The sequence below is a fragment of the Hevea brasiliensis genome, chromosome 3 (genome assembly GCF_030052815.1).
Source record: "Hevea brasiliensis isolate MT/VB/25A 57/8 chromosome 3, ASM3005281v1, whole genome shotgun sequence".
Taxonomy (NCBI): domain Eukaryota; kingdom Viridiplantae; phylum Streptophyta; class Magnoliopsida; order Malpighiales; family Euphorbiaceae; genus Hevea; species Hevea brasiliensis.
Genome location: NC_079495.1, coordinates 355,250 through 414,494, shown reverse-complemented (window position 1 = coordinate 414,494; position 59,245 = coordinate 355,250). Strand labels below are relative to the sequence as shown.

At 35.5% G+C, this 59,245-nt stretch overlaps 8 protein-coding genes across 8 annotated transcripts; 2 read left to right on the top strand and 6 right to left on the bottom strand.

The window, feature by feature from the left end:
• Positions 1–15,201: 15,201 nt before the first annotated feature.
• LOC110654999 (E3 ubiquitin-protein ligase SGR9, amyloplastic) lies at positions 15,202–16,940 on the bottom strand. The gene has a single exon (XM_021811154.2). It carries the CDS (start codon positions 16,156–16,158, stop codon positions 15,298–15,300), a length of 861 nt encoding a protein of 286 aa, XP_021666846.2. The 5' UTR covers positions 16,159–16,940; the 3' UTR covers positions 15,202–15,297.
• A 1,291-nt stretch (positions 16,941–18,231) lies between these two features.
• On the bottom strand, positions 18,232–20,646 carry LOC110654997 (pentatricopeptide repeat-containing protein At2g37310). Its single transcript, XM_021811152.2, has one exon. The coding sequence runs from the start codon at positions 20,644–20,646 to the stop codon at positions 18,670–18,672; it is 1,977 nt and encodes a 658-aa protein (XP_021666844.2). The 3' UTR covers positions 18,232–18,669.
• Positions 20,647–20,793: 147 nt separating this feature from the next.
• On the top strand, positions 20,794–23,053 carry LOC110654998 (dirigent protein 17). Its single transcript, XM_058143539.1, has 2 exons — positions 20,794–20,987; positions 22,251–23,053. The coding sequence occupies exon 2, from the start codon at positions 22,292–22,294 to the stop codon at positions 22,811–22,813; it is 522 nt and encodes a 173-aa protein (XP_057999522.1). The 5' UTR covers positions 20,794–20,987; positions 22,251–22,291; the 3' UTR covers positions 22,814–23,053.
• Positions 23,054–23,811: 758 nt separating this feature from the next.
• LOC110654996 (uncharacterized) lies at positions 23,812–27,699 on the bottom strand. The gene is made up of 6 exons (XM_021811150.2): positions 27,385–27,699; positions 27,067–27,202; positions 26,662–26,746; positions 26,515–26,562; positions 24,289–24,389; positions 23,812–24,202 (listed from the first exon to the last, which is right to left on the bottom strand). Exons 1-6 carry the CDS (start codon positions 27,557–27,559, stop codon positions 24,070–24,072), a joined length of 678 nt encoding a protein of 225 aa, XP_021666842.2. The 5' UTR covers positions 27,560–27,699; the 3' UTR covers positions 23,812–24,069.
• Positions 27,700–30,315: 2,616 nt separating this feature from the next.
• LOC110654995 (protein ALUMINUM SENSITIVE 3) lies at positions 30,316–32,830 on the top strand. The gene is made up of 3 exons (XM_021811149.2): positions 30,316–30,808; positions 32,008–32,253; positions 32,359–32,830. Exons 1-3 carry the CDS (start codon positions 30,575–30,577, stop codon positions 32,671–32,673), a joined length of 795 nt encoding a protein of 264 aa, XP_021666841.2. The 5' UTR covers positions 30,316–30,574; the 3' UTR covers positions 32,674–32,830.
• Positions 32,831–43,559: 10,729 nt separating this feature from the next.
• LOC131178480 (pathogenesis-related protein PR-1-like) lies at positions 43,560–44,467 on the bottom strand. Its single transcript, XM_058143439.1, has one exon. The coding sequence runs from the start codon at positions 44,421–44,423 to the stop codon at positions 43,791–43,793; it is 633 nt and encodes a 210-aa protein (XP_057999422.1). The 5' UTR covers positions 44,424–44,467; the 3' UTR covers positions 43,560–43,790.
• Positions 44,468–47,323: 2,856 nt separating this feature from the next.
• LOC110654994 (serine/arginine-rich splicing factor RS2Z33) lies at positions 47,324–50,604 on the bottom strand. Its single transcript, XM_021811147.2, has 7 exons — positions 50,486–50,604; positions 49,689–49,806; positions 48,988–49,027; positions 48,746–48,841; positions 48,311–48,498; positions 48,067–48,162; positions 47,324–47,954 (listed from the first exon to the last, which is right to left on the bottom strand). The coding sequence occupies exons 2-7, from the start codon at positions 49,793–49,795 to the stop codon at positions 47,591–47,593; spliced, it is 891 nt and encodes a 296-aa protein (XP_021666839.2). The 5' UTR covers positions 49,796–49,806; positions 50,486–50,604; the 3' UTR covers positions 47,324–47,590.
• Positions 50,605–51,211: 607 nt separating this feature from the next.
• LOC110654992 (ABC transporter G family member 20-like) lies at positions 51,212–53,702 on the bottom strand. The gene has a single exon (XM_021811145.2). The coding sequence runs from the start codon at positions 53,617–53,619 to the stop codon at positions 51,382–51,384; it is 2,238 nt and encodes a 745-aa protein (XP_021666837.2). The 5' UTR covers positions 53,620–53,702; the 3' UTR covers positions 51,212–51,381.
• Between the last annotated feature and the right edge of the window lie 5,543 nt (positions 53,703–59,245).

Genomic DNA, 59,245 nt, shown 5'->3' with positions numbered 1-59,245 from the left:
ATAAGTTTGGTTTGATATGGCTCGATTTCTATAGTACTAGTTCTTTTTTTTATTTTGATTCTATTCGATATAATTTTTTAGTTTGATTCGGAGCTTAAAAACTATGCGATAGCCCTAATTTTAGGTATGGAAAGATTTGATTTTAAATTAAAATTGAAATCAAATTAATAATTCTATTCCAAGGGTAGAGAATTTGTAATTGGACCGGTAACACCCCAAATTTTTAAATTTATTATTTTGTGAGTAATATTAATGTTTTAATTTTATTTAAATTTTATGAAATTATTTGAAATTTTTTGGATTTTACAAATCGGGTTTGATTTTCTGAAAATATAAAACTTTGATAATTTTTAAAAATTAATTTAAAGACTACGTGACAAAACTAAAAATATATTTAGATTCTATGGATTTTTCTGAGTTTTCTGAATTTTTTTTTCAGAATCTTTGGATCTCGTTTTTAGTCCCAAGGCAAAGTAAAAATTCAATTTCGGGTACCCTGAATCGAACCAGCCGAATCGAATCGGATCGAATCGGACCAGTCGAATCGGGCCAGCTCCTTCTTCTTCTTCTTTTTCTTCCCGCACGCATTTCCTCTTCTCCTCTCTCTGTCGTTTTCTCTCTCCTCCCTCACCCCCAAGCTGCGCCGCCGCCTCCCCAGCCTCCCCCCCTCGCCGGCGCGCCGCCCAGTGCCTCCCCACTACCGGCCGTCGCCCCAGGTGGGCGGAAAATGCGCGTAAACTCCTCCCCTGAGCGCACGATGCTTCAGCTTCCTGGCCGAAATTCGGTCGATCCGGCCACCAATTGGGCCGGGTCTTGTGTCAAACACCATCTACACCTCGAGAGCTTTCCATAGACACCAAGAACACCAAAATCCATTGAGCAGTTTGTCCAATTTTTGTCCGGAAAGTTTTAGCCCATTTTGATTTTTGTGCTAGATTTCTCGCAAACCGCGAACCCCACGAGGAACCCGAGAGTACCAGAGCGCTCCACTCGTCAAGAGCTTCGCGGCAATATAAATTTTGAAATTTTCTGACACCATTTTTCGGTGGATCCCATGAAACTTCGCAGTATTTTTCCGAGTATTAAATGAGCTTAGAAAATTTCAGAAAAATTTTATACTAACCCCCATGTTGTGGGCTTCGTATAAGTACCTTCAATTAGCTGAAATTCGACAGTTGTCCAGATCTGTGAATTTCTGGTCAGACAGATCGGCTATTGAAAAAGTCTTGAAATTGGATCGAGATTTTGGCTACCCCACCGTTGTTAGACGCATCGAGTGCGTTCCCAAGATCGGAATCGGCATAGGTAAAGCCGAACCTTGCTTTTCGTAATTTTCTTGTACTTAAATGGGATTAAAAATCCATAAAATATTCATGGTAGCTCAGAAAATTATGATTCTTTTTGCATTAGCCTAGTAATATTGCTAAAGACCGCGGGGCAAAGTTTTAGAATTTTTAGAGTTTATTTGGGTAGTTTTTGCAAAAAGGGTCAATTATAAGGACTAAACTGTAATTTTACATATTGTGATTAATGACTGTTTGGATGGGCCCAGGAGGGCCTGTGTGATATGATTGCGTTGTGGGTGTATGGTTGGTGGATATAGAAGTGTGTTTTAAACCCATTTGCAGGTTGGGTAGGTCCTAGGTATAGAGGAGACTCTGCCGGATTTTTGATACGACTTAGGACGTCTTTGGTCTTTTTCTTAGTTTATATTGAGTCAAATTTATTAAATGATTGCAATAAAATTATCAGATGAGTTGGGACAGCCTTCTTACTCCGCTCAGCCGCCACAGTGACTGCTGTCAAGTTTGTGAGTAAAATATTAATTTTAATTGTAATTTCGATATTATTATATGTTCAAGCATGCCCATGCATCACTTATATATATATATATATATATATATATATATATATATATATATATATATATATATATATATATATATCTATGTAGTTAAACTCTAGGCACATTTTATGTTGCATTCACAACTGTTAAAGTGCCATGGATATTGTTGTGGTAATTTGGAGCAGTGTGCGTGCGTGTGATGTGGTGTTGGCTATGGATAGGACGGGTAGACACGGCTTGAGATCTTCGTTGGGACCCGGTTCTTCGGGGTAGACACGGCTTGAGTTCTTCGCTGGGACCCCGATTTGGTTTATTAAGCGAAAGTCCAGCTTGAGTTCTTCACTGGCACAGGTTGGATTAAAGAGAGCTGTATAGGGGATCAACTCCCATATAATTGTGATTTCACATTACTGGGTGTGTGAGTGCTCCAAATTACCTTTTTGCTGTTATGATGTGAAAATATTGCTGATGTTGCATTTCACTCTACAGGGTGCATTAGCTTTAGATAGTTATAGAGATTATGGTTAAAATTGATATTTTACTCTCTGAGTCGAACGCCCACTCCTGTTCATTATTTTTCAGGTTACAGGAGGATTTTTGTTGTGGTTAACCTGCTTTTCTCCTTCGCAGGTGTTTATTAATGTTTGTGTAATTCTGTTAACTCCTAGAATTTCCACATGTGTTAGAAATATTTATTAATTTGGGGACTGTAATATAATTGTCATGTCGGACCTGTAAACTTATTATAATATGCATGTTTATTGGACTGGATGAGGGAGCTGAGCTCCCATTTATTATTATGATATTTGAGTATGTGGAGGGTGAGCTGAGCTCTCCAATTGATTATATATTGTGTTTACAGGTCGGGTAAGTCAAAAACTCCCCGTTGAAATGTCCACTTTATGGCCAGACTTTGTCCGGTTGAATTTTTGAAATTGGGCTCAAATGGGCCTTAGAGTTGGGTTAAGAAATAGTTAGGCTTACTACGGGCCTCGGAGATTTTAGGCTAGCCCAGGTCCTAGTGCCGGTCCAACCTTAGGCTCCAGATTCATAGGGAAAAATTGTCTAAAGTGTTGGCAAGAGTCTAATAGGAGTCACATGCAAAAAATAGGGTCCACATTCGTCTTGCATTATCATCTTTGCTTCTAGTTTCTGCTTCATATAATTATGTATAAATATGAGTCTATAGAGCTGTGTAACATGCTGTTTTGAACATTGTGGGCCAATGCTACTGAATTTTAGGAAAATGCGTAGAAGCTGAAGAGCTGCCACTGCACCAGAATCAGATGTGCCTGACGAGGTGACGGCACAAGATGAGGCGCCTGCCCCAAGGAGGCAGGGTAGGAGGCCTAGAGCTGCTCAAGTAGAGGAGCAGCCACCACCAGTTTAGGAATAGTCTTTTGTGGCACAGGGTCCCATGGACCCAATGGCAGCTACTCTAGCTGGGTTGCAGAGAACCATCGATATGATGGCACAGTATATGGTCCACCCTCCACAGTAGCAGCAGTCCACCGCACCAAGAGGGGAACCTTACAAACAGATAATCAATTTCAAGAAGTTGGTGCCTGGTACTTACGATGTGTCAGATGATGCATATCGGTTCTTGGATTCCTGCAGACAGGCAAGAACAGAGTTGCAGTTGACTGATAGAAGACTTATAGAGTGTATGCAGCATGTCATAGTGCCTATGCCTAGACAATAGATGAACGACTACATATTACCTCGAGTGGAAAGTTTGTCTTGGACCCAGTTTGTGGAACTGTTTATCAATCGGTTTGTACCAGAGAGTTTCAGAGATCAAAAGCAGTGGGCTTTTGAGGCCTTAAAGCAGAATGGCAGGTCTGTAGATGAATATGCTCTGCAATTTACAGGATCGAGCAGAATGCCCCTACTGAGAGCTACAGAAACTATGAAGGTGAAGAGATTCCTAAAGGGGCTTGACAGGAGGTATGCAAACCTGGCCATGATGTCTGATCAGTCTTTTGATGTGGTGGTTAATTGAGCCAGACAGATTGAGATTAGCTATGCTGTGGATGACAGCGGAAGGGCAAAGAAAAATAGAGCAGAGGGTTCTTCAGGTGTTCCCCACATGGGTGCTCCGGATAGCGGAGGCCAGAGTAATTACAAAGGAAGAAGTAGGAACAAAAAGAGTGGTTTTAGACACAAATCTCGAGGATTCAGACCAGGGTACGGATCTAGCAGTGGTCATAGTTCCGGATACAGCAGTTCTGGGTCTGGTTCAGGATCCTCCTTTGAACCTTGTGCACAGTGTGAAAGAAGACATTCAGGACCTTGTATGATGGGTTCAGGAGTATTCTTCAGATGTGGCCAACAAGGTCACTTTGCTAGGGAATGCCCCATGTTCAGCGAGCCACATATGGGGGTCACAGGGTTCTATTGCAAATGTTCCTTGTCAGTTGTATCCTGGTGCTTCCAGCATGGCAGGCAGCCAGTTCAGTGGCCAACAAGGCCGAGGACAAGGGGGACGTGGATTTGGAGGCAGATTAAGGGGTAGAAGTCAGTATCAGGGTTCTGCAACGCAGGGTAGGGGTCAAGCTCGGGTTTTCACCCTAAACGATCAGAATGCTTAGGCTTCCAATGCAGTTGTGGCAGGTATTCTTCTAGTCTGTTCCTATGAGGCTAGTGTTTTGATAGATCCGGGTGCTACGCACTCATTTGTCTCCCTTGTGTTTGCCATGAGATTGGGTAGAAACCCTATAACTTTAGAATGCCCTTTGTCTGTAGCTACCCCACTTAGTGACAATATAGATGTAGACATGGTTTTTTCCGGTAGCCCAGTAGTAGTGGACAGAAAGATCCTCCCAGCAGACTTGGTTCCTCTACTAGTAATAGATTTCGATGTAATTTTGGAGATGGATTGGTTGGCAACTCATTATGCCACTTTAGAATGCAGGAACAAAAAGGTGTATTTCCATATACCTGGTGTGGAAGAGTTTAGCTTTGATGGTGACAGGAGCGTGGCTCCATATAATTTGGTGTCAACAATTAATGCTAGAAAAATATTGAGGCATGGATGTCAAGGGTATTTAGCATTGGTAAGAGATACATCTGTAGAAGGTGTTAACATGGAAAATATTCCTGTTGTCAGAGAATTCATGGATGTCTTCCCTATGGAGCTTCTAGGGTTGCCACCAGGAAGGAAAATAGAGTTTTGCATTGATGTTGTGCCGGGTACAAACCCCATATCAATGCCGCCTTACAGGATGGCACCAGCAGAATTGAAAGAGCTAAAGGAGCAACTACAGGAGCTTTTGGACAAGGGTTTTATACGTTCGAGCACTTCACCTTGGGCCGCTCCTGTTCTATTTGTGAGAAAGAAAGATGGGTCATTTAGGTTGTGTATTGACTATAGACAGCTGAACAAGATGATTGTGAAGAACAAGTATCTACTTCCTCGGATCGATGATCTGTTTGATTAGCTCCAAGGGGCTAGATTCTTTTCCAAGATAGACCTGCGATCAGGCTACCATCAGTTGAGAATCAGGAATGAGGATGTGTCTAAAACAGTATTTAAGACAAGATATGGTCATTATGAGTTCTTGGTGATGTCTTTTGGACTCACTAATGCACCAGCAGCCTTCATGGACTTAATGAACAGGGTGTTTAGGCCATTCCTGGACCGTTTTGTTATCGTATTCATAGATGACATTTTGGTATACTCTCGGACTGAGGAAGAACACGTGTGGCACTTGAGGATGGTGTTGCAGACTTTGAGGGAGCACCAGCTATATGCCAAATTTTCAAAATGTGAATTTTGGCTGGCAAGTATCTCATTCTTGGGACATGTGGTTTCTAGTGAAGGCATTCAAGTAGATCCCAAGAAAATTGAAGCTATAACTGATTGGCTTAGGCCTATAACAGTCACCGAAGTGCAATGTTTTTTGGGTCTAGCTGGCTACTATAGGCGTTTTGTGCAAGATTTTTCCAGGATAGCAGCTCCCCTAACTAAGTTAACTCGGAAGAATATTCCATTCATTTGGACAGATGGCTGTGAGGAGAGTTTCCAGAAGCTTAAGGAGTGTCTAACCACTGCCCCGATGCTGACACAACTGATGAGTGGTGAAGGATATACCGTGTACTATGACACCTCCAGAGTTGGCTTAGGGCGTGTTTTGATGCAGAATGGAAAAGTAGTGGCTTATGCTTCAAGGCAACTGAAGAGGCATGAAGAGAATTACCCCACCCATGATTTGGAAATGGCTACTGTGGTCTTTGCACTAAAAATCTGGAGACACTACCTGTATAGTGAAGTGTGTGAGATATACACCGACTATAAGAGTTTGAAGTACATCTTCCAACAGAGGGATTTAAACTTGAGACAGAGGAGATGGATGGAGCTTCTGAAGGACTATGATTGCACCATCCAGTACCACCCTGGGAAGGCCAATGTAGTAGCAGATGCTTTGAGCAAAAAATCTCCTGGTAGCTTGGCGCAACTATCAGCAAAGAAGAGACCGTTGATTCAAGAAGTATATGAGTTGATGGATCAAGGTCTAATCCTAGATCTTTCAGATGAGGGGGTATTGTTGGCTTATTTTTCAGTGAAACCAGACCTGCGAGATAGAGTCAAAGTTTCCCAGCACAGAGACCAACAATTAATGAAGATCATAAAAAGAGTACAGCAGGGTGAAGGTGGTGAGTTTGGATTTGCCAATGATGACGCCCTAGTGCAAGGTTCTAGGATATGTGTGCCCAATGTGGACAATCTCAGAAATGAAATCATGCAAGAGGCACACTATACACTGTACAATGTCCACCCAGGCTCCACCAAGATGTACCATGATGTGAAAGATAGATATTGGTGGAATGGCATGAAGAGAGACATAGCAGACTTTGTGTCCAAGTGCTTGACTTGTCAGAAGGTGAAGTTTGAACAGCAGAGACCGTCAGGAAAACTGCAAGAGCACCCTATCCCAAAATGGAAGTGGAAGATGATTACTATGGATTTTGTGACTGGGTTGCCACGTACCACGCAAAGATATGATTCGATATGGGTAATTGTAGGTCGCCTGACTAAATCAGCTCACTTCTTACTTGTGAAGACCATATGTTCTATTACACAGTACGCACGGCTCTATATTTGAGAAATAGTCAGATTGCATGGAGTTCCTGCTTCTATAATATCTGACAGAGGGCCCCAATTCACTTCTCGGTTTTGGAGGAAGTTGCAGGAGGCACTTGGCACACAGTTGAACTTTAGTACTGCTTTTCACCCTCAGACAGACGGACAGTCCGAAAGGACAATCCAGACACTGGAAGACATGCTTCGCATGAGTGTTTTGGATTTTGGAGGTCAATGGGATGATCAGCTATCTTTGGTGGAGTTTGCCTACAATAACAGTTACCATTCCAGCATAGAGATGGCACCCTATGAGGCACTATATGAAAAAAAGTGTAGGTTTCCTCTGTGTTGGACAGAAATAGGAGAAGCGAAGGTGCATGATGTAGACCTAGTGCAGTACACTTCAGAGATAGTTCTTTTAATCAGGGAACGATTAAAAACAGCTTTCAGTAAGCAAAAGAGTTATGCAGACCCCAGACGGAGGGATGTGGAGTTTGTAGTAGGCGACTACGTATTCCTGAAGGTTTCTCCTATGAAGGGAGTCATGAGATTTGAAAAGAAGGGCGAGTTGGCACCTCGGTATATTGGACCCTTTGAGGTTATTGATAGAGTTGGAGCAGTTGCCTACCAGTTGGAGCTACCACCCAACCTTTCTCATGTTCATCCTGTATTTCATATCTCCATATTCAGGAAATACATACCTGATCCTTCTCATATGCTATAGCCAGATGTAGTAGAGTTGAAAGAAAACTTGATATTTCAGGAGCAACCTGTAGCCATAGTGGACTTGTGATACCCCTTACCCGTCTACAGTGTAGCCAAGTAGGATATGCCACTCAGTGTGCCGGAGCACCAATTCATGTTTTAATTACAATTTATCCCTTTTAATTCATTTATTTACAATTTTTGATAAATCTGAATTTTTTCGAAATTTTTATAGAAAATTCGAGTCAGTATTGTAAATTGGAAAAACAGTTCTTCTGAACCTGTTTAAAAACACTTCCAATATAATTTCCAAATCCAAACTCCATTATACACATTTCAAATCAATCTCAAAATCTCAATCTCAAATCACAACATTATTTTCAGAATTTTTTTCTTTTCACTTCATTACTGGAAGTACATTCATAAATATTTCTCAACATAATATACAGAAATTTCAATAATATAAAATTTCATATATTTACATCATCAAATAATTTCAAGAGTTTATAGTTACAATCCCAAAACTAATACAAAATACAAAATGCTACCCAAAATCCTAATGTCCTACCATATGTACTGTAGAGGTGAGGTGACTCTAGACTCCGGATGCAGCTCTGAAGGCTCATCCTGTCTGATGTCTGCTGGGCTCCCCAGCTAGGTCTCCAGTACCTACGCATAGCAAAAGCGACGCGCTAAGCAATTCTGCTTAGTAGTGATAATATAAAATAAAATAAAATAAAGATAAGCAGACAGAATGTATTTTTACATTTTTTGGCAGACTTAATTTCTGATATTATTTACAGTATTATTCGATTTAAACTTAGTAAGATTTATTAACATTGCCCGAGTAACCCATACTAGTTGACTGGACTGGATAAACGGGTAAACTGGCACTGGGTACTAAGTACCTCGGACCATCACACCATCGGTCACATTGTGTCAGCTAATAAGCTGTAATAATTATCGGGGATAAAACACAAGTGTAACAACTCAAATAACATAGCCAAAGGCTATTATGTCACAGAATGGCATGGAAAGCCATGAAACACAGAATGGCATGAAGCATATGCAGTATTGCTAACAGAACCCTATTGGCATACCAACCTATCCAAACCAATCTTGCTAGGTATACTATGGCATTTTACACTTTTAAGTTTCACAATTTTTGAAATTTAAGTTTTAGTGTTACTATTCCATTCATTAGTCAACAAAAATGTTGACTTTTGCATAGGCAATTGGTACATTGGTTCTAATATCATCAACATACCACATTTTGCATTTTAAAATTTTTGGTATTGGTTGCCAATACCATTTCTAAGCCTAATGTTAATTGGACAGAATTTTTAGTTTTTATGTTTTTTCTTTACTGTTCTATTAGTTATTTTTACAGTGGGAATTTGGCAAAATAATCAATAAAAGTTGTTCCTTATTTTGTCTAGTTGCATTTCCTTTTTTGAATCACTCCATTTGGAGTTTTGTAGCTCTAGTTATGGCCTAAAAACCACAACTGGCCGGATTAAAATTTTGTCCAGAATTTCTGGATTGACCAAATCTACAGTACTTGGAACAGTGACTACAACTCACTTTTTGAATATGTTCTGGTTATAATTTGAGTTAGGTTTCTTCATGAAAGTTGTAGATCTATATCTCAGCTTATTGCTGGTAAAATTTCAGGTCAATTGGACCTTTCTATACTGAGTTATGGCCAAATGACTAAATACTATTCATTTGGTCATTTTGCCTAAGCAGAATACAGGTCACCCGGATTAGGGCAAACTTTTGGTCAACTTGGTTTGGTTTTCTGGGCATGTTTTCTTCACCAAAGTTGTGCCATTATTTATCTATTTTCATGTCCGATTGGCTTTACATCAATTGAACCTCTACAATTCCATTCATTGCTGCCCAAACCTGCTGGACTCATGTCCAGTCCTGCAGATCACCAAGGGCAGCCACACTAAACTCCAATCCCACTATACAATTCACTTCATTTTTTATTTAAATAGAACCAAATGGTCACTAATTAACCATTAAAACCTACTTTCATCATCACATGATCAAAGTCTCAATTTCCATCCCAAAACCCTAACTCAAATATCACATACCATGCAATATAATTGCATTTCATTAATTCACTTAAGAGATACATATTGTGGGCAGTCATACAAGCATGTTGACTCCATAAAACTCATCACAATCATACCCTAACCAAGGCTGCCGAAATTTAGGGATGGCATACAAATGGTAGTTCATCAATTTCTTTGTCGTTTACACTCATTTTTAGTCCTTACACATGAATTTAAAGTGAAAGAACAATTCATTTTTGAGCCCATTTTATCTCTTTTAAATAAAGTTATGCCATGTGTCAAGATTGGATTGGTTGGGAAGATTTTAATAACATCCTTATGATGTCATAATGCCATTTTCTTTCATTTTCTTTCCTTTTCTTACCTATTTAATTTCAATTAAATTTTTAACAACATTTATTCATATTTTATGTTATATAAATTATTTATTTAACTGAACAAGTTGGTCAAAAATCATCTCTGAAGATAAAATGACCAAAATGCCCTCCGTTTGGCTTAACGAGCCAAAATTGTCTGTACCGATTGAAAATTTTTTTTAAACATTTTCTTCGCATTCTAATGCCATAGGAACCTCAATGACCCTTCTCTGGAGTCCCAAAAATTATTTTATAATTTTTCTCCTGGGTCTAGGGTTGCTAACGGCCTTCACCGTCACTTCCCCTTCGGTTACTCATCTCTCGAGTTTTGGCTCATTTAACCTTAGTGTATTTGGTTTCTAAAATTTTTCCTTGATGTTTATGAGCATTATTTAGTTTCATTATAACTCCTCACCATAGTCTATTTATAATTTCAAATATTCTAGCTGCCCGGACCGATATTGATCACCGGAACAGTAGACTGTATAGATTAGCTAAAGTGAGGATGTTACAGGACTATCAAGTGAGGCAGCTAAGATCAAAATAGATCCCTATGGTTAAGGTTTTGTGGAGGAGCCAATAAGTGGAAGAGTACACCTGAAAGTCAGAGCGGGACATGGGTAGCAAGTACTCTTATCTATTCAATGTATAATTCTGTACCTTATTCTGCCTTGTGTAAAAATTCGAGGACGAATTTTCTGTAAGGGGGAAAGAATGTAACACCCCAAATTTTTAAATTTATTATTTTGTGAGTAATATTAATGTTTTAATTTTATTTAAATATTAGGAAAATATTTGATATTTTTTAGATTTTAGAAATTGGGTTTGATTTTCCGAAAATATAAAATTTTGATGATTTTTAAAAATTAATTTAAAGACTACGTGGCAAAACTAAAAATATATTTGGATTCTATGGATTTTTCTGAGTTTTTTAGAATTTTTTTTTCGGAATTTTTGGACCTCATTTTTTGTCCCAAGGCAGAGTAAAAATTCAATTTCGAGTACCCTGAATCGAATCAGTCGAATTGAACCGGCCGGATCGGACCAGCTCCTTCTCCTTCTTCTTCTTCTTTTTCTTCCCGCGCGCGTTTCCTCTTCTCCTCTCTCTCATATTTTCTCTCTCCTCCCTCACCCCCAGGCCGCGTCGCCGCTTCCCCAGCCTCCCCACCTTGCCGGTGCGCCACTCCAGTGCCTCCCCACGGCCGGCCGTCGTCCCAGGTGGCCGGAAAACAGGCGCGAAGTCCTTACCTGCGCGGGCGCGACGCTTTAGCTTCCCGGCTGAAATCCAGCCGATCCGGCCAGCAATTGGGCCGGGTCTTGTGTCAAACACCATCTACACCTCGAGAGCTTTCCATAGACACCAAGAACATCAAAATCCATTGAGTGGTTTGTCCAATTTTTATCCGGGAAGTTTTAGCCCATTTCGACTTTTAAGCTAGATTTCTCGCAAACCGTGAACCCCACGAGAAAACCGAGAGTACCAGAGCGCTCCACTCGTCGAGAGCTTCGCGGCAATATAAATTTCAAAATTTTTTGACATCGTTTTTCGGTGGGTCCCACGAAATTTGGCAGTATTTTTTCGAGCATTAAATGAGCTTAGAAAATTCTGTAAAAATTTTATACTAACCCCCGTGTTGTGGGCTTCGTGTAGGTACCTTCAATTCACGGAAATTCGACAGTTGTCCGGGTTTGTGAATTTTCGGCCAGACAGACCGGCTACCGAAAAAGTCTTAGAATTGGATCGAGATTTTGGCTACCCCATTGTTGTCAGACGCTTCGAGCGCGTTCCCGAGATTGGAATCGACATAGGTAAACCCGAACCTTGCTTTTTCGTAATTTTCTAGTGCTTAAATGGGATTAAAAATCCGTAAAATATTCGTGGTAGCTCAAAAAATTATGATTCTTTTTGCATTAGCCTAGTAATATTGCTAAGGACCGTGGGTCAAAGTTTTAGAATTTTTAGAGTTTATTTGGGTAGTTTTTGCAAAAATGGTCAATTATAAGGACTAAACTGTAATTTTACATATTGTGATTAATGACTGTTTGGATGGGCTCAGAAGGGGCTGTGTGATATGATTGCATTGTGGGTGTATGGTTGGTGGCTATAAAAGTGTGTTTTAAACCCATTTACAGGTTGGGTAGGTCTTAGGTATAGAGGAGACTCTGCCGGATTTTCGGCATGACTTAGGACGTCTTTGGTCTTTTTCTTAGTTTGTATTGAGTCAAATTTATTAAATGATTATAATAAAAATGTCAGGTGAGCCGGGACAGCCTTCTTCCTCCGCCCAGCCGCCACAGTGACTGTTGTCAAGTCTGTGAGTAAAATATTAATTTTAATTGTAATTTCAATATTATTATATGTTCAAGCATGCCCATGCATCACTTATATGTATATATCTATGTAGTTAAACTCTAGGCACGTTTTATGTCACATTCACAACTGTTAAAGTGCCATGGATGTTGTTGTTGTAATTTGGAGCAATGTGTGTACGTGTAATGTGGTGTTGGCTATGGATAGGACGGGTAGACACGGCTTGAGATCTTCGCTGGGACCCGGTCCTTCGGGGTAGACACGGCTTGAGTTCTTTACTGGGACCCCGATTTGGTTTATTAAGCGAAAGTCCGGCTTGAGTTCTTCGCTGGCACAGGTTGGATTAAAAAGAGCTGTATAGGGGATCAACTCCCATATATTTATGATTTGACATTACTGGGTGTGTGAGTGCTCCAAATTACCTTTTTGCTGTTATGATGTGAAAATATTGCTGATGTTGCATTTCACTCTATAGGGTGCATTAGCTTTAGATAGTTATAGAGATTATGGTTAAAATTGATATTTTATTCTCTGAGTTGAACGCTCACTTCTGTTCATTATTTTTCAGGCTACAGGAGGATTTTTGTTGTGGTTAACCTATTTTTCTCCTTCGCAGGTGTTTATTAATGTTTGTGTAATTCTGTTAACTCCTAGAATTTCCGCATGTGTTAGAAATATTTATTAATTTGGGGACTGTAATAAAATTGTCATGTTGGGCCTGTAAACTTATTATTATATGTATGTTTATTGGACTGGATGAGGGAGCTAAGCTCTCATTTATTATTATGACATTTGAGTATATGGAGGGTGAGCTGAACTCCCCAATTGATTATATATTGTGTTTACAGGTCGGGTGAGTAAAAAACTCTCCATTGAAAGGTCCACTTTATGGTCGGACTCTGTCCGGTTGAATTCTTAAAATTGGGCCCAAATGGGCCTTAGAGTTGGGTTAAGAAATAGTTAGGCTTACTACGGGTCTCGGGGGCTTTAGGCTGATCCAGGTCCTAGTGCCAGTCCGACCCATAGGTTGGGTCGTGACAGGACCCAAGAGTTTCTATCACTTTTGATTTAATTTCAGTTTGATTTTTGTCTGATTAAATTTAATTTGATCAAATCTAGCAATTAAATTTTTTACATATTTTATTTTCTAAAAAATTGAAAATTTCAGCTTTTGATTTCAAATTGAACGAAATAGATCAGAACAAGCTATAAAACTGCGCCATGCTGCAGCAATAAGTAAAATTTACATGCACATATATATTAAAAAAAATTATTATTTATAATTTATTATAAAAAATTATTTAACTACTTTCGTTTTTCACATGAGTAAAATATATCAACATATAGTTTAGCCTAAAAAATTATAATTTTATGAATTAATAAGTTAAAGTATTGTCTTAATTCATATATTCATAATAATTATAGTATGATTGTTAATTTTTTTTTAGAAATAATCTATAATGATTAGGATAAATGTAATTATTTAAAAGTTAAAAATAATTAAAATTAAATTAAATTTTAAAATTAAATATTGAAAAAATATAAAGGTAGAAATTGGTAGGATTTAACCAATTAAAATAAGAAGAAAAAAAAAAGAAAAAACATTTAATGAAAATTTTACAATACTGCTGTTTCTTCAAATAATAATATAAAATTGGGTTTTGATATATATAAATAGCTAGGATTGGTTGCCTAATATATATATATATATAATTTAATTATATTTTTTCAATTATTTAAAAAAATTTAAATAATATTTTTTTTTATGTAAATGTTGAATAAGTTTAATTATATAAAAAAAAAGCAAAAGGAAAGAAAAAAAATATATTAAAGTTAACACAAAAAGGATAAAGGCTAAAATAATAATACTTTCACTATTTAATTTATAATTTAATTAAATTTTATTTATATTATATAAATAAAAAGTGAGGGGTAAAAATATCCTTTTACTGTTTTTTAAGAACAGTAAAAGTGTTGACTGATTTGGTAATATATAATATTAGTAAGACCAATGGTTCAGGCCTTGGGGGTGCAATGCCCAAGTGAGTCGTTGTAGCTGGGGGCCTAGTCACAATACAATAGAAAGAAAGAGCAACTAAAATAGAAATTAAAAAGAAAAAGAAAATTAAGAATAAAAATATAATTTTTTTATTCTTAAAAACAGTAAAAAAAAAAAAAATTGTCGTATTCTTCCAGCTTTGTGTTCACTGGGAATATTTTATAATATTCCCTTGCCGAATATATTGATGAAGTATCGTTATAAATTTCTAATTACTAAAAAAATAAACGATTAAAATAATTTATATATTAATTTATTTTAAATCTGTTTAAAATAAACTCTGGACTGATGATGCAAAAAAATTTGTGAAGGGCTCATGTTTTTCCTTTCTTAATAATATTTTAGTTTAAAATTATTTTTATCATTTTTCTCTTCTTATCCATTGATGCTAACAATTTCATATATATTAGAGTATATGAACAAAGTATACTGCAACAGATAATTGAAAAGTTGATAAAATACAGTTAACAACCGGCTCACCATATTTATCTATTTATTTTAAAATTATTTATTTTTATAATAAAAAATAAATAATTACTTCTCATTAAATGGTCCACCTTCAATTATTATTTATGTTTTTATTGAAAAAAAACGAGTATTCTAATATATATTTAAATAATAATTAATGTATTTTACATTAAGAAATAATTATTTTTTTAATTTTATCATAAAAATAATTAATTTTAAAATAAATGAAGCGAGGAATCAATATCTGATATCTCCCCCCATTTTTTATACTTTTCAAAATATAAAATAATTCTAAAAATAAAAATCTCAATCATCCTCCTCATTTATTTTTATTTCTAATCCATACATGCACTTGCCTCTGTACTAACCACACGTGTCACTATCATCAACGTGTGACTCTACTTTCAGCGCTTACACGTTCTCCATTAAGGGACCCACCTCCTTTCTTGATCAGAACACTCCACAGCCGTTGGATCTCTCCCAACGCGTCTTCGGAGGGAAGCTGAAACCTGCAACACGGGCAAGTATTCCTCTTCTTCAACCATGGCAAAATGCACATCCAATGAAACAAGTGTTCGCATGGCAACTCACACACGTCTCTCCCTTCTCTCATCTCTTCTCTACATACAACACACTCCCCACCACCACCTCTTCTCACCTCCACCGTCGGTAGTGCCACCACAGCTGATGGTGCTGCTGCCACCTCTCTCCCCTCCTTCCTTCCACAACCACCCATTAAAGCCACTAACCTCCAACACCTTATTATCATCTCAACGAAAGGTAAAACGACGCCTCCATAATGCACCCCAATGCCAGACTGCATTAACATGGCATCAGAGTAGCGTTTGCTTAAAATTCCCATCCATTCAGTACGTGGGCTTTTGAGTATTTCAGGGTTATATTGATGGACGTCACAAAGGAGTAGGAGGAGTAGTGCTGCGTCAAGGTCTCTGTGTTTGATGGTGGCGGAGGGATGCGGAGGAAGTGGAGGTGGGTGGAAGTGACGGGTGAGTTGGTGGAGGGAGGAGAGGAGATGCTTGGCAATGAGGAGGGTTTTGTGAGGGAGGGAAAGGGAGCGGAGAAGGTGGAGGGTGAGGGAGAAGGAGGAGGGAGAGGAGAGGAGAGAGGAGAGACGGTGGTGATGGTAGAGAGATTGAGAGAGGATGGAGTGGGTGAGATCTGAAAGCTGGGGAGGAGTGAGAGTAGAGAGAGCAGCTATGATGGTGGTTTCTTCTTGCAGTTCCATGATGGGATCGTGTGCCTGTGACTTCCACCGCAGTGGGTAAAGATCGAGAGAATGTGTGCCTTTTTATGTGAATTTGACTCACTCATTTGTACGTTCTAATGACAAAACTATCCCTTTCACTGTTACTTCAGTTTTATATATTTAAAAAGAAAAAAGATCAGTAAGACTCAACCAACCAAAAATTAGTACAAATTTAGAGGTAAGGACTATCATAGTTCTTATAAGTGAGGGTATATATTGAAGTGCTTCTTCACTTCTTGTACATAGTTCTTAGCTCTGATTCCACAATTGCTTGATTCCTAGCTAACCCATTTACAGGGGTGAAAGTTGTTTGTTTCAAGGAAACTCTGCGTGATTGTAAGGTGTCTGTTTCTAGCCTTGCATAGTCCTCTGAGCTTCCCTGTGTTGTGCTTCATGAATGCTGCTCGTAGTCCCCCTATGGTGGCTCCCATGCTGCTGGCGGTGGTGATTTGCTTTGCAATGTTGAGCTGAGTCTTAGGATTCGAGTCAAACACTCATTAGTACAAGGGTTCTGTTGTAAGGGTCTTGGGCCTTCTTTATATGGGCTTGGGCGTTAATCTTGAGCTAGCTTTGTTATAGTTGGGCTTTGGTCATGTACATTTACTTTCATCAATGAGGTCTTACAAATATGGTACGGACAATAGACCTAACTAGTGCAGCACAAATTAAGCTTGGACGAAACAGTCTTTCTATAGTCTAATTTAGCTAAAAAATAAGCTATGGACATACACTGTGTTTTTGCATTAGGTGATGAATTGATGAATGGGTTGGTAAATTGAAAAACATAGTGGACAAGAGATAGAGGGAGGGACAGGGGAATGTGGGTTTTTTTGTTCACATGTACGTGTCTAGTTCAAGAACTTTTGTCGATCCTTTTTCTTATTATTGTATTTGCCTTAACCAAACAATCAGAAGAAGAAGGAAAAAAAATAACCATTTGGCCCATCCATGGCTACTTTCTTTTGTCTGCTACAACTCCATTATTGATCATCATGAAACAACTTAGTGGAATTTGGCAACCACGTTAGCTAGCAAAATTCTCATGCGCCACCTCCTCTTGGATTATTTATTTGTTTTTGAAGTTTGGGCAAACGCGTAGAGTCCTCATGGTAAGTGACTCCAATTACCATTCTCCAATGCCTGATAGGGACTTTTGGAACAAGTTTTTTGGGGTAAACCCAATCTTGTTATCGCCTATCCAAACAATGGATTGTGAGGATCTTTTGGTAAACTCAACCCATCATCATTTCTTCAACTAATAGTTCAGGACTAAAATGCAAATGACCATTGAATTGGGTCATTTTAGTTCATGCATAGTTGGTAAGAATATCTATTCCCTTCAAATTTATTATTATATTTAATTTTCACACACGAAAACTAAATTCTCTATTCTAATGATACTAACAATACATCCCTTATATTGATATGATATATTCCAAATTTATAAATAGTCTTAAAATATTTTTTAACAGAGTTAAAAAAAAAAAAAAGGATTTTCATTCTTATTAATTCTTATAGACTAAATTTGTTCTAATAAAAATTCTATTAGAATTTTATTAAATTTTATAGGTGCCAAAACACCAATTTTAATTGTAAAAATGAGTTTAACATTATTATTAAAACTGTATCTTTTCATAAATTAATTAGAGGTATTAAAATTAATTTATAATTAAAATCAGTATATTTTAATAATAAAAATTTCAAAATAATTAAATAATTTTAATAAAATAATATTCTAAAAATATATATATATATATATATTTTTTTATCTTGTAACCACAATAACAAATGGAGCCCTAGAGAGCCATTAGAATAAAAGGCAAGTTGTATACTGCGAGGGGGACAAAATGATAAGTTTATGGACGCTATATATCTCTAACCAGTTAATATTAAGCAGTGTAGCGATTCACTATACCATTGGATGCTTTAACTACAAGTAATGGTTTCCGCTAGAATCAAAGTCAAGAAAGATCTTAAAAAGCTTTTCCACCAATGCATTAAAAATGACTTATGATGCTTGTAAGTGATGATGAAAAGTTAAAACAATCAAAAGAAGAGCAAGTCCACTATATTCCAAAAGCTTTTCGCCACTGACCGCAGAAAGCTTAGAGGCTAAAGAATATTAGAAAGAGAAAATGTGCCTTCCCTAAATGTATCAATCTGAACTCCTCCCCAATCTTTTCTTTTTCCCTTTCAAAACCGTCCTCTGCTGTGCCTTCCCTAAATGTATTTGATGAAGTACAATATGGCAAACCAATTCCTCTCATGTATGATAAATAAGATGACAAATCTGGCAACTAAATGTTCAATTACGATCTCTGAATGATTTGAGAAGGGTCAGACGTTATAAGCACTGTGGCCAGATTGCACAACTCAATTCAATAAATAAAATTCAAGAAAAAGCGAATCTTTTGCCACAGGTATTCTAATTTCTAAGCATTAGATATATGGCATGCGAATAAAAAAAAAAAAAAAGCCTCTTCCTATTGCTTAACCATAAATACTCTCCTCATCAAGCTCATACTGCAAAACTTTCCCTTCTTCTCTCATCATCCCAAGCAACCCTTCCAATATTATATATATTTTTTCAGCATCTTCGCTAGATCTGTCCATAGCAATAAAACCTTGTATTCCTTTACTAGTTTCTATCCAACTACTGCCTGCTATCTTCTTTAAGCCAACTTTATTCATCCTTTCTCTGACCTCATCAGCTTCTTTCCATTTCCCTGCCTGGGAATACAAATTGGCCATGATGACATAAGTGCCGGTATTTTCTGGTTCAATTTCAAGCAAATGATCACAAATGAACTTGCCAAGTTCAACATCACCAGAAACAGAAGCTCCATGCAGTAATGCGCCCCAAACTTTCGCATTTGGCTCTATTGGCATTTTAGAAACAAACTCCTTAGCTTCAGAGAGCCTCCCTGCCCTGCTTAGAGCAACTACCACGCAAGCATAATGCTCTGCCAAAGGCTGAATGCCATATTTCTTAAACATAGCCTCAAAGATCTCGAAAGCTCCATCCACCATTCCGCAATGAGCACAAGCTGTCAACACTGCAGTAAATGTGACTAGATCAGGGTGAATTCCACCATTCAACATCTCATGAAAAAGACCAAGAGCCAAATTAGCATCTCCATGGACAGCATATGCTGAGATTATTGCAGTCCAAATAATCAAGCTCCTACTTTTTGATTGATCAAACATCCTCTGTGCCCCACCAAGATATCCTAACTTTGCATACATATCAACAATTGCAGTTGCAACATAGATATTGTCGTCATAACCATTTTTAACAGCATAAGCGTGCATCTCTTTCCCTCCTTTCAAACTTGAAGAACATGATAAGGCAGGAAGTATGCTCGAAAGTGTTACAGCATTTGGTTGAAAACCAAGTACCTGCATTTCTCTAACCAAATCTAATGCCTTCTCATACTGCTTATTTTGTACCAAACCTGAAATAACTACGTTCCATGTACTTAACAGTTGAGTTTTCATTCCTCTAAAAAAATCCAGACTTTGATCAACATGCCCATGAAGCATGAATCCGGATATAATAGCACCATAAGTAACTTCATCCTTTTCACTCATCAATTCAAACAATTCTCTAGCATAATCCAAGCTCCCACATTTTGCATAAAATCCAATCAAAGCATTACAAACGGAAATATCCATTTCAACCTGATTATCAACAAGATACCTATGAACTTCCATTCCAAAAACAAGGTCCATTGTTTGCCCGCATGCTTGCAAGACACTGACCACAGTGATCCCGTTAGGCCTAAAACCCGAAAAATCAACCATTTCCCTATACAATCTTTTACATTCCTCATAGAGCCCTCCCTGAGAATAACCCGCAATCATCGAATTCCACGTCACCACATCTCTCTCCCTCACATTATCAAACACCCTTCTCGCTAAAACCAATTCATCACAAGTCGAATAAAACGTAACCAAAGCATTCTCGACGAAAACATCAGCATCGAACCCCTGTCTCAGAACAAAACCATGAACCTCCTTACCCAATTTAACATCAATAAACAACAAACCAGACAGTGACTTTAACAAAGTAGTAATGGAGACATTGTCAGGCCTCGCATTCAATGAACTCGAACAGGCTAACGACGAGAAAAGCTTCAATGCGTCTGCGTGGCGGTTATGGAGGGAATAAGATATGAGCATGGCATTATAAGAAAAGGTGTTCTTATGGGGAATTCGATCGAACACGGAACGGGCGTCGGTTAGGTCGTTGGTTTTGGCGTATAGAGTAACAAGTTTGGAAGCAAGGTAGTTTCTTGGCGTGACGGAGAAGAGGATGAGCCGCGCGTGTAGTTGCTTCGCTTGAAGAGGAAGACGGTGTTCGGTGAAGTGCTGGAGGAGACGACCGAACAAGGCACAGTCGAGCACAGCGGAAGAGCTCAGAAAACGGTGGACTTGGCTGTCCAAGGTGTTTGATATAATCTTCATTCATTTGTCCGATGGGCCTTGAGCAAGTATTCGGCGTTTAATGGGGGAGAGTTTTTGGTGAACGATGTCGTTTAGTTGGTTAAGCAGAAACGGAGCGTTTTTACCGGGGAGTTAATTTAATTCAGGTGGAATGGAAAGCAGGGCAATGAAACAAGCTTTGGGAACTGCAACTGTTTCAACTTCCTGCAAAGCAGCGATTCCGATTTCTTTCTTTGCAACTCAGGCAGTTAGTTTGGGTTGCTATTCGGAGATCTCAGAGAGGTGAAGATCAACTCCAGAATGTTGCCAATTACAGTGCTGAAGCATCGGTTTTCTTCTCTCAATCATTTCACTTCCCACTGGTATGCATGTTCCTAGCTTCTTATTTCTCTCTCTTTTTGATTTTCTTCTCCTGATTGGTGATATTTTAGGAACCGTAGAATCAGTTTTCAGAAAGTTTTTTGACTTGCTGTTTGTTTTTTAGAATTCTTGAAGACTAAACTGCAAATTGTTGTCTATAGAATTACTAGTGGTTGTGGTTGATCAAATTAGGGTTTTCTTGGACTTCTGTTTTTGCAAGGTGTTTGTGCATATGGAGAATGGGAGTTATTTTACTAAACTTGGTTCAGAAGAAGAACCTGAGCTGAATTATTGTTTTCTTTTTCTTGTCCACGTACAAAAGATGTCTTTGAAATTTGTGGTTGAAAAGCAAAATAATAAAATCTGTAGGGTGGAAGAAAGAATATCAATGGCTCCAGATCAAATCAATCTCAAGGATTATTCTTGAGATTATGGTGAACCTTACCCAACTTGAAATTTGGAGAATTTAGGGAATTTATGTTTACTCTCAGCAGCTGGTATTTGAGCAATCTGCAGAGTTCTCTCTCTCTTTCTCTCGTGTTTCCATGCGCACTTCATCTTTGATTTGTAGCTTAAGTAATGTTTAGGCTTTATTGCAGATTAGCCATCTCCAAAGTCTTCTTTTGGACTGAATGAACATTTATCAAAATTAAAAAAGAGAAATATGGAGAATGCAAAAGGAGAAAGATTGAATATTAAAAGGCTATATAGCCTGTTCTGGAGCAAAGCTCAATGAGCTCAAAGAAACTATTAGCTCTCCTTGTCAACTTGAGAAAAATATGGAAGACTGATTGATAACATCTGCATTTTTAGGACTTACTAGGGTTCGAAGATCTCAAGGTTAGGTTAGGTTAAGTAAGATTGAAATTGGGATTGCGAAAAACTTTATGGTTTAGCTGTTGTGCTGCAGCTTTTTCGAAAATGGGAGTGCATCATATCTGCACTCAAAGAATATCTTTTATCAAAGGCGTGGTAAACTTATTTTTCATAATAAATCACCTGTGCCTAATTGCCTAGAGCAATAGAAAAAGCTTACTAATGAAAAAGGGCTTTCTGGCAATCAGAAATAAATTGACTGGCTGACATTTAACTTGGGAAAGAGAGCATACTTGAGACTATGTATTCAGTATCCACATTTTATGTGCTGGCCAAATATTCTATTTTTCTGGTATGATGTATGATTTAATTGTTACTCACATTCTAAAGCTCCCAGCTGTTGAATTATACTTGTTGAAGGATCATTTAGACATTCCTTGCATTTTCAGATTGTTAACTCCTTAAAAAGCTGTTTGACATAGAACTAGAAATGGATAACACCAGCAAAAAGCCAGAATCAGAGTCTTTACCAACCGGTGTTTTTGAGTTGCTAGGGGAACCTGCCATTTTTATCAATGGGTTGCCAGAAATCTGTCCAGATGACAGTTCTGTTGTTCTCTCAAGCACTGTGAGTGATGCAGAATCACAAAGAAACACAAGTCTAGCTGCAGAATTTCTTGAAAATGCTGTTTTTGGTGAATGGTTGGAAGGAAGGGAAGTTCAAAAGTTGTTTGGAGGCCAATACTATACTGGTACTGTGGCTCAGTTTGACAAGGAAACTGGCTGGTACAGAGTGGTGTATGAAGATGGTGACTTCGAAGATCTTGACTGGCATGAGTTGGAAGATGTCCTTTTGCCTCTGGATATTACAGTTCCACTAAAATCATTGGCGCTGAAAATCATAAAGAAGGGCCAGAAAACCATTTACACTCCTGGGCAAAGTGTGACTGGATGCAAAATTGGCAAGACTAAAAGTGCAGGAAGTAAAGGGAACGAAGATAGGGGCGCATAATTAAATTTCAATACCTGAGATTAATAACAGATGGTGAACATGAATATTTGAGTGCACTAAGGTTGTTGAATTTGTAAAATCGAGTTGCAAGATGAATCAAACAGAGAGTGATATACTTTATGTTTCACATTTGTTATTATGTACCATGTAATGTCGACTTGACTTAAGCATGACTGCACAATTGTTGTAGGAGGGGGAAAAACGGAACCGTTTGGCTTCTATGCTTTGAGTGGTTGTTTACTGGTTTTTGAATATTAACAAGTTCATAATCTGTTCCTGCTGCAGGGATGAACAACTGATGGCGGTATTGCTGCTTGAAAGCATCTTAGATATAAATTTTTTATTAAATACATTTCGTCATCATATCCACATTTTCTGTCATGAAAATTGATGAGGCTTACTTGTTAAACATAATGAATGTGGTTAAAAAATGTCTTAGGCTTCAGAATCATTTGATAGAAACCTACCTGGTAAAAACATCGTATTTCCAAATTTTTAACCTGGCAGAACAATTGTTGAATTATGTGACAATGAGGCTGGATGACAGCAATGATGTGAAGCCTAAAATACAAGTTAAGAATTTCCCTCAATTTGATAGGATGTTGTAACTAGTCAATGTGTAAGCATTTGTACCCTGTAATTAATTTCATAAAAATTGAGCAAGGCACAAATCATACGAAAGACAAATTGCAAAGCAATCATAAAGTATCTTCATATTAAACTAAGTGAGCTGGGAGAGATTTCTAGAAAGCTTGCTTATCAAAATAACAATGAAAGTTTAATGTTTACAAGGTACAACCTGATCAAAATGCCAACTTTGTTAAGTTTCCATTTTCTCAGAAGTACATACATTTTTACCTTTTCTTAGATGCTATTCCTCTTGAAATTTTCATGAAGAATCATGATGGTTATACAAAACCAAGTGTCTGTGGCCAGGAGGCCGAACGGTGCCTACAGTAGGCCCAAAATGGGCACCTCGGTTTTTTAAAGGCAGGACCTAAAATAACACCCCACAATTTTGTGTTCTAATATTATACAAGCAACGCAACTGAATAGCTGTTTTAAGCCTTTTCTAACAATTAAACTATAAAAAATTGTTCTTGCCTTATGGAAAAATAAAGCTCTAAAATGTTCTCAGCAAATTTGAGATACCCAAATCTCATGTTATATCAAGACAGATTAAATCTAGTCCCGTTCATATCAAAAGTCGTACCCCAAAAAGTCCTAAACAAAATACCCAAGGGGCTACAGAAGCATTAATGGAGAACACGCACTGTGATTTGATTATTGAGACAGAAGCCTCGGTTCTTTGTAATGAATGCATTCATAGCCTCAGTCCTCGTACTGCACCGTAACCGTGCAATTCTAATGGGATCTGGGAGTCCTTGCCTGCAATAATATTTGAAGGAGTAACCTTTTAAATTTATAAACAGCAGCGTTACAGTTAAACGCAATGCAAACTTTTTGGCACCAACCTAACAGTCAGCTGGATGGAGGATGGATCATATTCACAACCAGACAGGAAGCGTTCTACATCTTCTAGTTGTGCATTTCGAGGGATTCCTTCAAGTAAAAGCTGACAAAAGCATTCAAAGTCAAATTGTATCAGCTTAGAAATGTAAGAAAAAATGTGAATATGATTAAAAAAAGGAATGCATGAACCAGCAGTCTTCAACTTTCAAAAGATCATCTGCAAAATGCTAAACGTAACTTACAGAAAAAAAAAAAAAAAAAAAAAAATCATCATCTCCAAAGCCAAAGCAAACCTCAGCATAAAGCATGAATATTATATATAACCACACTTCAGTGAGAACAAAAGAAATCCTCAGTAATTCAACAGGTTAGCAAATTCTAGCATTCTAAGTAACACCTGAAGAATTCTCTGTAACGTGGTGGACAGGCTTGCAATACAAATATCACAAAACACCAATAGCTTCCAAATCATGTTCAATGAACATCCAGAAAGATGAGTTTCTTAAGCAAGATAAAGAAACAGCTTCTGTTTTAGCTAATAGATAAAGGAATTACTTATCATACAGAAGATGTAGCATCTAATAATTACTTGTGTAGAAGCAAGGTCTTGAAACTTGCCCAAAATAGTATATACTCTCTGGATCTCAACATAATTTCATTTTTATATAACTTCAGAACTGAAAAGGATAAATGATCACAAATCAAAAAACAAATATCTATAGAGCAAATGTTTCGGCAGGCACCTAGAATTGATGTATACAACAATATACAAGTCAACAGAACAACATCTCCAAACCAAAAACTTGCATCCGTTAGCATGTTAATATGATGTTAACTCTATGAGACCACTAAACATTATGCCTGAAGCTTAAGTAACACTAATGAGAAGTTGCTAAATTTGTTAATCCCCGAAACTTTTTAAATAAATATTAAATAAATAAATAAGCGCTTGTTACAATACTCATACACACGGTGATCATACCCTCCCTTTCTTTAGACAATAGAAATATGACCAAAACATATAAATAACTAAATATAGACACCTTACAAGATATTGTAAGTGAGCACAAAAGTAACTTGAATGGTGAAATCACCATATGTGGCTTCTCCTAACTCAATGTCAAATTTCATATATAGATAGTTTTCAAAGTTCCAAGGCCAAGGCATAATTGCTGACAGCTTAAATAGTTATTGAAGCTTTAAGCACTAAGACAAATCACATTATTCGACGTCATATGTTAAAGACAAGCCTAAGAAGCAAGGACCAAAGAGCCAAAGACCCGAGTGCCTCAAAGACTAAAAGGCAAGCAACCTTCATGGGGTGTGTGCCTTATCGTCAAGGTAAGCACCTAGGCATATGAAAGTCTGCACCTTTTTTAGTGTTAGTTGATTATGAAATCTCAACCATTGAAAAGTGACCTTACCATGAGATCATGCATACATATCAAATTGAAACAACAAACACCAAGAAAGACGAATGTTGCTTTAATTATAACTGGACAATAACATTAGACGAAGCAGGACGATGACACTTTTTAGGATTTCTGTGGCACTAAATCACATTTGTACTCTCTATCTCTCTCCTCATCATCCTTCTCCTCCATTCTTTTTCACTCCATGTCCATCTTCTCTATTGTTCTTCACTCTGATTTCCTTTCTTTTCCTTCCAGCCCTCCTTTCCTTGGTCCTATTTTTTCTTTTCCTCATCTATTTACTCCTTCACTCAATTAATCCAAAATGTGATGCCCCCAAAACCAATTTCTTCACTCTCTAATTTTACTGTGTCTTGAAACACAACCCCCTTATTTTTTATCTTAATTGAATAGAAGAATTAGAAGATGATGATGATTATGGAAAAGACTGTTACTGTTACTGATGAATAGTTACATGAAGGTCATTTTAGGGATTATTGCCATTTGGTAGAACGTAGGATTATGGTTTAAGACTTTTTAACAGCTTCAGTTTTATTTCAAAAAAACAATGATGCTAGAATTCAAATGTTTTATCTTATTAATAGTTGTCTTGGGGGAATTATGTGTCTTATTTTATTAATTGTGCACCTCAACTCTCTTAAGAGCACACGATTCCCCTAGGCTCTATGGCTCCTTTGAGTACTTAACAAACATGCTTGACTAACGGTGGACAATTGCACCACCATCAAAACAACCAATCATTTTAAATGTAAAACTCATGACTAAAAAGTTTCAAAAAGGAGAAATTCAACTTACAGTTTTTCCATCATGAGGCATTAGAAAATCCCATTGAGAACGGTCAGCCTGACATCAAAGAAGAAAGACCATTAGTACTAGAAAATTTTCAAATACAATGGAAATAGAGTTTTTGAATCTTATAGGCAAGTTTTATTGCAGCATTACATTCTCCAATCTGTATAAGCGTCCTTTTTTTGCAATCACCTTGAATGCATTATCAAATGCTAGACGAGAAGGGAATTGTATCATCCTGACAAAAAAATAAACAACTGAGAACAGAACCTTCAAGTTTATTAAAAAAAATGTTACAATATAAGCGGGGAAAGAAATAATTAAGGGAAAATAAAAACTCAATTAAGCCTTAATCCCAAACATACCAGAAATAATACATTCCATGAAGCAAGCAGGTCAATTAGGAACAAGTAATTTAGCAACAGATACTCTATTTGTTAGGAAGAGAAATAATTATAGAGACATATCTATTCCATTGAGAGCAAGCAGAACGCAGCGCTCAACTGCAAAAACAGAAAGCCAGAAATTTAAATTTAGAAATTAATGAAGAAAGATTACATTCCAACAGGCAAAAAGTCGCGGTTGTAGTTGACTTTAATGTCATCAAGTGTCAAATTGCACCCCTCAAGCAAATTGATAACGTCAGTCCTCAAAGTCTGCCTTGTGATGCCAAACAACTTCCCATATACCATACCTAACACGCACGAACAAACATCAATTACTCGCAAAAAGAAAGCTTAATCATTCAATTGGGGAAATCCATAAGTTAATCATCAATGGAAAAGCCATAAAACCCTAAACCTCCACTTGCTGGACACAGAAAGAGAAAACTTTGATACAGAAATTTGAAAGACAAAATGAGAACAAAGAGAGTGCCTGTGGCGGTAGTTTGAAGAAATGGATCGATTGAAGAGTCCTCTGAAGCTGGTGGTCGCTCGGCTTCGGTGGAAAAAAGTTTCGGCGATTGGCGGTGACAGAATGCGACGGCATGATTTAGGTTAAAAGCTCTGACAGGGAAGCTCGATCTGACTGCGTTTCTTAGTAGACTCATTTTGGAGGGTTTTGAGGATTGGGGTTTCTTCTAGCTTCGCGGGCAACTGGTGGTGGCAGCTCGATTGTTGGCAGTGGAGGTGAAGGAGGCTTACGATAAAAAAAAAAAATTCAAGGGTGAATTAACGGAGACGTGACAAAGAGATAATGTATATTTTTATTTCGAAAAAAAGAGTGAAAAGGGAGTAAGTAATTATTAAAAGTATAAAAATGTGTTTTTATTATATAAAAATTTATATTTTACAATGAATTATTTGAAAAAAAAAATTAATAATTGAGATATAATAATAGTAGTAAATTATTAAAAGAATAAATAATTTAATAATTAAAATTAAATAAAAAGGTGTTATTAAAAGAGTAAATAATTTAATAATTAAAATTAAATAGAAAGGTAAGATCAACTTGTAAGAATTAGAAATTTATGAGAGAGTGTGAAGGGATTAGGTATGATAATTTAAGAAAAGATATTTATTTATATTGTTGAATTAAGTTTATTTTTAATGGATATAATTAAATACTTAATAAAAAATTAAGTGTATAATAAAAAAATAAAAAATAAAATAATTTTCTTTTATTTGCTTAGACTCTAATTTAAAGTGTAAGAAAAATTAAGATTTAAGAGGTAAGGGAGGATAAGTCTCATCTTTTATTTTCCCTTACTTTTCATTAATTCACTTAGGGATAGTCACGGTTCAGGCACTGTCGATTACAGTTACTGAATTGTCTGTTTCAGGTTCAACGAAATTATGAATTTACACAAAATCGTTATGAGACAGTTTGGAAGATAATTCCTGAACCGCTAGTTTCAGTTTGAGCCCCGACTTAAAACGGTTTAAAGGACGGTTAGAAAAATAACGGCTCAAGATGATTTTGAGGATGGTTTAGAAGCGTTTTAGGGGCGACTTAAACTAAAAATTTAGAGAAAAATTTTATTAATTTAGAATTTAAGTTGTATTTGTTAAAATATTTTTATTTTTTAAATCTTTCACTCAAAATAATATAAGAAAAAAAAAGAATATAATAACTTATTTTTAAGAAAAATTTAATAAGTAAAAACTTGAACTTATTAAAAAACTAGAGATGAAATTAATTTTATTTTCAAAAAATTAGAGAAAATGTACATAAACTTAACTTTGTATATGTATCTCTTTAGGATTTAAATGAATCAAAATTTTCAATTACATTACGTGTTTCTTTTTTTAAAATTATATGATAATTGATAATTAAAAAAAATTATAAAAAAATAAATAAAATAGAGAGTATTAGAAATTTTATTAAAGATATAAAATAATAACAGAGTATAATATTAAAAATTTCAGTATAAAATAATAAAGTATGATAATTATGAGAGTATTAAAAATTAAAATGAGTATAAAAAATAATTATTTAAAAAATTTAAGAGAAATTAAAAGAGTATTAAGAATTAAAAATAATGTAGAGAATAATTATATAAATAATTAATAATATATATAAATAAATTAAAAATACAATGAGATATTTATCAAATTATTTTACATTTAAATCATTAATTTAATTTTATTCAAAATCATCAATTCAATTCAATTTAAATATAATAATTATTTATCTCTCTTTACTCTTATTTACACTTTTCTCATTCTATCCAAACAGAGCATTTGCTGCATATACGGGTAGAAATAGGCGGTGTTGTTTTTACCAGATGAGTAATTTTTTTAGAACTGAACTGATTTTCATGTAATTAGAGATACCCTATCTACGCTCCCAAGTCCTAATTTCGTGGGCTTCACACTGGGCCTCAAATTTCCCAGGAATTTCTACAACGATGAGAAATGGCAAATTTTGACGTAATTAATCCCTCAATGCAATACAAACCTGTTGAATTCAAAACGGCTCATAATTTATTTTAAATTACATAAAATTTAAAATTATATGTATATCGAATTACATAATTGGCCTTTGAAGTTAGACTATTATGCGCCGCTCCGTTGCAGGATCTATTAGCAAAGATGAAATTGCATTCATACAACTCAGCTGCTAATTGAGCATGCGAAATTAGCAAGATATTTCAAATGCAATGGACTTTGTTCATGAATTCAATGAGTGATTTTGATTAATATATTGCAATGATTGATTGAGGGCGAGATAGGGCCGGACTAGTTGCCACCTCCCCATTCAAATCCTGCACACAACTCACTTAATTAGGCATTCTCCTAAAATGACCGATAAGATTTTAGAATATATGTCTTCTTTGATGAAAATACTCCAACTCATTATTTTATAATTTTTTATTTTTAAAATTAAAAAACTAAAACTATTTATTAGTAATATATTAAATTATATTTTAATGACCTTATTAATATACAAACAAAATATAACTCCAAAATAAGATCTATTATTTATTTAAAAAATTACAAAAAATACAAGTACATAAATGTAAATAATTTTAAGTTTTCTTTCTTTGCATTAATTAAAAGATTAAGATTTTTTTTTTTACAAAAACATTAAGAATGAAGTGAAATTGAAAATGAATTATTTATAATAAAATTTTTATAATAATAAATGTAAATAAATATAAAAATACTTTTTTCTAATTAATTACAAAAGATGTGGGAGCCACCAATTAATTCGACAAAACCGAGAATCTGAATTCGTGTCAAGCCCATACAGTGGAGAGCGCGTAAAGACAAACCATCTTTTCTTACAATTTCGTATCAAATCGTACGTACGTTCTGTTACTTTCGAGTTAAGTTAATATAAAAATAATAGTTGAGCAAAAGACATGCCCAGTTGTCCACTACCCGAGCTTAGAAAATTTTTCTATTCTCTTTCTCTTCCATCATCCTCAAATGGTGACTCCACGAGATGTCTCAGATCTATTAGGGGAAGGTCGTTTCTTCATCTAACCACCACCTAAATCCACCGTTAAGTCGTTAACTCTTCTTAAGACCAAACCCTTGTTTTTTTTTTTTTTCCTACAAAACAAGAGGAACCATAAGTCAGTTGCTACATTTGGTAGTTTAATTTTCAAGTTTAAACAATGGATGTTGGATGGCTACTCGATTTTCTTAGGGGGATGATAAAGCCGGTGGCCGCACTTGCTGTGGTGCTCATGGCTGTGCTGTTATCCTTTATGCAAAAGTTGGGTTTGGAGGGAGAGATGATCTATTCCATATTTAGGTCATTTCTTCAGTTATCTATTATTGGGTTTGTTTTGCAGTTCATTTTCAGTCAGGAACGTAGCGTTTGGATCATTCTCGCTTACCTTTTTATGGTTAGTTGTTTCTTTTTTCTACTTGATACTTTAGGCTTTTTCTTGTTTTTCAATTTAAATGTCTATATGTTCTGTTGGTGAAAGGAACACAGAGACAGCGTTGAACCTTAATAAGTTTAATGTATTCTCTCTTTCTATGAAATCCACATGAAATTATAGACTTGTATATTGAACCTGATTGCATGGTGGATTGGTTTTCCTGGCTACCATCACATAAAAGATCAAGAATTGAGATTTTTGTTCGATATCTTTTTTCGCCTGGGTTATTTTTTTCAGCAGTAGGAAGAGATTAACTGAGAGAGGAAGGAAAATAAAAGAGGCAAAATATTTTTTATTTTTTTTTTATTTTTTCTTCTTATATTTGGATGTGTAAAAAGTAAAAAAGAGAAAATAAAAGTTAATATAAAAAATACAGAGTAGATAGTGTAAATTTAATTTTTTTTTCTTGATTTCTCAATTTCTTTTTAATTTGGAAAAAAAATAATTAAAATACATAATTTATTTTCTTCCTCTCTCTTATTTTTTCTCAGAAAAAATATTTTTTAAAATTATTTTTTTCTAATTATTTTCTTTTCTCTCTTTTTCGCCTATTCAAATATAGTGTAAATAGTTCTGTTTAAATGCATGAGTTTTTGCTCTGCTACCTTTTTTTTTATTTATTTAATGAAAAAAGTACTGGTGTTGCAAAAAGGAAAAGGGAGTGGGGTGGCTATCTTTTCAAATCCGTTTGCAGACTGTACTATTGTCCATATGTCGCAGGTTAGGCTCAGGATTGAGCTCGGAATTCCATGATATGGAAACATCCTGTTCTTGTTCTACCTCAGCCTACCCCACATGACGTAAGAAAACACAGAGAGAGAGAGAGAGAGAGAGAGAGAGAGAGAGTGTTTTATTTATTCCTAGCTAGTTTTGTTGACCATGGATGATTTTCTGCTCAGCCATCAGTAATGACCCAGAGGCTTATAGTTGCTGCAGCCTCTGCGATTAAATTAGGTACCGGACAGCAGATGGTAGTTGTTTGTTATTCTGTTATTTTCACTTAGTTCTAAGAAGAAATCCCGCAAAGACTTGACCTTTTCTTCTGTTTTTCTTTAGCCTTAGCATAATTGTTTTGCAATATTGAAATTAGCATTACAAATTAAAAATTTATCGGCTTCGTTTTGGTGAGTCCTTGACAATATTTTGAAATTCCCCTGTAGGTCTCTGTTGCAGGTTATACAGCTGGTCAACGAGCCAAGCATGTTCCTCGAGGAAAGTATGTGGCTGGAGCTTCTATCCTGGCAGGAACTGCGGTGACAATGTTCTTGCTTGTTATTCTGAATGTCTTCCCCTTCACTCCCAGATACATCATCCCTGTTGCAGGAATGATGGTTGGGAATGCAATGACAGTCACTGGGGTTACAATGAAACGACTCCGAGATGATATCAAAGTGCAAATGAGCCTGGTATGTATATCTTCTAATTAAACACACTTATGTGGAGAATTTGATGAGTTTATTATATCCATCTTTCACAATTCACAAGTTACGATAACAAATTCCAAATCACAGGTAGAGACGGCATTGGCACTTGGTGCAACTCCTCGCCAAGCCACACTTCAACAAGTGAAAAGGGCTCTAGTCATCGCTCTTTCTCCAGTGCTGGACAATGCCAAAACGGTGGGTCTGATTTCGCTTCCTGGAGCAATGACTGGCCTTATAATGGGAGGAGCTTCTCCATTGGAGGCCATTCAACTGCAAATTGTGGTAATGAACATGCTCATCGGCGCATCAACTGTTAGCAGTATCATGTCTACGTACCTTTGTTGGCCTGCATTCTTCACACCTGCTTATCAATTAGAAACTAAGGTCTTCAGCTCCGATTGAGATTTGGCGTAGGTTTGTTGTCCCAAAATAGTCTAAGAGGGAGGTAAATTGGACTTAAACAATTTTTCAATCATTGCTTGTAGCCTAATGAAAAATTGTAGCTTTGTTCAACTAGGTACTCCTTTATATATAGTGAAAGTGATATGTGTTTCAATAATGTGTTCCTAAATTACAATTCTAGCTTCAATCAATATTTATAGCAATTTTTGACATAACATGCATTACAAAATATTCAATTAATTTCTCAACCTACTAAATATATCTTCAAGTATATCAACTCAATCTATTCAATCAACATTCAATATCATGTATAGAAATTAAATTACACAAAAGTAAAGAGATTAAGGTTAGAGAAATCAAATACAATGATTTTTATAGTGGTTCGGCTTAACTAGCCTACATCCACTCTCTCAAAGAACACTCTTTGAATCTTCTCTCCACTATTTGCTCTTTTAAAGTCAAGAGATCAAAGCCCTTTACAACTTTTTCAACATCAAGCTTTTACCAAGGTAGCTTGAACCCTTAGACAAGTGCTATCTCAATTACTCACACTCTCAAGCTTCAATAAGTGCTTGTACAATCTCTCTTGAATGCAATTTAATATTTTAACACTCACTCTCACTCAATACAAATCAAACTATAAAGAAGAGATGAGTTGATTTGCCAATGGTAGCTCAAACACTTTAAAGCTCTTGAATGAAAGCAATAAATAAAAAATCAAGATTTGAGTGTAATTGTAAGCTTTCATCTAAATGTAAAATGAAGTAAAGAAGGTGTATTTATAGTCCCAAATCATTTTAAATTATTTGAAACCTTTTTAAAACATTATACACTCTATTCTAGGCAAAATAGCCATTATTTTGTCTTTTTGTGCGAAGTAGAGCAACTCTGATCATTTAGCAAACTAATGAAATTTTTTGCGACAGTAGTAAACTAGTTAGCAAACTATAATTTTAGCAAATATATTAACAAATTAATATTTTAGCAAACAAGTTAGCAAACTAATTTACCAGATGCCTGTTTTAAATTGTAATATTTAAAAATCTAATTTAGACTTTAAGAAAAATATATATTCCAATAGCAATATCCAAGGTCATGATGAGAGAAAATTTTATAAAATAATTAAAAAAAAATTTTAATTTTGAGCTCTATTTGACTAAACTTTTATCTATTCTTTTTACACAAGTCCTAAGACTCAATTCCTAATTCTATGACTTTCATACATTTACTTTGAGTTTTAGCTTTCATAATCTTGTTCTTTCTCAACTTTGATTCATCTTGAGATGCCTTTGAGTGTTCTTACTCCTTAGATGCAACCTCAAAGATTCTTCATGAATAAGAGAAAGAATCTACACATCACTTAACATTAAGTTAGATAGATTCTATTTGAGTTTTATTATCATAAAAATCAATGCTCATTTTGAGCTACACGGGGTCAACAATCTCTCCCTTTTTGATGATGACAAAAATCAATTGAATCATCAATCTAGAATAAATAAAAGTGCGCGTAAGTTTATGTATAACCAAGCATGTTAGTATGCGAGAATTGCTCCCCCCTAAATGTATGCACACAAGTTTAAAAAGTAAAAGTATTAATAGCTATACAAAACTCCTCCTGAATTTATGCTACAAGAAATATTCATGAGATATCTATAGTTTCAATATGCAAAATATTAAACTTAATAGTTTGCACACATAAGCCACAATAGTTTGCATACACACTTCTAAAACATAAGCATACTTCCATTTTCAAAATATAAGCACACATCCATTTTTCCAAAACAAAAGCACACATCCATTCCATTCTCCCCCTTTTTGTCATCATCCAAAAAGGAAACAGGAGATATTAATCCAAAAAGAATCAAGTAAGCACAAACTGAAAAGCAGTAAACATATTAGTAAACTAAAAAAAATCATTTTCTAAACATTAAGTCTTTTGCTCCTTCGAATAGCTTTGGAAGGCACCATCATCTTCTTGGAGGGTTTAGCAACAGGTGGCTGAGAAACTTGGTCAGCCAAAGGTTCATGCTCTTGTGACTCATCCTCATCAGATGGGCTTTGAAGGGCAACAGCCAGAGTCTGATATGGATTGGACACCGTAGACTTAACTCTTTTCTTACTCTTCTTAGCCTAAGAAGCTTTAGCTACAGAAGGTTTAGGTGGAGCACTCTCCTGTTGATCCTTTAGAGAGTCTTTCTTCTTCTGTGTATACTCAACTACAGGTTCTACAATTTGTTCACTCTCAATTTCAAAAGTAGGCTCAACTACAGGTTCTACAACCTGTTCACTAACATGCTCAACAACAGGTTCAACTGCAGGTTCTATAACCTGTTCACTTTCATGTTCTACAGCAGCAGTAGACTCACCAAGCCCAGTACCTCCACACTCAACATTACCATGATAAAAAACATGATCATCATGAGTAGAAGAGTCACTTGCAGGAACATCAGTCTCAACATTGATTGCAAAATCAGTTTCCTATGCCTGCTTAAGATTTGCAATTTGTTTCTTTAACTCGTCATTTTGAGTAAGTAAATGACTTACTTTGTAATCAACAATATCCACAAATTTTCTCAGAAGTTCAATAGACTGATTTGATGTACTGAATTTCTCATTAATAAATGTTCTTAGCCCTTGAAGCTCACTCATAATCTCACTTTGGGAATCTGAATCAACTTTAGCTTTAGAAGATCCACCTTTTTCAAAACATTTCTTTCTTCCATCAGTATCATAATGAATTTCTCTAAGCACAATTAAATCTGCCCTAGAACTCTCCTTAGAGACATTTATATCCAACTCTCTAAATAAGGCAGTTAAGAGGTGTGCATAGGGTAATTTACCAATCTCATAAGCTTTACACATATTCTTGAAAATCAGATATGCCAAATTCATTCTTACACTGTTAATAATATGCCACATGATGCACATATCCAAGTAACTCAAATATCCATAGCTACCAGATTTAGGACAAAATATATAATTCACCATACTATGAATAATCTTAATGTGCTTAAAGGCTTTAGTGCTAGTAGATTTTTCACTAGTGTCAGTGTTGGCAGGAAAAACTTCACTTTCAAATTCAGTCAAATTAAAATCTGAAACTCTAGCAACATCTCTATGAGTAGAGATTCTATTTCCATCATTCAGCAATTTTAAGGCTTTAGCAATCAACTCAACAGAAATGTCATATGCTCTATCATTCAAAGAAACCTTAAATCTGTCTTCTTCATCAACTACTTTTAAAGTTCTATAGAATTCTTAGACTAGTCTAGGGTAGCAACCATCAGTGCATTCACAAACATTCATCCATTCTTGAAATTCAAAGAGTTCCTTAAATTGAAAATCAACCTGATCAAAATTGTCCCATTTTATGAACTTACAGTTTAGAAGCGCTTTGTCAACAAGAGAGCCCGATGATTTTGAAGCTCCCTTTTCGCGCTGAATGTCAATCCCACGCACTTTCCTTCCCTTTTTCTTTTCTGGTGCCGTCACCGCAGGTTCGACTTCCTTAAATGGGTCAAAGGATACACTGTTGGACTCAGTTACTAGTGTTTTTCTCTTTTCTTTCAATTTCTTTTTTAATGCGGCAACAAGGAGTTCTTCAGATTAAGAAGAGGACGGTGAGGCAGCAGCAAAAGGGGCTTTTCGTTTGGTGCGAGCCATAGATGGTGAACTAGAGGCGATGAAGTACTGGGAATTTAAAATGGGTTCTAGCGCAGTGAGGAATGAATGAGGGATTAGAGTTTTAAGTGATCATTAGAGAGTGAGATAGGCGCTTTGATGAAAATGGGTCAGTGTTAATGACAAAAAAAATTGGTAAGAGTAGTACCATGAATCAATGCAGAGGAGAGAGAGAGTCGGGTATGGTGAGAGAGAGAGAGAAAAAAAATAGAGTGTTGATAGGTAAAAGTTTCGTGTAGCAGTGGGCAAGATTGATTTTTCTTGAGTCTTGCGCTTTCCCTCTTCTAATTTGTTTTATTTGAATTTTATTTTTATTTTGAATATATATATATATGACACAGCGAAGAAAATGTGAATGGGTAAGTGCATTGATTGGCGGGCAAAGTTCAAAGCACTATCACTTTTTGGCTTAAAATTTGAACAGTACACGATACAGCAAACTAATTTTAGGCACGCAACAGTAGCATACAACTTAGTAAACTAATTTCACGAGTACAAAAATAAGTTAGCTACTGTTGTTTAGATTTTTCTTAGCAAATTACTCACACATTAGATAATATGCAGATATATTAAATCTATATGAATTGAATTTCAAGCAAGTGGTTCACTCATGCCAATTTCCCTTCTAATTTTACAAAAAGTTTCCTCATTAAGTAGTTTTGTAAAAATATCTGCAAGTTGATTTTCAGAGGTAACAAATTCAATTTTGATATCTCCATTTTGAACATGATCTCTAATAAAATAATGTTTGATCTCAATATGTTTTGTTCTTGAATGTTAGACTGAATTTTTGATCAAGTTTATGGCACTGGTGTTGTCACACATAATTGGAACAAGATTATATTTTAAACCAAAATCTTTCAATTGTTGTTTCATCCATAAAATTTGAGCAACACAACTACCAGCAACTATATATTCAGTCTCAGCTGTAGACAGACACTGAAGTTTGTTTCTTACTATGCCAAGAAACTAGTGCAAAACCAAGAAATTGACAGGCACCTGAAGTACTTTTTCTATCCAATCTACTTCCTGCAAAATCTGAATCGCTATAACCTACAAGATTGAATGATTTACATTTTGGATACCATAAACCAATTGAGTGTGTGCCAATAAGGTATTTGAAGATTCTTTTAACTACACTTAGATGGGATTCTTTTGGACATGATTGAAATCTTGCACACAAGCAAATACTAAAATGTATGTCTGGTCTAGATGCAGTAAGATACAAGATAGAGCCAATCATACCTCTATAAAGCTTTGTATCTACTTCTTTACCTTTTTTATCATTGTCCATTTTAATTGTTGAACTCATAGGAGTGCCCATGCTCTTCAAATCTTCCATTTTAAATTTCTTCAACATATCCTTGATGTACTTTGATTGAATTATGAAGATGCCATCTTTCCTTTGCTTAATTTGAAGTCCAAGGAAGAATGTGAGCTCCCCCATCATGCTCATCTCAAATTTATTCTGCATAATCTTAAAAAATTTCTTGCAAAGAAATTCTTTAGTAGCCCCAAAAATTATATCATCAATATATATTTGCACAATAAGCATATCATGATGATTCTTTTTGACAAAAAGTGTTGTATCCACTTTGCCTCTTTGAAAATCATTTTATAAAAGGAATTTACTAAGTCTCTCGTACCATGCTTTAAGAGCTTATTTTAAACTATATAAAGCTTTAGTAAGTTTATAAACATGATTTGGATGCTCATGATTTTCAAAGCCTGGAGGTTGTGCAACATACACTTCCTCGTCAATATAACCATTTAAAAATGCACTATTGACATCCATTTGATAAAGCATAAAATCCTTGTAACATGCAAAGGCACACAACATTCTTATAGCTTCAATTCTAGCAACCGGAGCAAAGGTTTCATCAAAATCAATACCTTCCTCTTGGTTGTAGCCTTGAGCCACTAGTCTAGTTTTGTTTCTAACAACATTGCATTTTTCATCCATTTTGTTTCTGAAAACCCATTTAGTACCAATAATTGAATGATTTTTGGGTTTAGGCACCAAATTCTAAACTTTGTTTCTCTCAAATTGATTGAGTTCTTATTGCATGGAAAGAATCCAACTTTCATCATTTTGAGCTTCTTCAAAACATTTAGGTTCAATTTGTGAAACAAATGCAACATTACCAAAATATTTTCTCAATTGTGCTCTAGTCATCATCCTTTGAGATGGATCATCAATGATGTCTTCTTGGGGATGATTTCTATGGAATCTCCATTCTTTAGGTAAATCTTAATGTTGGGGTTCATTCACTTGTAATTCTTTCAAATTTGGCATTTCTTCATTGATTTGATCATTGTTGGCATTATGGACATCTATTGTGGTATCTCCTTGAGTTTCTTCATCTTTGTCATCAATTTGTTCAATTTCTTGACTTGATTTTCCTGCTCATTATTATCATAAAAAACATCTTTCCTTCTAATAGAAGGGTTAGCCTCATCAAACAAAACATCAATAGTTTCCTCAATAACTAACGTTCTTCTATTAAACACCCTATATGCTTTACTCTTTGTTGAATACCCAAGAAAGATTTCTTCATCGGATTTAGCATCAAATTTCTTTAAGTTATCCTTCCTGTTATTTAAGATATAGCACTTACATCCAAATGCTCTAAAATATGAAATATTTGATTTTCTTTCTTTCCAAAGCTCATAGGGGGTCTTTTTCAAAATTGATCTAATCAAAATTCTATTCAACACATAGCAAGAAGTATTAATAGCTTCAGCCCAAAAATACTTTGGCAAATTATTTTCATTCAGCATAGTTCTAGTCATTTCTTGCAAAGTCCTATTTTTCCTTTCTACAACCCCATATTGTGATGTTCTATGAGCTGAAAAATTATGGTTGATTCCATGTTTATCACAATATTTCTCAAATAAATGATTTTTAAATTTAGTTCCATGATCACTCCTTATAGATGTGATGCAAAAACCTTTTTCATTTTGAACCATTTTACTAAAAGAGGTAAATTTCTCAAAAGTTTCATCTTTGTGAGCAAGGAAGAATGTCCATGTATATCTTGAATAGTCATCAACAATAACTGACCAAGATTAGCAGGAGACACGGGTCCAAACAATCAAGATGAAGCAATTCTAATGGCCTAGTAGTAGAAACAATATCTTTAGATTTAAAAGATGCTCTAGTATGCTTTCCTAGTGCACATGTCCTACATTGAAATTCATTTTCATCGTTAATCTTTGGAAGACCTTTAACAAGTTCTTTCTTGGACAATTTTGAGAGTGTATGCATGCTTGCATTTCCTAATCTTTTTTGCCATAAATAACTAAAATTATCAAAAGATACTAGATGTGTACCATGATTAGTTTTAAAGTTATTCATGTCAAGCAAGTAAATATTATTAGATCTATTGGCAATGAACAATATGTCATTATCTAAGTTATTGATTGTATAAAGAGAAAAAGTGAACTTTACCTCAAAACTTTTATCACAAAGTTGGCTTACACTTAGCAAGTTGTATTTCAAACCTTCAACAAGTGACACATCTTCAATGCAAGGTTTGGTTTCAATTGTGCCATTTCTAATTATTTTTCCTTTTCCTTTATCTCCAAATTTCACATGTCCTCCATCTTCCATTGTGATTTTTGAGAACTTGTCCTTTTCACCGGTCATGTGCTTTGAACAACCACTATTTATATACTATTTTTCACTTTCCTTCATCCCTTTGAAACAAACCTGAAATTCAATCATTTAGCTTTAGGTACCCAAGCAACTTTGGGTCCTTGGGGTTAGTGACTTTAGGTAAGGTTCCCTTTGGCACCCATACCTTCTTTACCTTAAGAAGAGTCTTCCTAAGTGCACAAGAACTAATCATATGACCTCTTTTATTGTAATAATAACATGTGACATTAGGCAAGGAGGATGTAGATGCTTTAATGAAATGATTCTTGTATTTACCATAGTTCATGAAACCATCAAAAGCAATTCCATATTTTTCATTTGAAATTTTTTGGTTTCCAAGTAGTGCATCTAGAGTTTCTTTTCCTTTTGTAAATTTTGCCAAATCATTTGTCAAATATTCTATTTTAGCTTCAAGAACCTTATTTTTCTTAATGAGCTTTTCACAACTTTCTTTTGAGTTTTTCAACTCCAAATCTAGCTCTTTAAACAAAGCAATTTGTCCTTTGTAAAATTCATTTTCTTCATACACATTGGACATGGCGATATTTTGTGATCTCAATGATTTAATTTCTAAATTCATTTTAGTGCACTTTCTCTTATAGTTTCTATACTCATCATATACTTTAGCAAATGCAAGTTCAAGTTCCTCTACATTAGGAGGTTCAAGAGAGTTTACCTCATTATCACTTTCTTCTTCCTTTTATGAACTTTCGACTTTCTCTTCAAATGCCATCATACAAAGGTGAGCAGTCTCCTTGTCACTTGATTCATTATTTGAAGATTCTTCACTGTTGCTCCATACTACTTTCATAGCTTTCTTACTCCTATCTTCTTTTCCTTTCTTCTTTTTGAGCAATGGACATTTGGGCTTGATATGTCCTGGTTTGTGACACTCATAATATACAATTTATTCTTTTGAATCCTTGAAATGTTTATCCTTGGGAGTATACTTTTTCAAGAATTTCTTGTATTTACTTCCTCCCTTCTTGAAAGCTCTTTTGAATTTCCTTGCAAGCATAGCCATTTCATCATCATCATCATCACTTGAAGCACTTGAGTTGTCACTTGAGTCAACTTTAAGTACAACTCCTTTCTTCTTATCTTCATCCTTATTTGACTTGAGAGTAATGTTTTTCTTCTTCTTTTGCTCATTTTCAACTTCATCTTTCTTATATACCATCTCATGTGCAATGAGAGATCTAATGAGTTCATCATAGGTGAATGTTTTAAAATCCTTGGTATCTTGGATAACTGTAGTCTTTGCTTCTCAAGATTTTGGAAGTGATTTAAGAATTTTCTTCACAACTTCGGCTTCCTCAAATCTTTTACCAAGTGCTTTGAGAAGATTGACAAGATCGGTAAACCTTGTACTCATATCCGCAATTGATTCTCCTGGCTTCATTTTGAATAGCTCATAATCTCAGATAAGGAGGTTTCCTTTGGACTCCTTGATGACATTCGTTCCTTCATAAGTGACCTCAAGCTTATCCCAAATTTCCTTAGCAGATTGACATCCTGAAACACGATTGTATTCATTAAGGTCAAGTGAGCAATGCAAAATATTAATAGCTTTAGCATTTACAGAAATTTTCTTCCAATCATTGTCATCATATTCATCTTCATTTTTAGGAACTTTAGTATTTCCTTGACCATTCTTTTGAGGAACATATGGACCATTTTTAATAATTCTCCATGCATCAATATTTACAGATTGTATGAAATTTCTCATTCTCACTTTCCAAAATGAGTAATTAGTGCCATTGAAGAGTGGTGGTCTAGTAATTGAGTAGCCTTCAGCTAGTGGTGCAGGTATACCGGCAGTGTTGCTAGATGAACCAGCCATTGGGGATCACTCCAAGGTTGTGACACCTTAAGCAAGAGAGACAAGCTCTGATACCAATTTGTTGTCCCAAAATAGTCCAAGAGGGGGGTGAATTGGACTTAAATAATTTTTCGGCTCTTGCTTGTAGCCTAATGAAAAATTATGGCTTTGTTCAACTAGGTGCTCCTTTATATATAGTGAAAGTGATATGTGTTTCAATAATGTGTCCCTAAATTGCAATTCAAGCTTCAATCAATATTTATAGCAATTTTTGACATAACATGCATCACAAAATATTCAACTAATTTCTCAACCTACTCAATATATCTTCAAGTATATCAACTCAATCTATTCAATCAACATTCAATATCATGCATAGAAATTAAATTACACAAAAGTAAAGAGATTAAGGTTAGAGAAATCAAACACAATGATTTTTATAGTGGTTCGGCTTAACTAGCCTACATCCATACTCTCAAAGAACCCTCTTTGAGTTTTCTCTCTACTATTTGCTCTTTTAAAGGCAAGAGACCAAAAGCCCTTTATAAGTTTTTCAACACCAAGCTTTTACCAAGGTAGCTTGAACCCTTAAACAAGTGCTATCTTAAGCACTCACACTCTCAAGCTTCAATAGGTGCTTGTATAACCTCTCTTGAATACAATTTAATGTTTTAACACTCATTCTCACTCAATACAAATCAAACTATAAAGAAGAGATGAGTTGATTTGCCAATGGTAGCTCAAACACTTTAAAGCTCTTGAATGAAAGCAATAAATGAAAAATCAATATTGGAGTGCAATTGTAAGCTTTCATCCAAATGTAAAATGAAGTAAAGAAAGTATATTTATAGTCCCAAATCATTTTAAACTGTTTGAAACCTTTTTGGAACGTTATACACTCTGTTCTAGGCAAAATAGCCATTATTTTATCTTTTTGTACGAAGAAGAGCAACTTTGATCATTTAGCAAAGTAATGAAATTTTTGGTAATAGTAGTAAACTAGTTAGCAAACTATAATTTTAGCAAACATATTAACAAACTAATATTTTAGCAAACAAGTTAGCAAACTAATTTACCAGATGCCTGTTTCAAATTGTAATATTTAAAAATCTAATTTAGATTTTAAGAAAAATATATATTCCAATAGCAATATCCAAGGTCATGATGAGAGAAAATTTTATAAAATAATTAAAAGAAAATTTTAATTTTGAGCTCCATTTGACTAAACTTTTATCTATTCTTTTTACACAAGTCGTAAGACTCAATTCCTAACTCTATGACTTTCATACCTTTACTTTGAGTTTTAGCTTTCATAATCTTGTTCTTTCTCAACTCTGATTCATCTTGAGATGCCTTTGAGTGTTCTTACTCCTTAGATGTAACATCAAAGATTCTTCATGAATGAGAGAAAAAATTTACACATCACTTAATATTGAGTTAGATAGATTCTATTTGAGTTTTGTTATCATCAAAATCAATGCTCATTTTGAACTACACGGGATCAACAAGGTCTAAAAAGACCATTAATATCTTAAAATTTAAGTGCGGAAACTAGAATTTAACTGATCTGTTCTTGGCTCTAGCATTCTCGAGTAACACTTTGATCAAGGAAGAACAATTAATGATCATATACCTTGAGTAAAATCTCAAGATGGGATCAATTAATTTAAGTGCGGAAATTGAATCTCTAAAAATATCATTATTATAAAATTAAGATAGGTAAATCTTGATAGGAATGGATTATTCAAAATAAAATTATAAAATATTTGAAATACAAATTGAAGTTAAAGAATTATGTAATATGACCATCTAACTTGATGGATAGTAGGTAAAATTTATTGAAAAAAAAAAGTACAAAGTAAATTCCAGCAAAGAAAAATGAAAAAACTTGCTAGACGATGAGCCAGCAAGACGCATGGCTGGAATTAAAAGAATCAAAACATAGAAATATATTAATTATATTAATAAGCGATCATATGGAGTTGAATCGCATTTAGGATACACAATAGATTTGGCAAATTTGCCACCGAATGGACCCTCATAGTAATAATTCCCCGGCGGATCATAAGAGCAAATATCGAAATAGCCTTTATTATTCTTGCACTCAACGTGCGCACACCCAAACTGTTGGGTGCTCTTCCATATAAGCTGCGTATAATGGCCGCAAATTTGGCCGTTGATGCATTCATTTGTTTTCTCATCGTAATACACGTATTCATCGGCCCAAACCTTGACGATTTCCGCAGGAGTCCATTGTTTCAAGCTCCAGAAAATGTTCTCGCCGTAGGGACTATGAGGAGAATGGATCAACTCACAATCTTCAATCCGCTGTTCGGCCCAGCGACGAGCGTAATCTTCCAAGGTTTTGTTCCATGTTAGGGGTTTCATGCCCAAGATTAACCTGACTTTGTTGTGGGCAATGGTGTATTCCTTAACCAGCATTGCTCTCGCAAATACTTGAGCCACTGGATGTATTTCAGCTGTTACCAAGTTCTTGAAGTCATCGCAACCAAGAAGTGTGGCGGAGACGGAAACGATGAAAAGGGAGGGGATGAATATGGTTAAGAGGAATCGAAATGGTAGTGACATACTTGATTAGTTCAATTGATAGCAGGACAAGGGGAAAGGACGATTTTCTTTCCCTACCCGGCCCCGCCCCCCTCCCCCCCCCCCCCCTTTTTTTTTTTCTCATCACTTAATTATATATATAATTTCTATTCAATTAATTATATATATAAATTTCTATTCAGCTTTTTTGTCCTATTATTAGATTTTATTTACTATTTTTTGTTGCATTTTATGTGACTTTTCATGGACAAGAAACCTTAATCACCTTGACTAGGTCAGAAGGCGGCATTTTTAGCTTTGAATTCCACGAGGACAGTGGCTTGCCATTCCATTTAACAAAATTACTCGTGTCCACGCTGTGTACCTCTAGCTGCTGGTTTCATTTGTGCTCTGCATTATTAACTGCTCTGTTTAGCATTAAGGGCATGTGGTTTTAATCCCAATGATACTAGAGATTTTTGGCAGTGCCAATAAGGGATAAATCTGGTTTTGCGTTTTGGGCAAGGACTAGTATTTTCATTCATCATGTTTCCAGTTCATCAGTTGCACTTAATACTTTTGCTGAATACCTTAATCAGCCTGTTGTTTTCTTAAATATTGCATATTTAAATCAACCTCTAAGGCCATTAGACTTTGAAATTTTCTGCTTCCAATGTGCTTTGCATGCATTATATATGAATATTAATTAATTCGCGACTTGATGTATAATCTTTTCTTCGTTAGAAGAATGGTTATGGTTTGGATTCTCCATTTGTCTCAGATTCCAACTCTGCCTCAGGTTCGCATAATAAAGGGAACAAGCTAATATTGATGAGTGCTGTGGCTTCGATTGTATTGATTCTTGGGATAGTGATAGCCTTCAGGTGCTGGCAAAAGAAGAAAAAGGAGCAAGAGCAAGCTCGGTTTTTGAAGCTATTTGAAGATGGGGATGATATTGAGTATGAAGTAAGGCTTGGTACTGTAATATGAGGAATGGTATTAAGTCGGCTATCGTCTGTACTGTAAATTTTATACAAATTTTGAATGGTGTTATACTGAAATTCCTTCTACAGTGATTATTTGCATTAAAAGCAGATTAGTTTTGGTTAACAAAGAATATAAGCAATTGCTATGCACATTTTGTTCAATATTGATGTTACCCTAATCATTACTCCACAGTTAATGAAGCAGAAACCATCTTTTTTTGAGCAATTGCTATGAACAATTCCTCCTTGATGGCCTTTATCTCCAACTCTGACTTGAAGATGGTAATAGAATCCTCTTTGACATATCTGTTTGCAAACCTTTTATTCACAATATGCCTGTGGATGTTTTGGTTCAAACAAGGCACTAACAGAAAATATCTTGAACAAGCGCCATTTCATCCGACATATGTGGGCTTTTTCCCACCGTAGTAATAAGAATCCTGCCCATACCATGACTCGTACTCAGACCATGGACTAGCTATCTTCACAAGAAAGCAGGCATTCTTCATTGTCATGATAGCTAATGCAAATGGCTCCATGTTTTTCACTTTGGAACTGCTGAAAACCTACTCAAATGGCTGAACGGCCAAGCAGCCAAACAAAAAGATGAGCTATTTGAATAGAAACATAATATCCTAGGCCTTTTCTTATTCTTTCCTTCATGCCATGGTCGGTGGGCCGCCGAGATACTGGCGTTGTGGGAGGACGGCAGAGTAAGTAGGACACAGGAGGGTGTTTAGTTTAGTTTATGCGACTTATAAATAGAAATAGAAAATTATAATTAGATTAATATTTGATTTGATTTATAAGTTGCTAAGTAAAATATTTTATGATTATAGTAATTTTAAAAAATATAAATACTATCTTTATTTTAACAATCACAACACTCACTCAATGATAATTATTTTGATAAATTAAGTTTCTTTTAAGTACTTTTAATTAAATATTTAAATTATTTAAAGTTAATTTTAAATAATTTTATTAAATAATTAATTATTTATTTTTTAAAATAATTTATAAATTAAAAAATACATTTTAAAGTAAAAGTAAGTAATAAAACCAAACAGATTAAAAAACCAAACAGATTAAAGTTTTCTCTCAGCTAAATGTAAGATGAAGATGAAGGAGTGGGGTTCACAGATGACTTTAACAATTTTAACCCTCTATAATACAATTATTTTTTTATGAGTTTCATGTCATGCAGTGTGGCACAGTTGACAGTTCTCTCCTTTATGTTGTTTCAATTTCTTTTTTCTTCTCACAATTGCTTACTTCAACGCTGCTCCATCTCATGAGACTCTAGCCCCTGTTTCTCATAGCCTAGTTTCTGATGGAAAACTAGATTTGAGACCTTCAATTTGCAAGGGCTTACCTAGTTTCCACCGTCTAGCGTCTCAAGCTTTAAGGCATCGTGTTTCAAATACTCCACTTCTTGAAAAATTATATTTTCAGAAAATTTACTTTACTTTTTTAAAAAGTAAAATAAAAATGTATGACAAAAATGTATTTAGTACATATATTAACTTTTTAAAAAGTAATTTACTTTTAAATTATAAAAGACAATGATAATCATAAAATAATTAAAAATACAATAAATTAAAATATAAATTACTAAATCACATTACACTTGTAGTACAAATCACTCAGTATCACCTAGATAAATCACTTTCTTGCATAAGCTTCTCAGAATGCAAATCAAACAAAACCCATGTCTGCACTTTCTAGATGTTACACTTCCCTGGTCTACTTAACCTCCGACCAGATAAGGCCTAAGACCCTACCCATTTTAATCATATATAGACTGAGCTCTCAACAGAAACTCAAATTTTATGGAGCACCCACCCATAGATGCAGGCCTTATCATTCACCTACACTTGCACCTCTGCAAAAAATGGTTGATTTACGATTTTATTTTTTTCCATCATAATGCGTTACCTGAACACTAAACTAGTCACATCATCAATCCATCATGCACACTGGGTTATATATTCAAAATCCATAAAAAGTAACATTAAACATTACCAAATTAATTAACTATAGCTCCCAATACCAGAAAATTCAAAATATGCTTTCCTCAATCCAGGTCAAAAGCTTTCAAGTATACTTTCCTACTTCCAAAGCATGTCAAATGATTACCATCGTTTAAATAGAACAGGAAAACACAAGGTCTTTCAGATGACATGGATGTGCAACTAAGGCACTTCCAGTCATTGGGACACACTTCTAGGGCGACTCGCTGCCTCTTGGGGTGCGGCGGTTGTCCTCATAATCATCATCAACAGGACTCCTGTCATCCCTAGGACTGGGACTGCGGCTCCGGCCATTAGTTTGAGCTGGACTTTCGTACCTCCCATCACCAGGGCTCTGTCTTTCAGGGCTTCTGCTCCTTGGGCTACCACTATATTCTGATCTCTCTTGCTGGTCATCCAGTTTCCGAGATTTGGGAGAAATGCGTGGGCTGCCATCATCAGGTGTTGGGCTGCGCTTCCTACTCTTGGAGGGCAAGCCATTCTTCAGATCGTGGCTCAGGGACCTCTCCTCATTCTCCACACTTCGCTCTCTCTTTGGTGGAGGTGATCTTGATCGGCTGACAAAAACAGGAAATCCAGTTAATGCAATAAAAAAATATATTTCAATGTAATCTAACAAATCACATACTTTTATTTGCATAGGAAGATCACCGACTAAAGTCAACAAACCTGTAACTTCGACCTCTGCTGTAACTTGGACTGCGGCTTCGGCCACGGCGAGGAGAGTGTGATCTAGCTGGTGATCGGGAATAACTCCGCCCACGCCTGTCATATAGGTAGACCATGCAAAGACAAATAGAAGGCAAGTAAAGCATTGAACATCTAGAGGGAATGATTTCCTTTAAAACAAAATAAATGATCCACAACAGGAGTACAGGATGGTATTGGAGAAAACTAGAGAAAATGAGATCACCTCAGTTTTTTCGGACTGTTTTTGCAGTTTCTCTCTATATGACCTCTTTCTCCACACCGATAACACTTGTTCTTCCAGTCTCCAGCTTTACAATCTCGAGCCCAATGGCCATCTATGCCACAATTAAAGCAACGTCCAGATCCTGGAGGAGGACCTCTGCCCAAATATTCTCGAGAACCACGTGGTACCTAGCCATATACCCCCCCCAAAAAAAAAAAAAAAACACACACACACACACACACACACACTCTTATGTTTTGGTCAATGATTATAACCAAACTTAAGCAATGTTTGATAGATAATATGAACAACAATAAAAATTTTGGAAATTCTTTTATTTTTCCATACAATAATACAAATTCTGGTCGCTCTGAATTTACAATGGATGATTACAAGCCAACAAATACTTTACCTAAAGAAAGATAAGAAATATACCCCCTTCGCAAATTCCACAATGATGCGGCTTCCATCAAACTCCTTACCATCCAAGTGATATCTTGCATCATCAGCATCTCGAGGATCACTAAATTCCTGTATAAAAAAGTAAGAATGCAAACCAAAATGCCACAATATAGTTTGCGCAAGACCTATAAACTATAAGCAAATAAAATTAAAAAGCTCAATCAAAGCTTTTGAAAACTTCATGGGATGGAAACACAAGAAAGAATATCACTTACAACAAATGCGTAGTCACGCTTCATATCCACATCTCGTACTCTGCGAAACGGTTGCCACAAATAGTAAGGCCAACATTACTTAAGTACTGCAAGTGAATGATACTTCACCCCTCATAGACGAACTAAACACCAGTTTGAGATTGTTGCCAATTCCATAAAAACACGCAATAACATAATAGAAAGTATCGCCAAAGTCTCCTATAAATCGGCAAGAATTTCCACCAATTCCACCATGGCAACCCTCTCACCATAGGCCTCCAGGTTAGGCAAAAGCCCAGAAACCTTCAACAAGATCATTCAAGTTAAAAAAAATGACACCTAGGGCCACAAGATTCCCACACAGATAACGTGACAGTTAACACAAAACAAGCTGCTGAGGAGCTATTTGTCCCTATGTATTTGCAGGAGGCAAACTGCATACCCTATGACCAATAATTGATAATCCAAGGATTTATTCAGCTAAACAAATAAGCAGATAGATATAATCAGTGTGCTAAATAGGATAGAAAGACAGACTTAAACTGGGGTTGGCAGCATCATTCAGCGGAACGAGAAAGGCCATGGACCACATTTGGAGGAGAAATTGCAAGCGTTTAAAAATAACTAAAACACTTGCCAATGTTTCATGGAAGAGGCAGAAAACAATATACCCTACTCTGAGCCAATACACCCAAAAATTTTAACACACAACTAGAAGTTACCTTCCATATTTGCTGAAAAGGTATTCAAGATCTCGTGACCGTGTACGAGAAGCCAGATGACCAACATATAGACGTGTATTGGCATATCGATCATCATAACGCGGCATTTTTTTTCAAGCTGCAGCAAATAGAACATTTCAATTAAACGGCTGGCAGATTAAACAATTCAGCAATAATTAAATAAACAAAAAAAATCAATTGAAACCAGGAGTACTCAGAAGAATTGCAAGTACATATATAGTATAAAAAAACATTAACATTGCTAATCAAGTTTTAAAACATGGTGATAAATTTGGCATCTTTTCCGAAGAAAAAAAATTTGTAGACAAAAACCTAGTCATAAATATCAAATTTCAGCTCCATGTAATCACAAAGAATGCACGCGCGCGCGCGCACGCGCACACACACACACACACACACATACACGGTAAGTTACAAAAGTAGCACTTCTCGATATCAATTGCTCAAGCTTTTGGGGAAGAGAAAGGGTAAAGGAACATTTGTGCAAATAGACACCTAAAGTAATCGCGATGGGAGCGAACAGATCTGCATATCGAGATTGAACAATAAATAAATTACAGCAACAGCTTTTACGAATCAAAACATCGATTGAAACCAAACAAATAGGAGAAAAGAAATAATCTTTTTGAAGCACCCACTAAAAAACAAACCCAGAAAAATCGAATCACCAACACGAAACATAATTCAAAAATACAAGTTCAAGCAGCAAAGAGAAAGAATAAGACCTAATTAAACGAGAATCTTAGAAAGAGAGAGGCAATCAGAGGAGTAGTAACCTGAAAAGGTGAAAGCCCCAAATTCAGATTGAAGGCTCAAAAGGCAAAGGTCTTCTTCTCCGCAGGAAGAGGCAAACGAGAGGGGCGTTTTTCAGATTTATGGTAGAGCCAACTAAACCGACAGATTTTATTTCTCTTCAATAAAAGGAATGGAGGGTCACGATACGTTTATGTTCATCCAAGGGCTAACAATCCCCGACGATAATTGATTAACTGACGACAGCTAATTTTTCTTTTGGCAGCGTGTGAATGAACGGGCCGAACAATAGAATTGGTGGGCTTTAGGCCCAACAATAGAATTAAGTGAACATTTAATCCTAAAAAAAAAATCCAAATTAATAATTAATGGGTTATAAAAATTATTGAATTAATGTTAATTTGAAAATTTTGTTTTAGTTTTTTAATTGATATCTCCATCATGTATGTGCTATAATTCAAACTAAATTGATTTTTAAATATACATGTTAATCAGATATAGTTTTTTCCCTTTTTTTATTGTGTATTGTTTTCTCATGCTTGTTTTGCTTTATTTGCTTACTCTCTCTCTCATTGATTATCATATTTTAAGAAAATGCATGAAGAAGAATACATTTTGTTCAAATGAAAGTATAAATGAGCTCATGATATATTTGGACTTAAATTAATTTTAAAATTAAATAAAATTTGAACTAGTATAAGAAGAGGAAAGCTATTCTAAAAAAATAATAATAAGAAGAAGAAGAAGAGGAAGAGGAAAGCAATTAGTATACGTAGATTAATATCTTACACAGAAGCCAAATCCCATTAACTAATAATGATTAGTGAAACCCCACCTCAAGCAAATAATAAACTCAAATCTACAATTGCCAGGAAAATCAGCTTAATTCCCAGAAAAAAAAAAAATCATAAATCTTTATTCACCTCCTCTTGTTCTTGCTTCCCAACAACAAAGTAAAGTAAAACAAGACCCTGAAGAAAAATCCCCAAGCAATGGTGATCCATAGGCAGCTCCATTTGCTTATGTCTGTAATGCCTTGTCCCCTTAGTATATCTGGTCCAGTGACTATGCAAGTGCTGCCTGTAATATTCCTGCCCAAGGTGTTGCTCAGGTTCTGCAACAGTTTGAGTTTTAGCGCCACTGGCACTGCGTTGAGCGGTGTGTTATCAAACATTTGTACGCCCCTTACAAAGCATTTTGTGGGATCTTGAAACTCACTTTGTAGAGCTCCTTCATATGGATATTTCACCAGAGAGAGATAGTGAAACCATATCCAGTAAGGAGGAATTCGATCCCGAGAAATGAAGAATCCGCTGAAGAGAAGAAAGTATGCTAAAATGGCAACCACAATTGTGAAGCCTAGCATTACGTGAGAGACAATGCCTGAGAGGAACGTAACGAATGAACTTCCTGCCCAGAATGCTGATAAGACTGTGAAGAAGAAGAAAAAGAACCCGGAAGCTCCACCCGCAAGCCCTACTGTCCAGTAGGTCGTAGCGGCAAAGGCAATAGAGAGTACAATTAGAGAGGGAATGGAAATTAGAGAGTGAGCAAGAACATAGGATGAGCGGCGATAAGCATTATACGCAGTTTCTCTCATGAAAATGTAACGTTCCTGGACAAAGGCAGGGATGGATTCTGCGCATGTGTAGTAAGTTGTGGACATAGCAAAAGCGAAAAAGCCTAATCTTTCTTGGGCACCTCTTGGAGAGTTGTCCAGATGCCAAAAAATGGAAGCCAAGATCAGTCCTGTAAGGAAAACCGCACCGAAGCGAATTCCGAACAATTCAGGCATTCTTCTCGAGTTGGTAAGTAATCTTTTCGCTAACACTAACATTTCAATCCAAAATGGATTGGCAAATGTTGGGACTGAAGATGACAAGTTGGAATCATTTGTGGCGCCAGAGACAAGTTTGCCTTTGGAAATGCTTGCGCTTATTGCATCTTTAAGGGAAAGCTTTGATGAATTGCAGGCACGGTTTCTTGGATTTTTCATGCTTTGGGCTTGCCATGACCTGTTGAATTCAACTAAGGTCCTGGTTCCGCCTGGAATTTCTTCAAGCTCTCGAAACAAATCTAGAGCAAACTCAGTTCGGTTTTCATTCTCAGGAATTGGATGCCCGAACTCTGCAAAGAATTCTGGAAGAATACCTGGTGGACCAGCATACACCGTTTGACCATGTGAAAGGAAGATCAAGCGGTCAAGTAAGCTCACGATTCGGTAACTTGGCTGGTGAATGGACATGATCACAATGCTACCACTTTGTGCAATTCGCTGCAACACCTTAACAACCATAAAAGCACTGGTGGAGTCAAGTCCAGAGGTTGGCTCATCAAGAAACAAAAGAATTGGGTCGTGAACTATGTCCATCCCAATAGAAACTCGCCTTCTTTCACCTCCAGAAACGCCTCTGTGCCCTTCATCTCCAATCACAGTCTGTGCCGCGTTGCGTAGGCCTAATTGATCGATCAAGGCCTCAACTCTCGCTTTCTTTTTGGACTTGGAGAGGGAACGAGGAAGCCTGAACTCAGCGGAGAACATTAGCGTCTCTTCAACAGTTAACATAGGAAACAAAAGATCATCTTGCATAACATAAGCAGAAATCACTTTCAACAGCCTTGACTCCAATACCTCACCATTCAAAGTCACAGACCCTTTCAAGCTCTCTTTCGAAATCCGGTCTGCAAGGGCATCGATAAACGTTGATTTACCAGATCCACTGGCCCCAAGAACGGCCATGATTTCCCCTTCCCTGGCTTCTCCAGATATATCATTCAACAAAACCTTGATGCCTGTCTCCGGAGAATCAAAGGAATCGTTGGCACAAAATGGAAGAATCATTTTCTGGCCAACTTTGACATTGTATGATAAGTTATTAAAAGAAAGAACAAAAGGATTTGAAGGGGACACAGAGCTACAAGCATAACCGAGGTTCATAGGTTGATGACGGGTAGGAGTGCTGCAATTGGAATGGTCAGTGTGAGCGTCTTCAACACGTTTAAGGAGCTCTGCAAGGGTGAGAGAGACGGAGGTTTTGGAAGTTCTAGGGTACTTTTGGAGCTCCAGTTGGTGGGTAGGGCTAAAGACTGGGATGAGGCTGTCATCGGCGGAGCTTTTTCCTCGCCGTGACATGCTAGAAGGTGCTACGTGAGACATTGTGAATGTTTTATTGTGGGCGTTTAGTTGCAACACTCTTTTGCAAAGGATTTTATAGGAGAGAGAGGGAGAGAGAGAGCTTTAAATTTTAATGTTTAATCATTAAAATTATAGAATATTTGTGATATTGATAAAAATAAAGTTTTCTTTTCTATTAAAAAAGTGAATTCATTTTATAATGTAAAAAATAACCTCATATAATTGTGAAAAGTGATATGAGAGAGAATATATATATATATATATATATACCAAATATATTTAATAATATCTCCTTGAATGTTGCATGTAAAAGTAGTAGGTGGAGGGAGTTTGTGCAGAGTTTGCTCTATCATTACTAAATCTTAATCAGAGAAATGATTTTTTGTTTTTTAACTTGGCTTTTTTATAGGATGGTGCATTTAAAAAAAGAAAAACTCTCCAGGTTGATGATTAAGATAAAATTATTCTTTTTAATGACAAATTTGGTGGGCTGTCAGAATCCAAGGAAGAAAGCCTCATCTCAATTGGTGATTCTCTTAATGCTAAATCCCAATAAATTCCCAAAGTTAATTAAATAATAGAATTTTTTGCTTTAATCAGAATAAATAATAGAATTGTCAATTACTAAGAAACAACAAAGAAAATTAGTAAATTATAAGTAGCCATAGATAGATGCCTCCAAACAGAAGAGAGAATGCAAAAATGGTTCATTTAAAGTCAAAAGGTAAAAGCGAACTTTGGTGGTGTGTTGATTAGCATGCATGAATAGGCAAAGCTCCGTTATTATTACTATTATGTAATTGTTTCGTGTGAGAGTAGTGTTGGGTGGCTGAGTGGTGAACCAACGCTTCCTAATCTATTCATCACACGCCTCCCTTTCTTTACGAAAACCACAAATTAAATTTCTCTCCATTGCCACTGTCACTTATTTTCTGTTTTTATAGCAGCGGTTGGTGGACCGGATATCCATCTAAACATATATGAATTTCAATTTAAATAAATAAAATAATTTTTTTTTTGTTTCCCTTAAATTGGATTACAAGTGAATTAGAATCGCAGTCTGACTTAAATTATCAGTTTCTTTTGAAAAATTTATTATTATATTAATTTAAATTAAATTGAAACAAAATTAAAATATTTTGTGATTTATTTAATCTCAAGTGGTGGGTACCATTTTTTTTTTAATTTTTCTTTTTTTTTTTTATCTTCTGTGTACTCAATCGATCTCAATGGTGGATGGCATGTGGGTGTTGATCTGCTGTGGACTCAAATGTATCTGTTTGCAGCAAGAAAACTTTATTTATTTATTTTGTCGAAGAAACACAACAGACACGTAAACAAACCAAAATTCACATAATTATACATCCCAATAGCAGCATCAACATCAATATGTACATAATTTGCCCACCCATTCATGGGATAAATTTTAACAACATATCTGAAGTTATATAATTGTAATACTATCATTTTTTAACTTAAAAATATAATATAAAACTCTCTCAACTTTTAAATTTTCCATAATAAAATCTCTTTAATATCTAATTATCGATTTTCTAATTAGACACTGACTTAGATAGTTTCAGCATGCTGCTTAGTCAGCATTTTTCTTTACTATTTCAAGCCATGTATAACTTAAATGCTTCTCCTCTTTGCAAATAAAATAATTTTTTACGTGTAGAGAGAATAATTTTACACTTTATATAAGACAATAAAGAGAAATACTGATTAAGCGCTGCGCTAGACCTGTTCACATCAGTATCTAATTAAAAAATCAATAATTGAACGTTTGAGAGATTTTACTGTGTAAAATTCAATAGTTAAGAGATTTTATGTTATATTTTAAAGTTAAAGAACTATAATATTTTAATTATATAAGTTGAAGAACAATTATTAAAATTTATCCGTTAAAATTATATATTTTGTGCTTGACGTCAATCTTTTGGGCATTTGCCAAATCACATAAAACCATTATTAAGTAATTGTTTTTATTGATTAAAATGTTTGTACCATTAAAAAAATTTTATCAGATATTTAAACACACTCAAAAATTATATCTTGCATTTCATAATGTTCTTTTATATCTTTCTATAGCTATGCACGGTTCTTGGGAGAATCGAATCAAAATGAAGAATTATACCAAACCGATAGAAACCGTATTGAACCAAATTTATTTTGATACTTTGCTTCGGTTATAGTTCTTTACTTCATAACTGTACCGAAATTGAATCAGAACTGTACTGAACCGATAACTGAATTTATACATATATTTTTCTATATTTTTTAGATATATTATATACTTTAAATATAATTATATATACATATATATTTGCATATGTATATATAATTGTGAACTAAATATAACTTAATATTATATTTTATTTTTTTATATTTTCTTAAAATTTAGGTATAAATACATTAAATTACCTTATATTTTTAATTATAAATATATATATATATATATTAATTCTTAATTATATTTGTATTTTATAGTTAAATATTATATGATTAATAAATAGTTAAAATGTATATTATATGACATACTTATATTATTATATTATATAATATATTTAATCCTTAATTATATACACACCTTATAGTTAAAGATTATATAATTTAGGTATAGCTAAAAGACATATTATATGATATATTATGTATTAATAATCCAATTCAAAAGTTAAGTGTTAATTCAAGTATGACTTTTAAGAAAATAATTATATAAAATTGTTTTAAGAATCGAGAATCGAATTGAAATAGTACTAAATTGAACCAAAATAGAAAAATCGAAAATCGAATCAAATTGAAACCGAAACAATAAAGAATTAAATTAAAATCATACCAAAATTTCAGTTTGATTTCAATTTTTAGGCAAACTCCAAATCAAACCAGAACCGAACACTTCCATATATTTTACAAGAGATGAGACTAAACTATCCAATACTACATTTCATTTTCTTATAATCATGATTAGGGATATCCTCAAATTACTTTTGACACATTGAAATTAAATCTCATTGAGCACTTTAAGGCACATTCTTCCACATTGATTTTGTATACTTTTTCCATCTTATCTCAGTAGCTTTTTAAGATTTTTACATAAAAATAAAAATTAAGAAAATAATTAAATATTATCATTTTTATAAAAAAAATTAATAATTAATTAAAATATCCTTATAATATCATTAAAATATAATCTCATTCAAATATTTCCAATCATTTTTTTATTAGTCCAAGAAGGCCAGCAAGGGGATTTTGTATTGCTTGGAAAGACTCTTTTGAAATTAATATTATCAACTATGATCTTTTCTATGTTCATACTCGTTTGATTCATTTACAGTTTGATTATGAGTGGGATTTGCTAGTGGCTCATTTGAACTCGGATGACAATGTGCGACAAGAACAATTTGATCACATTGTTAACTATCACAGTAATTTTGTAACACCCCAAGATTTTAAATTTTATTATTTATGAGTATTTTTGATATTTTAATTTTATTTAAATTTTAGGAATTTTTTTGAGATTTTTCGGATTTTAAAAATCGGGTTCGATTTTCCGAAAATATAAACTTTGAGGATTTTTAAAAATTAATTTAAAGACCACGTGGCAAAACTAAAAATATATTTGGAGTCTACGTATTTTTCTGAGTTTTATGAAATTTTTTCGGAATTTTTGGACCTCGTTTTCGGTCCCGAGGCAGAGTAAAAATTCAAAATTTTGTATCTGAATCGAACCGGCCGAATCGAACCGGACCGGATCGGACCGGTCGAATCGGACCGGCCCTTTTTCCTTCTTCCTTTTCTTCTCCCGCGCGCGATGGCTCTCTCCCTTCTCTCCCTCGTTTCTCTCTCCTCTCCGCCCCTAGCCGCAGCTTTGACCAATGACCAGCGCAGCCAGCCAACCACCGGGCCGCCGCGCCGAACAGCCGAAAGCGCTGAACGCCCCTGCGCGCCGCTTCGACTTCCCCGGCCAAATCCGGCCGATCCGGCCACCAATTGGACTGGGTCTTGTGTCCAAAATCATCTACTCGGCGAGAGCTTTCCATAGACACCAAGAACGCCGAAATCCATCGAGCGGATTGTCCGATTTTTGCTCGGGAAGATTTTAGCCCATTTCGATTTTTGGGCTAGATTTCTCGAAAATCGTGAATCCCACGAGAAAACCGAGGCCACCAGCACGCTCCATTCGTCGAGAGCTTCGCAACGACATAAATTTTGAATTTTTCCGACACCGTTTTCGGTGGGTCCCACGGAATTTCGCAGTGTTTTTCCGATCATTTAATGAGCTTAGAAAATTCTGAAAAATTTATGTACTAACCCCCGTGTTATGGGCTTCGTGTAGGTATCCTCGATTCGCGGAAATTCGGCGATTGAAGATTCGCAAATTTCGGGCGCATGCACTGCACGGAAAAGTCCCCGAATTGGATCGAGGTTTTGGCTAGCCCCCCATTGTCAGACGTCCCGAGCGCGTTCCCGAAGTCGGAATCGGCAAAGGTAAACCCGAACCTTGCTTTTTCGTAATTTTCTAGTGCTTAAATAGGATTAAAAATCCATAAAATATTCGTGGTAGCTTAGAAAATTACGATTCTTTTTGCAATAGCTTAGTAATATTGCTAAGGACCGCGGGGCAAAGTTTTATAATTTTTAGAGCTTGTTTGGGCAGTTTTTGCAAAAATGATCAATAATAAGGACTAAATTGAAATTTTGCGTATTGTGATGGGTGATTGATTTGATGGGCCCAGGAGGGGCTGTGTGATATGATTGAACTGTTGATATATGGATTGTGAATATAGAAGTGCGTTTTTAGCCCTTTTGCAGGTTGGGTAGGTCCTAGGTATAGGGGAGACTCTGCCGGATTTTCGGCACGACTTAGGACGTAATTGGTCTTTTCTTTGTTTGTATTGAGTCAGATTGTATTAAATAAATGTAATATGATTGTCAGGTGAGCCGGGACAGCCTTCTTCCTCCGCCCAGCCGCCACAGTGATTGTCGTCAAGTCTGTGAGTAGAATATTAATTTTAATTGTAATTTCGATATTATTATATGTTCAGCATGCCCATGCATCACTTATATGCATATATTTATGTAGTTAAACTCTAGGCACGATTTTTGATGCATTGATAAATGTTAAAGTGCCATATATGTTATTGTGGTAATTTGGAGCAGTGTGCGTGCGTTGGCGTGCGTGTGATGTGGTGTGGATTATGGATAGGACGGGTAGACACGGCTTGAGTTCTTCGCTGGGACCCGGTCCTTCGGGGTAGACACGGCTTGAGTTCTTCGCTGGGACCCCGATTTGGTATTTAAGTGGAAGTCCGAGCTGAGTTCTTCACGGCACTGAGTTGGATTTAAGAGAGTCAGATAGGGGATCAGCTCCCATATATTATGATTGATGTTACAGGGTGCGTGAGTGCTCCAAATTACCTTTGTGATGTTATGATGTGAAAATGATGTGGATGTTGCATTTCACTCTACAGGGTGCATTAGATTTAGATAGCTATAGAGATTATGGTTAAAATTGATATTTTACTCTCTGAGTCGAACGCTCACTCCTGTTCAATATTTTTTCAGGTTACAGGAGGATTTTATTTTGGTTAACCTGCTTTTCTCCCTCGCAGGTTGTTTATCAATGTTTGTGTAATTTTATTAACTC

What these genes read in the sequence shown, in the direction of transcription:
- LOC110654999 (XM_021811154.2), bottom strand. Translation starts at nt 16,158, where the DNA reads ATGGAACTGCAAGAAGAAACCACCATCATAGCTGCTCTCTCTACTCTC.
- LOC110654997 (XM_021811152.2), bottom strand. Translation starts at nt 20,646, where the DNA reads ATGAAGATTATATCAAACACCTTGGACAGCCAAGTCCACCGTTTTCTG.
- LOC110654998 (XM_058143539.1), top strand. Translation starts at nt 22,292, where the DNA reads ATGGATAACACCAGCAAAAAGCCAGAATCAGAGTCTTTACCAACCGGT.
- LOC110654996 (XM_021811150.2), bottom strand. Translation starts at nt 27,559, where the DNA reads ATGAGTCTACTAAGAAACGCAGTCAGATCGAGCTTCCCTGTCAGAGCT. An exon ending in GACTTTTTGCCTGTTGGAAT is followed by an intron (nt 26,747 to 27,066) that starts GTAATCTTTCTT and finishes TTTTTTTGTCAG; the next exon opens with GATGATACAATTCCCTTCTC. An exon ending in TCCATCCAGCTGACTGTTAG is followed by an intron (nt 24,203 to 24,288) that starts GTTGGTGCCAAA and finishes ATATTATTGCAG; the next exon opens with GCAAGGACTCCCAGATCCCA.
- LOC110654995 (XM_021811149.2), top strand. Translation starts at nt 30,575, where the DNA reads ATGGATGTTGGATGGCTACTCGATTTTCTTAGGGGGATGATAAAGCCG. An exon ending in TTCTCGCTTACCTTTTTATG is followed by an intron (nt 30,809 to 32,007) that starts GTTAGTTGTTTC and finishes ATTCCCCTGTAG; the next exon opens with GTCTCTGTTGCAGGTTATAC. An exon ending in TCAAAGTGCAAATGAGCCTG is followed by an intron (nt 32,254 to 32,358) that starts GTATGTATATCT and finishes TCCAAATCACAG; the next exon opens with GTAGAGACGGCATTGGCACT.
- LOC131178480 (XM_058143439.1), bottom strand. Translation starts at nt 44,423, where the DNA reads ATGTCACTACCATTTCGATTCCTCTTAACCATATTCATCCCCTCCCTT.
- LOC110654994 (XM_021811147.2), bottom strand. Translation starts at nt 49,795, where the DNA reads ATGCCGCGTTATGATGATCGATATGCCAATACACGTCTATATGTTGGT. An exon ending in TTGTGGAATTTGCGAAGGGG is followed by an intron (nt 48,499 to 48,745) that starts GTATATTTCTTA and finishes GTATATGGCTAG; the next exon opens with GTACCACGTGGTTCTCGAGA. An exon ending in AACAGTCCGAAAAAACTGAG is followed by an intron (nt 48,163 to 48,310) that starts GTGATCTCATTT and finishes CCTATATGACAG; the next exon opens with GCGTGGGCGGAGTTATTCCC.
- LOC110654992 (XM_021811145.2), bottom strand. Translation starts at nt 53,619, where the DNA reads ATGTCTCACGTAGCACCTTCTAGCATGTCACGGCGAGGAAAAAGCTCC.